This window comes from Schistocerca nitens, chromosome 4, assembly GCF_023898315.1.
Source record: "Schistocerca nitens isolate TAMUIC-IGC-003100 chromosome 4, iqSchNite1.1, whole genome shotgun sequence".
Classification (NCBI taxonomy): domain Eukaryota; kingdom Metazoa; phylum Arthropoda; class Insecta; order Orthoptera; family Acrididae; genus Schistocerca; species Schistocerca nitens.
Genome location: NC_064617.1, coordinates 282,484,056 through 282,556,144, shown reverse-complemented (window position 1 = coordinate 282,556,144; position 72,089 = coordinate 282,484,056).

The following is a 72,089-nucleotide window of genomic DNA, read 5'->3' as shown; positions in this document are numbered from 1 at the left end:
GCGGCAGAGGCCCGCAACTTGCAACAGCGAAGCGGAAAAGTCGACCCAGGGCTTCCCAACGTGTGGTCGGGGGTGCGCCGGCTCTTTCTAGGGGGTCCGCGGCCACCCTTCACCATATCGTGTGTAATAATGAGTAAAATTATTGGATAAAAATGTGAAAATCAAATTCATCACCTTTTTTTTCGTGTGTAAAACATGTGTACTTTTACTTCAGGTCGTATTCCCAAGCAGCCTTTGCGGTTCTTAAGTGAGAACGCATACACAGCCTAGTGCCGCAGAATGCGGCTTCTCTGATCGACTGTTTCGCAATAATACGGGGGTCGTTTGTGCGCCGGCTCACGGCGGTAGATGCGCTGAAACCTTTCACGCATGCGCGGAGTGAGCTTTGTCAACCAATCACAGTGCTCGCTGGCACGTATGCGTCCCCAGGCATAATTAAATGTTAAATTTGCTTTGTCAGTGCACTACCTATTTCATAAGTCGATTTTTGACCAAATTGTTTTCATTCATCTCTAAACCAAAGACTATTGATACTTCGGGAGGGGGGGGGGGGGGGAGTGGGTCATTGGGAACATGGATCTTGCATTACGAAGCTTTCAGTTCCCATGGGTTTCGCTCGGAAATTTAAAGTTACTGTGATCTTGACTGACTAGGGGTCCGCCATGGATTTTCGACTGAAGAAGGGGTCCACCAGTTGAAAAGGTTGGGAAGCCCTGCCTTAACCGATACTGATATCAGAATAAAATATTCAGTGACATTACTTTTCAGTATACTCTCGTGTTTTATAAATTATGTTACAAAAAATGCCGAAAGTGTTCCAAAGATGCCCGCTTTTACGGTATTCATGAAGTCTTCGTCTATCAATAGAGACTGTATGCCTAGCTAAATTTCACTAAGTTATATAAATATATTATATAAGACGTATAATTATAAACAATATTATGTTAGCAGGTACGCAGAGTTGATGAAATTGGCGAATGACATGAAAGAATATCAAACTGGTACAAGACGGAAAGAGTTAGAGAGAGAGAGAGAGAGAGACCGAGAGAGCTAACGAGGGGATAGGGGAAAGGGCTGCCCTTACGGGCTACCAGGATAAATGGCGCAGCTTGATCACTAATTACAGCACTTCACAACCACTTCTCACGTGAGAATCCCACACCTTTGCCCACTTTGCAGCGAGAGAAAGGCGTAATGTATTGCTGATGGAGGTATGGCTGTCGAAAGGCGACTAGCCAACCTCGTCGATACTCCTTGAAGGTAAAGGCTATGTGTGACCCCAGGCTTTGCAATGACCGTTACTTTCACTTACAGATCCACTAATAATACAGTCACTGTGCAGTACTGCACTTGCGTACAGGAGAATCTATAACATATAATAATCATCCAGCTCATAAACTGAGATTCCGACCAATAATCTGCTGTCCATCCAAAGAAAAAGACATGTTGGTCATCATCACTTACTCTTATTATTATTACGGGGCGGTTCATACTTAAGACACATATCAAAATTTGACAAATCACTCACAGAGGATTTTTTTTCGTTTCGTCCAGGAACATTTCTTTTTAACCTGGCACGAATTGTATATGTGGGTGAGACTCTTCGTTCGTAGTAAACAACTCACTATAGCCGACTCCTAGTTAAGTTATTGGTGTGCTACTAAATCTTCAGTGTCCATTGCTTGATGTTGTCGTTAACACGTGATATTCAGCACCCAGCTAGAATTAGCAATTTTCTGTGCTCGTTAACATTTTTATCTGTTACAGTGTGGTGATACGCAATGAACCGGGCTCTTGTGTACGAGCACCTTTTTCCTTTCAGGACACTTCTGCATGACAGCACCCTCACTTCGACTTATCGATGATTTTGGGAAATAGAGAAATTGCGTCGCAAGAATGGTCATATTGGAGGACGTGATGTGAGAAAACCAGATATTAAGGATATCAAGAAATAGAGTTTTAACTAGAAAGAAAAGATCCTCTTCTTTCTGCGAGTTTTCTACGTATCCAAACTCATATCTCTTATATGTCTTGGAGGTCTCCAGTGCCATATTGTACAGGACCATTATTTCTCTTGCATTCTTCTACGATGTTCATACCACTTTACGTTTTTGTTTTCAGTTGTGTCTGCAATGCCCTGTGTAGCTCCTATCTGTTCTTGTAGCACTTCATTTCTTATTTTGTCTCTACTTGTTATCTCACACGTCACACGTTCCTCTGCAAAACGGCATTTCAATTGCCTATAATTTCTTCTCATTGACCCTGTAGACCTCCCACAGTTCAGGACGGCTCTCAACTACAGGTTTGCGCTAATGGTTCAAATGGCTCTGAGCACTATGGGACTCAACATCTTAGGTCATAAGTCCCCTAGAACTTAGAACTACTCTAACCTAACTAACCTAAGGACATCACACACACCCATGCCCGAGGCAGGATTCGAACCTGCGACCGTAGCACTCCCGCGGTTCCGGACTGCAGCGCCAGAACCGCTAGACCACCGCGGCCGGCGTGCGCTAATGACCGTAACAGTTTTGCGCCATAAAACCGTTACAAAACAAAAAAAGTATAGTTTTGCGTAACCTCCTTTTTAAAATTTTTGATGTGTTGTTATTCCAATTAATGGAGAGTAAGTGCGTAATTCCTTGTCTCTTCCACCCTTGTCCCAAATGATTGTCCCTAAATATTTATATGAGCGACTACACTTTACGATGGATACATCACCCATAACAAGATCCCTTCCTATACCTCCGACAACCAAGTATTCAGTCGTTTATTTCCATACCCAATGCTCATGTCCTTCTTTAAGTTTTCTTAACATAATATGTTCTTCCTCGGCGAAAATGACCTGATTGTCGGCGAAATTTAAGGACGACAGGATGTCATCACATATTCTAACTCCTTTGTTTCTGCACTTCCGTTTCCAGTTAGCGTGCTTTGTTCAAAACATATTTTAAAGAAGGCATGCGTTAGCTGCATCCTTGTCTGAGTCTTTTTCTAACGTTAAATTTTTGTGATAGCAACTTCCCAACTTGGACACAACAAATATTCCTTGAAAACAGTTTTATAACGGCTTGTACGTAACATTTAGCAATGTTTTGGCTATTCAGAGCTTCCCATTTCCTAGAAAGTGACACACTGGCATAGTTCTTATGCAAGTGTGTAAAGGCCATGTGTGTCTCCAAGTAATGTGGCATTCTCTTGTCAGTCACCTGTCTAACGCTGCAGATATTATCAACACAAGACCTGCTTTCCCAGAAACCACTCTGTTCTGTTCTTCGATTTCTCTGTCAGTTCTCTCGTACAATATATATATAGTGACATATATGCCTAAATCACTGGCAGTAATGTCTTAAAATATACTGTGGTAAACCATTCAGACTGTAACGCAGTCAGTGTGTGGAAAACAAATAGGTGAGTGTTTCCGACTTTGTTGGCACAGGGTTACGATGTGCTAAGTACAGAAGAACCGAGTTAAGATCCCTATTATAAACGGCTGAAACTGGATATTTTATTAGTACCTCTTTATGGCATCCTCGAGCAACCGTTGATTTTTACAAGCACGCTATATGTGTGCCGTTCAGAGCAGGCCGCAATGCATGTTTCCTCAAGGGTATTTCTGAACGGCGACTACAACATCTACATCTAAACTTCGCGAGCGGAGGGTACTACAGGCAGCACTATAATTTCACTCATTACCGTTCGTTTCGCGATGCTGCAGGGAAAGAGCGACCGACGCTAAGTCTCCGTGCGATCTCGAACTACTCTGATATTCTCGGCATCTTCATTTCGTGACATGTATGAGGAAGGAAGTAACATGTTGCTCGACTACTCCTTCCTCTCTCGTAGGACGAAGAGACCATCGCGTGGTAGGAATTTAGGTGTTTACAGAATGACAAGGAGTTCGTTCTTGACAGGGTACGTTTCCCCTCAACTGCCAAGACTCCACCGAGTCCTTAGGAGAAATGTGCCCTTAGTTAAACCACTAGCTATAAAGAACGTTGCCACAGCACCCTTTCTTTACGACCTATTTGCATTCTTCCTACACTATCCAAGGACCTAGATAAGATAGTCCACGGCGAGCTAACAACCTACTAGACGAATACGTTTCCTCATACATCGTAGTGCAGCATTCCCCCTGCGGGTCCGGGGTAAGAATAGGCCCGAGGTATTCCTGCCTGTCGTAAGAGGCGACTAAAAGGAGTCCCTCCCCCTCAAGGGGGTAGTTAGCGCCTGCGTCCGGAGACGGACGGTTCCACGACCTCTATTTGCGGTCATTTTGCTTTTTCACTTCTCGTTTCTTCCTTTCTTTGGTTGGTTCCTTTCTTTGCTCTTCTCCACCTCACTGTCTTCCTTACTCTTTCCCCTGCATAATCTCCTTGCCTTCTCATTGCCTTCTTCTCCCTGCCTTCTCATTGCCTTCTTCTCCTTGCCTTCTCATTGCCTTCTTCTCCTTGCCTTCTCATTGCCTTCTCATTGCCTTCTTCTCCTTGCCTTCTCTGGTCTCCGCCTCGGCGTTTGAGACACTGTCCTCTCTCTCTCTCTCTCTCTCTCTCTCTCTCTCTCCTTTTTCCTCTTCTTCCTTCCTCCCTGTGCGCGCCTGAAGGCCGACCCACGCGTTCGCACGCGTAGCCGGTGACGGGGTAACGCGTAATTCCCCGCCCTGGGTAGACATGTAAGGCACGCGCGTACTCCCTGGTAAAGGCCAGGCCCGGGGAGGGGTGATTGCCTGAGCTGATACCTTCTGACCATGCCGATTGGTCCCTCCGTCTGTTTCTCGGGAGGTGTGACCTGAGGTGTAAACATTCACCTAAGGCGGGAGTGCCCTCTGAGAGGGTCCCCACAAGGAAGGAGCGCGCCATCGGAGACGCTGGCAATCATGGGGGATTTCTCCGCAATGGATTTCACTCCATCTCTCTCGACTTCTGCCCAAAAACGGAAACGTGACCAGCTACCAGTGACAAAAGTACTACCGCCTGCCCCACAGTTCCTCGTCGTTTCTCGATCTGAGGACGGAAAGGATTTTTCCTCTGTCAACCCTTTCGTTATCCAGAAGGGCGTCGATGCCATAGCCGGATCTGTCAAATCCTGTACCAGGTTGCGTAACGGTACCTTATTACTCGAAACTGAGAGCGCCTTTCAGGCACAAAAACTGCTTCGGGCCACACTCCTGTACACATTCCCTGTCCGGGTGGAGGCTCACCGAACTTTGAATTCGTCTCGTGGTGTGGTCTACACTAGATCCCTCGACGGTTTGACTGACGAGGAGATTCAATCTTTCCTCGCTGAGCAGGGCGTGACGGCTGTCCATAGGGTCATGAAAAAGGTCAACAATGACCTTGTACCGACCCGGACACTTTTTTTTACCTTCGATAGTGTTCAGCTGCCATCGCGCATCAAAGCGGGCTACGAGGTTATTTCTGTTCGCCCCTATGTCCCGACACCTACGCGCTGCTACCAGTGTCAGCGTTTCAATCACACTCGCCAATCTTGTTCCAATGCGGCTAAATGTGTCACTTGTGGCAGGGATGCCCATGAGGGTGACTGTCCACCTCCGTCTCCTCGTTGTGTGAACTGTCAGGGTGACCATGCTGCATCCTCCCGCGACTGTCCTGTCTATAAGGAAGAACGCTGTATCCAGGAAATTCGGGTCAAAGAGAAAGTGTCCACCTCGGCTGCTCGCAAGCTATTGGCTAGTAGGAAGCCCACGCTGCTCCCAGCGGGGAAATACAGTACTGTCCTCGCCTCTCCTCGGACTACCAGGGAGGTGGCAACCCAGACCTGCGATCTGACCTTCAGCACCATGGTCGTCCGTTCGGCCAGTGCTAAGATCGCGCGGTCGACGTCTCCTCTTCGTCCCATCACCCCACAGACACCAGCCCCTTCATCAGCTTCTGCTAAGACGAAGACCCAGAAGTCAGATGCACGGGCCTTCAAGAAGGAACCGTCCCGTGCAGACTTCCTACGTACCTCGACCTCCCAGCCTTCGTCCGGTACTTCCACCAAACGACCATCCAAGAAGGCTAATAGGAAGCACAGTTCTCCTTCTCCGCCACGGTGCATTTCTTCTCCTGCGCCACCCAGCGGTTGCCGCCCCAGGCCGTCATCCCTTTCGCCTGGCCGCACCGCTGGTAGCCGAACATCTGGCCGTTCACCGGCGGAGGAAGCTCCCCCTCCCGGCCATCTTCCCAAGATGGCCGATGAACCTATAGACCCAATGGACGATGACTGTCCGCCTACTGATAGCGGCGGCAGTGCTCGCTCGAAGCCAGGCCCTCAGCGGCCTTCGAGGTGACCCCTTCTTTCATCTTCCTTTTTTCTTACGATGGCACTTATTCACTGGAATATTCGCAGCATTCGCTCCAACCGAGAGGACTTGAAGTTGCTGCTTCGCTTGCACCGTCCGCTCGTTGTAGCCCTCCAGGAAACGAAGCTACGCCCATGCGATCAAATTGCCTTGGCACACTACACCTCTGTGCGTTTTGACCTACCCCCTGTGGTAGGTATCCCTGCTCATGGAGGGGTTATGTTGCTGGTCCGGGATGATATTTACTACGATCCCATCACGTTGCACACCGGCCTGCAGGCAGTTGCCATCCGCATTACTCTCCCCACTTTTACATTTTCCATTTGTACCGTTTACACTCCATCGTCGTCTGCCGTTACCAGGGCAGCCATGATGCAACTTCTTGCTCAGCTACCTGCACCATTTTTGTTAACTGGAGACTTCAATGCCCACCATCCCCTTTGGGGCTCTCCAGCATCCTGCCCGAGGGGCTCCCTGTTAGCAGACCTTTTCAACCAGCTCAATCTCGTCTGCCTCAATACTGGCGCCCCTACTTTTCTTTCGGATACATCTCACACCTATTCCCATTTAGATCTCTCTATATGTACTCCCCAACTTGCACGCCGGTTCGAGTGGTATGCTCTTTCTGATACATATTCGAGCGACCACTTCCCGTGTGTTATCCATCTCCTGCAGCATACCCCCTCTCCGTGCTCATCTAGTTGGAACATCTCCAAAGCAGACTGGGGGCTCTTCTCTTCAAGGGCGACATTTCAGGATCAAACATTCCCAAGCTGCGATAGTCAGGTCGCACACCTCACGGAAGTCATTCTCTCTGCTGCTGAATATTCCATCCCTCACCCTACTTCTTCTCCACGTCGCGTACCGGTCCCCTGGTGGACCGCAGCATGTAGAGACGCTCTACGTGCTCGTCGACGTGCTTTACGCGCCTTTAAACGCCACCCTACAGTGGCGAATTGTATCAATTATAAACGACTACGTGCACAGTGTCGTCGTATTATTAAAGAAAGCAAGAAAGCCAGCTGGGCTTCTTTCACAAGCACCTTCAACAGTTTTACTCCTTCTTCTGTTGTCTGGGGTAGCCTGCGCCGGCTATCTGGCACTAAGGTCCACTCACCAGTTTCTGGCTTGACGGTCGCGAATGACGTCCTTGTGGCCCCTGAGGCTGTCTCCAATGCCTTCGGCCGCTTTTTCGCAGAGGTTTCGAGCTCCGCTCATTACCACCCTGCCTTCCTCCCCCGCAAACAGGCAGAGGAGGCTAGGCCACCTAACTTCCGCTCCTCGAATCGTGAAAGTTATAATGCCCCATTCACCATGCGGGAACTCGAAACCGCACTTGGCCGATCACGGTCCTCCGCTCCAGGGCCTGATTCTGTTCATATTCAGATGCTGAAGAACCTTTCTCCTGCGGGTAAAGGTTTTCTTCTTCGTACTTACAATCGCATCTGGATTGAGGGACATGTTCCCGCATGCTGGCGCGAGTCTATTGTTGTCCCGATTCCTAAGCCGGGGAAGGACAAGCACTTGCCCTCCAGTTATCGACCCATCTCGCTTACCAGCTGTGTCTGTAAAGTGATGGAGCGAATGGTTAACTCTCGATTGGTTTGGCTGCTCGAGTCTCGACGCCTACTTACCAATGTACAATGTGGATTTCGTAGGCGCCGGTCTGCTGTTGACCATCTGGTTACCTTGTCGACCTTCATTATGAATAACTTCTTGCGGAAGCGCCCGACCGCGGCTGTGTTCTTTGATTTGGAGAAGGCTTACGACACCTGTTGGAGGGCGGGCATTCTCCGCACCATGCATACATGGGGTCTTCGCGGTCGCCTCCCTCTTTTTATTCGTTCCTTTTTAATGGATCGACAGTTCAGGGTACGTGTGGGTTCTGTCCTGTCAGACACCTTTCGCCAGGAGAATGGGGTACCACAGGGCTCAGTTTTGAGCGTCGCTCTCTTCGCCATAGCGATCAATCCAATAATGGATTGCCTCCCAGCTGATGTATCAGGCTCCCTTTTCGTGGACGATTTTACCATCTATTGCAGCGCGCAGCGTACGTGTTTCCTGGAGCGCTGTCTTCAGCGTTCTCTTGACCGTCTTTACTCGTGGAGTGTCGCCAATGGCTTCCGTTTTTCTGCCGAGAAGACGGTCTGTATTAACTTCTGGCGCTACAAAGATTTCTCCCACCGTCTTTACGACTTGGTCCCGTTGCTCTCCCATTCGTGGAGACAACAAAATTTTTAGGTCTTACATTTGACAGGAAACTTAGTTGGTCTCCACATGTGTCTTATTTGGCTGCCCGTTGTACCCGTTCTCTCAATGTCCTCCGTGTTCTCAGTGGTATGTCGTGGGGAGCGGATCGAACCGTCCTCCTTCGCCTATATCGGTCGATCGTCCGCTCCAAGCTGGATTATGGGAGCTTCGTATACTCCTCTGCACGGCCATCCATCTTACGCCGCCTCAACTCCATACAACATCGGGGTTTACGACTTGCGATCGGAGCGTTTTATACTAGTCCCGTCGAGAGTCTTCATGCTGACGCTGGTGAGTTGCCACTCACCTACCGGCGCGATATACTGCTTTGTCGGTATGCCTGTCGGCTACTGGCAATGCCTGACCACCCATCTTATCGTTCCTTTTTTGATGACTCTCTCGACAGTCAATACGGGTTGTATGTCTCCGCCCTGCTACCCCCTGGAGTTCGCTTTCGTCGCCTCCTTCAACACCTTCATTTTTCACTCCCTGCCACCTTTCGAGTGGGCGAGAGCCACACGCCACCTTGGCTCCAGGCTCAGGTTCGCGTCCACCTTGACCTCTGCTCACTCCCGAAGGAGGTTACCCCCGATTCAGTCTACCACTCCCGTTTTGTCGAACTTCGTTCGAAGTTCATTAATACGACCTTCATTTATACAGATGGCTCTAAGACCAATGGCGGGGTCGGGTGTTCTTTTATTGTCGGGGCACAAAGTTTCCAATATCGGCTCCATGGCCATTGTTCGGTCTTCACAGCTGAGCTCTTTGCCCTCTACCAGGCTGTCCTTTACATCTGCCGCCACCGACATTCTGCATATGTCATCTGCTCCGATTCCCTGAGCGCTATCCAGAGCCTCGGTGATCCGTACCCGGTTCACCCTTTCGTGCACCGGATCCAACGCTCTCTTCAGCAGCTGGTGGACGTCGGTTCTCCGGTTAGCTTTATGTGGATTCCTGGCCATGTCGGTATCCCTGGGAACGAAGCTGCAGATGCCGCGGCCAAGGCTGCGGTCCTCCAGCCTCGGACAGCTTCTTGTGGTGTCCCTTCGTCAGATTGTAGCAGGGTAATTTGTCGGCGCATTGTCTCGCTGTGGCATGCCGATTGGGCTGCACTTTCAGACAACAAGCTTCGGGCCTTGAAAGCACTACCCGTGGCTTGGACGTCCTCCTCACGCCCTTCTCGGCGGGAGGAGGTAGTTTTGGCCCGGTTGCGAATTGGCCACTGCCGGTTCAGCCATCGCCATCTGCTGACGGCTGCGCCGGCGCCGTTCTGCCCATGTGGGCAATTGCTGACGGTCCGCCACATTTTAACGTCGTGTCCGAATTTTAACACCCTACGTCTCGATATTGGCCTGCCATGTACTGTAGAAGCCATTTTAGCGGATGACCCACGAGCAGCTGCTCGCGTTCTTCATTTTATCAATTTGACAACCCTCTCAAAGGACATTTGATTATGCTGTTTTCTTTTTTAATCCTATGCCTGTCAGTATGTCTTTCATCGTGTTCTCCGTTTTGTTGCTGTTTTAAACATGTGACTCGCGGTGCATTCCTAAAGTAGTCTGGGCGCTAATGACCGTTGACGTTGTGCGCCCTAAAACCACAAAAAAAAAAAAGTAGTGCAGCATCTTCCATAATAAAGCTAGCAGATGGTCTCCAGATTTCCATGGATGGACAAGAGGCGACCGTCATGTACTTCTTAGGCATCGCAAGCCTTTGACATTGTTGACTGCGACATTTTACTTGCCAAATTTAGCAGACAAAATTTCTCTGCAAGTACAGTGCAATGGTTTCACCCATACCTGATGTCGAGCCAGCTGTGCGTCGTGTCCGGCACCATACAGTCACAGAGGAGGCAGGTAGTATCAGGCGTCCCCCAAGCTTCAGTATTAGGTCCCATACTCCTTTTATTGCATCTCAATTATGTGTCATCAGCTTTGTCACATGTACGCGGATGACTTCCATTTGTATCTAACTGGAAAGCCAATAAATCTAAAGACAGCTATCGATAATTTCCGTTGTGTCCTGTGTGCACAAGGGACACAGAACATCGTGTGCATGGGGGCTTAATTAAATAGAATGCAAATATTTTCAATTTTAGTAGCTGTATGTCCGATTACGAAGTCTCGTAAACGGTTGGCCCTGACTAGTATTAGTACGCAATCTGACTGCATAGAATAACAACAAAGAATGAAAGGAAAATTCCGTTACCACAATTAATTAATTAAGTCCCCAGCAACTATAAAAGCTACGAAACAAAAACTACGGAACAACAAAGCATAAGTGTAACTGTTCTGTGTGTGGAAGTGTGATTCAACGTACACATCTGGCACGGTTCTTCCTCAATAAGACAAGATATTTTAAATACCATTTACACTGAATTAATTAAATAAAACTGTCAGTATGTCTTTCATCGTGTTCTCCGTTTTGTTGCTGTTTTAAACATGTGACTCGCGGTGCATTCCTAAAGTAGTCTGGGCGCTAATGACCGTTGACGTTGTGCGCCCTAAAACCACAAAAAAAAAAAAAAGTAGTGCAGCATCTTCCATAATAAAGCTAGCAGATGGTCTCCAGATTTCCATGGATGGACAAGAGGCGACCGTCATGTACTTCTTAGGCATCGCAAAGCCTTTGACATTGTTGACTGCGACATTTTACTTGCCAAATTTAGCAGACAAAATTTCTCTGCAAGTACAGTGCAATGGTTTCACCCATACCTGATGTCGAGCCAGCTGTGCGTCGTGTCCGGCACCATACAGTCACAGAGGAGGCAGGTAGTATCAGGCGTCCCCCAAGCTTCAGTATTAGGTCCCATACTCCTTTTATTGCATCTCAATTATGTGTCATCAGCTTTGTCACATGTACGCGGATGACTTCCATTTGTATCTAACTGGAAAGCCAATAAATCTAAAGACAGCTATCGATAATTTCCGTTGTGTCCTGTGTGCACAAGGGACACAGAACATCGTGTGCATGGGGGCTTAATTAAATAGAATGCAAATATTTTCAATTTTAGTAGCTGTATGTCCGATTACGAAGTCTCGTAAACGGTTGGCCCTGACTAGTATTAGTACGCAATCTGACTGCATAGAATAACAACAAAGAATGAAAGGAAAATTCCGTTACCACAATTAATTAATTAAGTCCCCAGCAACTATAAAAGCTACGAAACAAAAACTACGGAACAACAAAGCATAAGTGTAACTGTTCTGTGTGTGGAAGTGTGATTCAACGTACACATCTGGCACGGTTCTTCCTCAATAAGACAAGATATTTTAAATACCATTTACACTGAATTAATTAAATAAAACTGAAATACTATAATTGCACATAGAAACCCGAATTACAGTCTAATACATGAACACAAGCCAGATGCTTTGTTGACTGAACCTGTGACCAAGAGGCATTGTTAGTTAGGAAATTTAAAAAAAAAAATGTTTTTACCTTCATATATATTGACTAAAAATACACTCTGATCATTACATCTCCATTCGAACAAAATCTGCTGTCTAGCCCATCAAAACAACTGCACACGACATGGCCTCAACTAGTACAGGTATCGACATCCTCTCAGCAAAGCACTAACCACCACAACTTCTGAACAAGCACTGCCAGTGGAGGCGGCGGAATAAAATTATTTGGCGCAATCTCTGGCGCTGTGACTCAGTGTAGCCACCTTTCACGTGTTAAAGCTCAGACTATCCAAAATCCAAGTGGATGTGGTTGGTCACTCCTGGCTGATTAGCCCGAAGTATCGGAAATACCTACCCTTACAAATATCAGCTTTTCTCCCTGAGAAAAGAGTCTAGGAATAATAACAGATAAATATCTAAGTTGGACTGAGCACATATCAGCAGTGCCATGAAGGCATCAGCATGTCTCCATGATTTACAAATTTATAAAATGCTCTTTCCTTTTCGTCTGAAAGAGAAACTTGTACAAACACTTACACTACCAATTATTGATTACAGTAATGTTATCCTGCAAGGACTACCTCAGGAAAGCTCGCGGCGCCTGGATCTGGTTAAGAACGCTTGTGTTGACTGTATGTGTGACGTTCGACTCTTTGATCATATTTCACCATCATATGCACAGATATCCTGGCTGCGTGCAGATAAGCTCAGAGGTCTACATACCCTCTGTTTCCTCTACTGTCTTATGAATTTACACTGTTCCTCGTGTCTCTCCCCTCCCTTAACGCTCTTGTCTGAACAACATAGCAGAAACTCCCATTCCCATCAGAGCAAAATCCTTTCCGTCCCACTTCATCGCACAGCTACTCTGTCGATATTCTTTCCGGCAGCAGCAACCCGACTCTGAAATAATGTCCGTCACTATGTTAGAGAATTGAATAACATCTATAGTTTAAAAAGACAGTTAATGCCATATCTACTGAAGAACAATAATGACCCACATTTTCCTTTTACGCACTCGTAATCCCTTTACATCATTCTTTACAGCAGGATCTTCCTCCAGAATGAGATTTTCACTCTGCAGCGGAGTGTGCGCTGATATTAAACTTCCTAGCAGACGGAAACTGTGTGCCGGACCGAGACTCCAACCCGGGAACTTTGCCTTACGCGGGCAAGTGTTCTACCAACTGAGCTACCCAAGCACGACTCACGCCCCGTCTTCCCACTTTTACTTCTACCAGTACCTCGTCTCCTACCTTCCATACTTTAGAGAAGCTCTCCTGCGTTCCCGGGTTCGAGTCTCGGTCTGGCACACAGTGTTAATCTGCCAGGAAGTTTCATATCAGCGCACACTCGGTTGCAGAGTGAAAATCTCATTCTGGAAACATCCCCCAGGCTGTGGCTAAGCCATGTCTCCGCAATATCCTTTCTTTCAGGAGTGCTAGATTCGCAGGAGAGCTTCTGTAAAGTTTGGAAGGTAGGAGACGAGGTACTGGCAGAAGTAAAGGTGTGAGGACGGGGCGTGAGTCGTGCTTGGGTAGCTCAGTTAGTAGAGCACTTGCCCGCGATAGGCAAACTCCCGGGTTCGAGTCTCGGTCCGGCACTCAGTTTTAATCTGCGAGTAAGTTTCAGGATCTTCCTCATTTCCCAGCGCTCCCTTCCCCAGAACTCGGTATATCAGAAAATCTCTATTTCTTACTTGTCTAAATTATTATTATATCTGACACTCTCATTATTATTATTATTATTAATGGTGTTGGAAGCAGCAGTAGCAGGAATACCGCCAGTATTAACTTAATTCACATAATTTATATATATATATATATATACTCCTGGAAATGGAAAAAAGAACACATTGACACCGGTGTGTCAGACCCACCATACTTGCTCCGGACACTGCGAGAGGGCTGTACAAGCAATGATCACACGCACGGCACAGCGGACACACCAGGAACCGCGGTGTTGGCCGTCGAATGGCGCTAGCTGCGCAGCATTTGTGCACCGCCGCCGTCAGTGTCAGCCAGTTTGCCGTGGCATACGGAGCTCCATCGCAGTCTTTAACACTGGTAGCATGCCGCGACAGCGTGGACGTGAACCGTATGTGCAGTTGACGGACTTTGAGCGAGGGCGTATAGTGGGCATGCGGGAGGCCGGGTGGACGTACCGCCGAATTGCTCAACACGTGGGGCGTGAGGTCTCCACAGTACATCGATGTTGTCGCCAGTGGTCGGCGGAAGGTGCACGTGCCCGTCGACCTGGGACCGGACCGCAGCGACGCACGGATGCACGCCAAGACCGTAGGATCCTACGCAGTGCCGTAGGGGACCGCACCGCCACTTCCCAGCAAATTAGGGACACTGTTGCTCCTGGGGTATCGGCGAGGACCATTCGCAACCGTCTCCATGAAGCTGGGCTACGGTCCCGCACACCGTTAGGCCGTCTTCCGCTCACGCCCCAACATCGTGCAGCCCGCCTCCAGTGGTGTCGCGACAGGCGTGAATGGAGGGACGAATGGAGAGTGTCGTCTTCAGCAATGAGAGTCGCTTCTGCCTTGGTGCCAATGATGGTCGTATGCGTGTTTGGCGCCGTGCAGGTGAGCGCCACAATCAGGACTGCATACGACCGAGGCACACAGGGCCAACACCCGGCATCATGGTGTGGGGAGCGATCTCCTACACTGGCCGTACACCACTGGTGATCGTCGAGGGGACACTGAATAGTGCACGGTACATCCAAACCGTCATCGAACCCATCGTTCTACCATTCCTAGACCGGCAAGGGAACTTGCTGTTCCAACAGGACAATGCACGTCCGCATGTATCCCGTGCCACCCAACGTGCTCTAGAAGGTGTAAGTCAGCTACCCTGGCCAGCAAGATCTCCGGATCTGTCCCCCATTGAGCATGTTTGGGACTGGATGAAGCGTCGTCTCACGCGGTCTGCACGTCCAGCACGAACGCTGGTCCAGCTGAGGCGCCAGGTGGAAATGGCATGGCAAGCCGTTCCACAGGACTACATCCAGCATCTCTACGATCGTCTCCATGGGAGAATAGCAGCCTGCATTGCTGCGAAAGGTGGATATACACTGTACTAGTGCCGACATTGTGCATGCTCTGTTGCCTGTGTCTATGTGCCTGTGGTTCTGTCAGTGTGATCATGTGATATATCTGACCCCAGGAACGTGTCAATAAAGTTTCCCCTTCCTGGGACAGTGAATTCACGGTGTTCTTATTTCAATTTCTAGGGTGATTGTAGTTGAAGTTGAACTTTCAAACCGCTGTAGAAATAACATCACTGGTCGGAATGATGACAAATTCCAACGGAAAATTGTCGGAGAAAGGGGAAAACGTACTGCAGAAGAAAAATAAATAGTTACAAAATGAGCGATAGCAGGCGCTGTAAGAATCATAATTTCAGAGAGGTGAACTACAAACGACAAATGAGCCATTCAACAATGCCCAAGGTGTACTACTCAGTATGCATGGGTGTACCGGTGTGTTAGTTACGTATGTCCAGCCACCACGGCAAGGTAAGATCGCATCGGATGGCAACAGTCGGTTTTTAATTGTCCTGAGGCCAAAAACCGCATGAAAAGCATCACTCGTATCGGTTTTTAATTGTCCTGAGGCCAAAAGCAGCATAAAAAGCGTTAATCACTTCGGTCTTTAATTACCCTGAGGCCAAAAACCGCATAAAAAGCATCAATAAAAATCAAATCGGGTTATTAATTTCCGGCGCAAAATAAGTTCAATACGCTGTCAACTGTTTTCTGCAACAAGTTGATATCGAAGAACAGCATGTTTCACAACTGATCGAACTGTTTCCGGGATCACGTTCAGAGTGTGTTGCGCAATGCGTGCCTTCAATGCAGCTAAGTTGGCAATCGGAACACTGAACACAACCTCTTTCAGATAGCCCGAATCTCCGAAGTAGGGAGCCACGCGAACCGTGACAAGACGCCCAAGACTGCACGGTTACCCCGTGCAGCAGTGCCAAAAGTCACACGGATTAAGACCAGGTTATAGGGACGGCCAGGCTCTAGGGAAATGGCAGCTGATGGGAAATGAGGCTTCAGCAGCTGCAGGTTAAATAAATAAATATAAAGGGTGACAATATAGAGAAGTGCTGTCACCGTCACCAGAGTTCACAGCTGAAGCTTGACTTTATCGAGATGATAATTGAAACATTATGATCTTTCGCACACTATTTTTAAAAGAAGGCCGAGACCCATCTGGCACAGTCAACATGAATGGATTAACTGTGCTGAAAAGTTATGTATGTGGATGAAGAATAAAATTTTCAAAAAGATAAATGGAGGTAACTATTTGATTCGGCACTTGCCCATAAAAAAATAAGAGAAGTGTTTCAAGAAAACGTCGTAAGATGAGAGAATCTAAATGAACAAGTTGACACGTTTGTTTTATCTGTAAGACAATATACGTTTGAAGTCATTAATTTGTAGAAAGACGAATTACAGTAAAATGCAAGATTCAAAATAAAACACAGAAGGCAGATTGTGGGCGTCGATTGCAACCACCAGGGGCGGCGTTACTCTGGCGTGTTCTGTTCGTAGTAACTTCCTGTTGTCTTGCTTAGGTGCTGTCGTGTCACGGTGGAGCGTAGACGCGCTATGAGGAGACTGCCTCTTTGTCTCTTGCATTTTATACGAGATAATATGTACGCCAGTCATTTTATAGTCTTAAAGCGCCACACTTCGATCTGTGACAATGTGTCACATCACGAAAGCAACTCCCCGAAAATTAGTAAAAGTAAATTCGTCCAAACTGTCGCTGTTAATTTAGAATCGGATTTGGTGAACACTTGCTCTTACTAAATATTTCCATTTCTTGTAGCACGTCGTATAATCTTCCTTAGGTGTTGTATGTAAAATTTAATACACTCCTGGAAATGGAAAAAAGAACACATTGACACCGGTGTGTCAGACCCACCATACTTGCTCCGGACACTGCGAGAGGGCTGTACAAGCAATGATCACACGCACGGCACAGCGGACACACCAGGAACCGCGGTGTTGGCCGTCGAATGGCGCTAGCTGCGCAGCATTTGTGCACCGCCGCCGTCAGTGTCAGCCAGTTTGCCGTGGCATACGGAGCTCCATCGCAGTCTTTAACACTGCTAGCATGCCGCGACAGCGTGGACGTGAACCGTATGTGCAGTTGACGGACTTTGAGCGAGGGCGTATAGTGGGCATGCGGGAGGCCGGGTGGACGTACCGCCGAATTGCTCAACACGTGGGGCGTGAGGTCTCCACAGTACATCGATGTTGTCGCCAGTGGTCGGCGGAAGCTGCACGTGCCCGTCGACCTGGGACCGGACCGCAGCGACGCACGGATGCACGCCAAGACCGTAGGATCCTACGCAGTGCCGTAGGGGACCGCACCGCCACTTCCCAGCAAATTAGGGACACTGTTGCTCCTGGGGTATCGGCGAGGACCATTCGCAACCGTCTCCATGAAGCTGGGCTACGGTCCCGCACACCGTTAGGCCGTCTTCCGCTCACGCCCCAACATCGTGCAGCCCGCCTCCAGTGGTGTCGCGACAGGCGTGAATGGAGGGACGAATGGAGACGTGTCGTCTTCAGCGATGAGAGTCGCTTCTGCCTTGGTGCCAATGATGGTCGTATGCGTGTTTGGCGCCGTGCAGGTGAGCGCCACAATCAGGACTGCATACGACCGAGGCACACAGGGCCAACACCCGGCATCATGGTGTGGGGAGCGATCTCCTACACTGGCCGTACACCACTGGTGATCGTCGAGGGGACACTGAATAGTGCACGGTACATCCAAACCGTCATCGAACCCATCGTTCTACCATTCCTAGACCGGCAAGGGAACTTGCTGTTCCAACAGGACAATGCACGTCCGCATGTATCCCGTGCCACCCAACGTGCTCTAGAAGGTGTAAGTCAGCTACCCTGGCCAGCAAGATCTCCGGATCTGTCCCCCATTGAGCATGTTTGGGACTGGATGAAGCGTCGTCTCACGCGGTCTGCACGTCCAGCACGAACGCTGGTCCAGCTGAGGCGCCAGGTGGAAATGGCATGGCAAGCCGTTCCACAGGACTACATCCAGCATCTCTACGATCGTCTCCATGGGAGAATAGCAGCCTGCATTGCTGCGAAAGGTGGATATACACTGTACTAGTGCCGACATTGTGCATGCTCTGTTGCCTGTGTCTATGTGCCTGTGGTTCTGTCAGTGTGATCATGTGATATATCTGACCCCAGGAACGTGTCAATAAAGTTTCCCCTTCCTGGGACAGTGAATTCACGGTGTTCTTATTTCAATTTCTAGGGTGATTGTAGTTGAAGTTGAACTTTCAAACCGCTGTAGAAATAACATCACTGGTCGGAATGATGACAAATTCCAACGGAAAATTGTCGGAGAAAGGGGAAAACGTACTGCAGAAGAAAAATAAATAGTTACAAAATGAGCGATAGCAGGCGCTGTAAGAATCATAATTTCAGAGAGGTGAACTACAAACGACAAATGAGCCATTCAACAATGCCCAAGGTGTACTACTCAGTATGCATGGGTGTACCGGTGTGTTAGTTACGTATGTCCAGCCACCACGGCAAGGTAAGATCGCATCGGATGGCAACAGTCGGTTTTTAATTGTCCTGAGGCCAAAAACCGCATGAAAAGCATCACTCGTATCGGTTTTTAATTGTCCTGAGGCCAAAAGCAGCATAAAAAGCGTTAATCACTTCGGTCTTTAATTACCCTGAGGCCAAAAACCGCATAAAAAGCATCAATAAAAATCAAATCGGGTTATTAATTTCCGGCGCAAAATAAGTTCAATACGCTGTCAACTGTTTTCTGCAACAAGTTGATATCGAAGAACAGCATGTTTCACAACTGATCGAACTGTTTCCGGGATCACGTTCAGAGTGTGTTGCGCAATGCGTGCCTTCAATGCAGCTAAGTTGGCAATCGGAACACTGAACACAACCTCTTTCAGATAGCCCGAATCTCCGAAGTAGGGAGCCACGCGAACCGTGACAAGACGCCCAAGACTGCACGGTTACCCCGTGCAGCAGTGCCAAAAGTCACACGGATTAAGACCAGGTTATAGGGACGGCCAGGCTCTAGGGAAATGGCAGCTGATGGGAAATGAGGCTTCAGCAGCTGCAGGTTAAATAAATAAATATAAAGGGTGACAATATAGAGAAGTGCTGTCACCGTCACCAGAGTTCACAGCTGAAGCTTGACTTTATCGAGATGATAATTGAAACATTATGATCTTTCGCACACTATTTTTAAAAGAAGGCCGAGACCCATCTGGCACAGTCAACATGAATGGATTAACTGTGCTGAAAAGTTATGTATGTGGATGAAGAATAAAATTTTCAAAAAGATAAATGGAGGTAACTATTTGATTCGGCACTTGCCCATAAAAAAATAAGAGAAGTGTTTCAAGAAAACGTCGTAAGATGAGAGAATCTAAATGAACAAGTTGACACGTTTGTTTTATCTGTAAGACAATATACGTTTGAAGTCATTAATTTGTAGAAAGACGAATTACAGTAAAATGCAAGATTCAAAATAAAACACAGAAGGCAGATTGTGGGCGTCGATTGCAACCACCAGGGGCGGCGTTACTCTGGCGTGTTCTGTTCGTAGTAACTTCCTGTTGTCTTGCTTAGGTGCTGTCGTGTCACGGTGGAGCGTAGACGCGCTATGAGGAGACTGCCTCTTTGTCTCTTGCATTTTATACGAGATAATATGTACGCCAGTCATTTTATAGTCTTAAAGCGCCACACTTCGATCTGTGACAATGTGTCACATCACGAAAGCAACTCCCCGAAAATTAGTAAAAGTAAATTCGTCCAAACTGTCGCTGTTAATTTAGAATCGGATTTGGTGAACACTTGCTCTTACTAAATATTTCCATTTCTTGTAGCACGTCGTATAATCTTCCTTAGGTGTTGTATGTAAAATTTAATACACTCCTGGAAATGGAAAAAAGAACACATTGACACCGGTGTGTCAGACCCACCATACTTGCTCCGGACACTGCGAGAGGGCTGTACAAGCAATGATCACACGCACGGCACAGCGGACACACCAGGAACCGCGGTGTTGGCCGTCGAATGGCGCTAGCTGCGCAGCATTTGTGCACCGCCGCCGTCAGTGTCAGCCAGTTTGCCGTGGCATACGGAGCTCCATCGCAGTCTTTAACACTGCTAGCATGCCGCGACAGCGTGGACGTGAACCGTATGTGCAGTTGACGGACTTTGAGCGAGGGCGTATAGTGGGCATGCGGGAGGCCGGGTGGACGTACCGCCGAATTGCTCAACACGTGGGGCGTGAGGTCTCCACAGTACATCGATGTTGTCGCCAGTGGTCGGCGGAAGCTGCACGTGCCCGTCGACCTGGGACCGGACCGCAGCGACGCACGGATGCACGCCAAGACCGTAGGATCCTACGCAGTGCCGTAGGGGACCGCACCGCCACTTCCCAGCAAATTAGGGACACTGTTGCTCCTGGGGTATCGGCGAGGACCATTCGCAACCGTCTCCATGAAGCTGGGCTACGGTCCCGCACACCGTTAGGCCGTCTTCCGCTCACGCCCCAACATCGTGCAGCCCGCCTCCAGTGGTGTCGCGACAGGCGTGAATGGAGGGACGAATGGAGACGTGTCGTCTTCAGCGATGAGAGTCGCTTCTGCCTTGGTGCCAATGATGGTCGTATGCGTGTTTGGCGCCGTGCAGGTGAGCGCCACAATCAGGACTGCATACGACCGAGGCACACAGGGCCAACACCCGGCATCATGGTGTGGGGAGCGATCTCCTACACTGGCCGTACACCACTGGTGATCGTCGAGGGGACACTGAATAGTGCACGGTACGTCCAAACCGTCATCGAACCCATCGTTCTACCATTCCTAGACCGGCAAGGGAACGTGCTGTTCCAACAGGACAATGCACGTCCGCATGTATCCCGTGCCACCCAACGTGCTCTAGAAGGTGTAAGTCAACTACCCTGGCCAGCAAGATCTCCGGATCTGTCCCCCATTGAGCATGTTTGGGACTGGATGAAGCGTCGTCTCACGCGGTCTGCACGTCCAGCACGAACGCTGGTCCAACTGAGGCGCCAGGTGGAAATGGCATGGCAAGCCGTTCCACAGGACTACATCCAGCATCTCTATGATCGCCTCCATGGGAGAATAGCAGCCTGCATTGCTGCGAAAGGTGGATATACACTGTACTTAGTGCCGACATTGTGCATGCTCTGTTGCCTGTGTCTATGTGCCTGTGGTTCTGTCAGTGCGATCATGTGATGTATCTGACCCCAGGAATGTGTCAATAAAGTTTCCCCTTCCTGTGACAATGAATTCACGGTGTTCTTATTTCAATTTCCAGGAGTGTATTTTGTGTTTATCTACAGCAATGTGGATACCGAAGTCCATATTACAATGGTGTCAAAAATAAAAGCATCAAAGTGCAATTTTCGTAAGGTTGCGTTTAATTTTGTGTTTATCTACAGAAATGTGGATACCGAAGTCCATATTACAATGGTGTCAAAAATAAAAGCATCAAAGTGCAATTTTGGTAAGGTTGCGTTTAATTTTGTGTTTATCTACAGCAATGTGGATACCGAAGTCCATATTACAATGGTGTCAAAAATAAAAGCATGAAAGTGCAATTTTGGTAAGGTAGCGTTTAATTTTGTCACAATACAGTATTATCAGGTGATAGTGAAGTAGAGACAGTTAAAGAATACGGAACGTAAACAACTCCAACATGCATAACGGTAGACAAAACTGTTCTTCGTTTTTCCAACGTAACGGATTTACACACACATCTCGACAACTGGTTAGTGATCTCAGTATGGGATGTAGCCACCTCTGGCAGCAATACAGACCTGACAAATGACGGGGCTTGCTACAAATGATGTCATCAATCTCATGTTGAGGCAATTACGCCCATTCTTGCTGCATCGCTGCTCGCAAGTCTTGGAGAGTGGTTGGTGGACGCTGATATGATGCAATAAGTGTCCCTAACGCTTCCCAGACGTGCTCTATGAGATCCAAATCTGGAGAGCGAGCAGGCCACGCCATGCGTGCAAAATGATCCGTTTCTAGGAAAACATCAACCACGCGTGAGGTCGAGCATTTTCGTCCTTCAGTACGAAGTGTGGGACCACGGCACCTCGCAACAGCCGCACATGATGTCCCAAGATCTCGTCACGCTACCTGACAGCAGTTAAATCTTGCCGGTTTAGCCGTACAGTTTCATGGGTTGAAGTAGTCAACATTATCCCTGCCCACACTACTACGGATCATCCTCGATACCACTTTCCCCAAAGGCAGAGTCCCGAAATCGTGTTCACGTTCCCTCCATATGCGAATCCGCCGAGAATCACTATTCAAACCAAATCGGGACTCATCTGTGAAAAGAACACTGGCCCGCTGTTCGATTGTCCAGATGGCATTTGACGGCTCCACTCTTGGCGTTACGTTCTGTGAAGACGCGGCAGAGGGACACAGACAGCAGGTCTCAGACAATAAGGGCCAATCCGCCGGAACCTTCTGTACACAGTTTGCCTCACTACAAAACGTCCAGTGGACGCTGCTAGGTCAGATGCCAGTTGCCGTGCAGTACTTAGGCGCTACTGTCGTGCCCTTGCAGCCAAATAATGGTTCTCTCCTTCTGATGTTATACGTGGTCGGTCCCGCCCTGGTCTTCAAGATACAGTTTCGATCTCAGTAGACTCTCGCCACATCCATAAAACAACAGAACGTTTCACATTACGTGATCGGGTCACATCAGTTTGCCACTGCCCTGCTTCGATTCTTCTCATGGACCTCCACCGCAGAGAGTTCAAATGGTTTAAATGGCTCTGAGCACTATGGGACTTAACATCTATGGTCATCAGTCCCCTAGACCTTAGAACTACTTAAACCTAACTAACCTAAGGATCTCGCGGTTCTAGGCGCGCAGTCCGGAACCGTGCGACTGCTACGGTCGCAGGTTCGAATCCTGCCTCGGGCATGGATGTGTGTGATGTCCTTAGGTTAGTTAGGTTTAAGTAGTTCTAAGTTCTAGGGGACTAATGACCACAGCAGTTGAGTCCCATAGTGCTCAGAGCCATTTTTGAACCTAAGGACATCACACAACACCCAGTCATCACGAGGCCCACCGCAGAGAGGCTGGTAGGCGCCAGTCTTCTCTGTGCCGTATTGAACCTTCTGTGACTATGTACACAGCGATTGTGGATGTGGGACTGCCCAGAAAACACTATCCCGATTGACAGGTGCTCCAGCAGGCCGCTGTGACCGAGCAGTTCTAGGCGCTTCAGTCCGGAACCGGGCTGCTGCTACGGTCGCAGGTTCGAATCCTGCTTCGGGCATGGATGTGTGTGATGTCCTTTAGTTAGTTAGATTTAAGTAATTCTAAGTCTATGGAACTGATGACCTCAGATGTTAAGTCCCATAGTGCTTAGAGATATTTGAACCATTTTTGATAGGTGCTCCGACGTCATGGTTGGCGTGGTTGTCCGTTGACTCAGATGCCATCTTCAGAGCAGGTCACGATCATGGACATGGGTTGACAGTTTGTATAATTATATCGTGAATTAGACACAGGACGGGGAAGTAGTGATTTTTTGCTCCAATTTCGGACACCAGTGTATTTTGGGAATATAGCCCCACAACTTAATAAAGAAAATTTTGGAGTTTCAGGAGTACTTTCTGAGTATTTTGGTATAAGGTTCATATGGTTCAAATGGCTCTGAGCACTATGGGACTTAACATATTAGGTCATCAGTCCCCTAGAACTTAGAACTACTTAAACCTAACTAACCTAAGGACATCACACACATCCATGCCCGAGCAGGATTCGAACCTGCGACCGTAGCGGTAGCGTGGTTCCAGACTGTAGCGCCTAGAACCGCTCGGCCACTCCGACCGGCCTTGGTATAAGGAACCAGTGGTCTCCGTTGGCTCGTTACAAATTACGTCTCGTTTGCTTTCTTACACCTGTTATCGATACTGAATTGAAAATACCTGCACAACAGCACAAACGTGGACGGCATGCGCGGTGTGTCCTGTTTGGAAACGAACTCGTTCGGTTTACTCACGGTACTTTCTGCTGACAGCAGCTACAGTATGGAGAGTGCTACGGGAGAACCAGTTGTTTCCGTACCATGTACAGCGTGTGCAGGCACTATCAGCAGCTGATTGGCCTCCACGGGTACACTTATGCGAATGGTCCATCCAACAAAATATTGTGTGTCAGTTTAAGCACAGTCGCGTAAAATTGTTCAAAAGGGGACGTTTCACAACGAGCCACCGAAAAACTACAGAGTACTCAGGAAATCTCCCTGAACTACCTAAAACGTCCCCTTCGAAAAATTATGAAATATGAAACGTCCCCTCAGAAAAATTAACAATGACAGCGCTGGTAAACCTCTTACGTTATTTGATACAAGGACATCTGAATAAAACTGAACGTACTCAAACAGTTCTCTCTTTACATATTCTTATCATCACTAAACTGACACTCAATATTTTTTAGCGCAACGCAATCTGACTGTCAATAGCCCCTACAAAAGAATGGCCCAGACTAACAATAAACTATACCTTCCATGAATCACTTACCTCACAAAAATCTTCGTTACTCGAACTACTGCAATACAGCGAGCGCCAATACTGACAGCTAAATAAAAGATTCTTACTACTGAAGGCACTAACTACTGATAGGCACAGTTAGCAAATGAAAGATTTTGATAAACAACAAACAATGTATTTACCTTATTAGCGTTCAAAAGTCATCATATATATCGATTCACCGCCAGTTGGCCCAATTGAAGGAGTATGCGACTCATTGCTCTACAGTACTAGCATCAAGCACATCAGTACGTAGCATCAACAGGTTAGTGTTCATCACGAACGTGTTTTTGCAGTCACTGCAATGTTTACAAATGCGGAGTTGGCAGATGCCCATTTGATGTATGGATTAGCACGGGGCGATAGCCGTGGCGCCGCACGTTTGAATTGGGACAGATTTCCAGAACGAAGGTGTCCCGACAGGAAGACGTTCGAAGCAAATGATCGGCGTCTTAGGGAGCACGGAACATTCCAGCCTGTGACTAGTGACTGGGGAAGACCTAGAACAACGAGGACACCTACAATGGACGAGGCAATTCTTCGTGCAGTTGACGGTAACCCTAATGTCAGCGTCAGAGAAGTTGCTGCTGTTCAAGGTAACGTTGACCACGTCACTGTATGGAGAGTGCTACGGGAGAACCAGTTGTTTCCGTACCATGTACAGCGTGTGCAGGCACTATCAGCAGCTGATTGGCCTCCACGGGTACACTTATGCGAATGGTCCATCCAACAATGTGTCAATCCTGTTTTCAGTGCAAATGTTCTCTTTACGGATGAGGCTTCATTCCAACGTGATCAAATTGTAAATTTTCACAATCAACATGTGTGGGCTGACGAGAATCCGCACGCAATTGTGCAATCACGTCATCAACACAGATTTTCTGTGAACGTTTGGGCAGGCATTGTTGGTGATGTCTTGATTGGGCCCCATGTTCTTCCACCTACGCTCAATGGAGCACGTTATCATTTCATACGGGATACTCTACCTGTACTGCTAGAACATGTGCCTTTACAAGTACGACACAAAATGTGGTTCATGCACGATGGATCTCCTGCACATTTCAGTCGAAGTGTTCGTACGCTTGTCAACAACAGATTCGGTGACCGATGGATTGGTAAAGGCGGACCAATTCCATGGCCTCCACGCTCTCCTGACCTCAACCCTCTTGACTTTCATTTATGGGGGCATTTGAATGCTCTTGTCTACGCAACCCCGGTACCAAATGTAGAGACTCTTCGTGCTCGTATTGTGGACGGCTGTGATACAATACGCCATTCTCCAAGGCTGCATCAGCGCATCAGGGATTCCATGCGACGGAGGGTGGATGCATGTATCCTCGTTAACGGAGGACATTTTGAACAAATCCTGTAACAAAGTGTTTGAAGTCACGCTGGTACGTTCTGTTGCTGTGTGTTTCCATTCCATGATGAATGTGATTTGAAGAGAAGTAATAAAATGAGCTCTAACATGGAATGTATGCGTTCTATCGGTGGAGTTCTGGTTAATCGATATACAGGGTGAGTCAGAAAGAAGGGTACCTGCTTTGAGGGGTGATAGTATTTGTGATTCTGAACAAAAATTTTCGAACAAACATACACCTATTTCTTAACCATATCCGACAAATAGGTGACTGAAAATGACGGGCGTCTGTTGCGTTTCCTTCTTCACCAAAAATCATATACGAATACAACCAAAGTGACTTTAGATTATGTGGTGTAGTATTTACTGACCATTTCGATGCGCATTGTGGGGCGACGAGTCCTGCAAGCTTACTCATTGTTTAAGTCATGTCTCAGTACACGTGGGTTCCACCAGTGTTTTAGTGTTATTTGACAATGTGACTTCGTATGTACTTTCACCTCGACGGAGCTCCTGTACAATCTGTACGGCCAGGACGCAGTATCTCAATGAAACGTGTCCTGAGCGTTGGATCGGTCTCCACGGAGTCATTTCTTGGCCACCGAGATCACCCTTAACTTACTCCATTACATTACTGTTTGTGGGGTCTCCAAGTGCTCGTGTAAAGTAGCATACTAACGAGCCCAAATCAGCAATACAGCATCTGTATACAAGAGCTGCAGAATGCACTGCAGTTGACGATGGACTTTTAAACACCATTTGAGAGGAGATGTACACAATAAACGAAACATTAGATCACAATGATTCACTTATTATTCCCTGCATTTGTCCTGTTCCTCATTGTTTTCATTAGTTCCTTCGGAAACCGTTGAGAACAGGACATACGTTCATTTAACGTTTTCTGTTGATAAACACAAATACTATCACCCCGTAAAGCATATACACTGTGTGATCAAAAGTATCCGGACAACCCCAAAAACATACGTTTTCCATATTAGGTGCATTGTGCTGCCACCTACTGCCAGGTACTCCATATCAGCGAACTAAGTAGTCATTAGACATCGTGAGATAGCACAATGGGGCAATCCGCGGAACTCACAGACTTCGAACTTGGTCAGGTGACTGGGCGTCACTTGTGTCATACGTATGTACGCGACATTTTCACACTCCTAAACATCCCTAGGTCCACTGTTTCCGAAGTGATAGTGAGGTGGAAACGTGAAGGGACACGTACAGCACAAAAGCGTACAGGCCGACCTCGTCTGTTGACTGACAGAGACCGCCGACAATTGAAGACGGTCGTAATCTGTAATAGGCAGACATCTATCCAGACCAGCACACAGGAATTCCAAACCGCATCAGGATCCACTGCAAGTACTATGGCAGTTAGGCGCGAGACGAGAAAACTTGGGTTTCATGGTCGAGCGGCTACTCATAAGCCACACATCACGGTGGTAAACGCCAAACGACTCCTCGCTGGCCCGCCGATGTGGCCGAGCGGTTCTAGGCGCTTCAGTCTGGAACCGCGCGTCCGCTACGGTCGCAGATTCGAATCCTGCCTCTGGCATGGATGTGTGTGATGTCCTTAGGTTAGTTAGGTTTAAGTAGCTCTAAGTTCTAGGGGACTGATGACCTCAGATGTTAAGTTCCATAGTGCTCAGAACCAGTTTTTGAACTCCTCGCTTGGTGTAAGGAGCGTAAGCATTGAACAGTGGAAAAACGTTGTGTGGAGTGACGAATCAGGGTATGGCGATCCGATGGCAGGGTGCAGGTATGGCGAATGCCCGGTGAACGTCATCTGCCAGCTAATGTAGTGTCAACTGTAAATTCGGAGGCGGTGGTGTTGTGGTGTGGTCGTGTTTTTCATGGAGGGGCTTGCATCCCTGGTTGTTTTGCGAGGCACTATCACAGCACAGACTTACATTGCTGTTTTAAGCACCTCCTTGCTTCCCAATGTTGAAGAGCAATTCGGGGATGGCGATCAAGCACCTGTTCATAATGTACATCCGTGTAATGAACTGGACTGCACAGAGTGTTGCCCTGAATCCTACAGAACACCTTTGGGATGTTTTGGAATGCTGACTCCGTGCCGCCGGCCCTGGTGGCCGTGCGGTTCTAGGCGCTTCAATCTGGAACTGCAGAACCGCTGCGGTCGCAGGTTCGAATCCTGCCTCGGGCATGGATGTGTGTGATGTCCTTAGGTTAGTTAGGTTTAAGTAGTTCTAAGTTCTAGGGGACTGATGACCTCAGAATTTCAGTCCTATAGTGCTCAGAGCCATTTGAACCATTTGAACCACCCTGTATAATGAGTCATTCCTCTTAAACTCTGTAAATTCCCAACTTCACGTTTAGGCCCAATGTTGTGACTAAAACGTGATCTCAAGGAAGTGTCTGTCTGGAAACTTATCCAGACGCTTGACTGCTTGAAAACATTGTTCGATTTTTTCTTATCGTATATCATTATTGCGTGTCACAGCACCATTACTGGTATCACACCAGCCGGCACACTTTTTCACTACGAGCTTTTTAGTTCTTAGGTACAACTAGGTGGGAAGTAAGGCCCTACAGAAACTAAAAAACTCTCAACAGCACTTCAAAAGAATGCCGGTAAGATTCCTTCAGCAAGACCACTGTCGACTACCTTGGTGTCCTTGTCGGACTTTGTTGCGTTCTGGTGGCCACTACGCCGATGGGAAGTTGAAACCTTGACCTTCCTTCGACCGATGCAAGTCGCTTATATGTCAGCTGCGTCATTCGAAAGAACACTGGCAGCTGACCCGTGGCAAATCTTCCGTTCGAATCTAGCGCTCTGACGTCAATGGCTTTGTTCTCAGAGCTGGTACCATTCTCACGTACCAGGTGTTCGCAGAAGACTCCGGAAATCCGGCGCCGTGCTCGCACCTGCACCTGTGACCGATGGGTACTAATGTCCCCGTGACTTTAAACCACTGCAAACAGGTCACAAAATGGTTTGCTTGTACAAATGCTTATATGCGATAGCTTTTTTCTTTTCTTTTTCAATCATTTCATTTGGAGTGTCAATTTCTCAATACAGTCATCCAAACTTTTTATTTCCATTTATTTGTTAAGCATACACTACAGTACTACTTCTTTGCACTTTCATGTATGTAGTATTTGAGTCATCTCTACTTTAATAACCATTTTAAACATAGGTATGTTTGAAAGTTTCTTCAAATGAATAATCTTAAAATTCTTCATTTCACATTCAATTAATCATTTCTATCATACCGCTAATGAAATTTTGCTGTGCTTTCAGTTCACTGTTAGCAAAAATTTGCCATTGCAATGATCTTGCCTGCCTTTTATCTGTATTAATATATAATGGGGAAAAGTTGTTTGCAAAATCTCTAAAAGTTCCTCTGCTATTTACTTTATATTTTTACGCAATACTATTCTACCTCGCAGTCGGTTTTAACTGCGACAGCAGGGCATTTAAGCAATTAATTTTTCACGTCCTTGAATGTTGCCCTTTCAGAAAAGCATTTCATGCACTTACCACACAGTATCCAAACAACGAAAAACAATGTAAATTCTGAAGTTTTAGAATTTTTTTTGCACAAAAAATTAATAAAACCCCAACCAATAAAAGCAAAACAGAAAACAGAAAAGTATTTTCATTCATATTCCATGATTTATGTGATTTCAAGTGCCGTATCTTCAATGCGGGCAAAGTGGCAAGGAGGAGTCGAAGTATGTGTTCTGATATGGTCCCCAGGACGTGTATCCAAATCCTTTACATATAGAAGTTGCTAAGCATTCCCGGGTTCGCTAATATCTGTATAAAATACGTTGTTGTGGTCTTCAGTCCTGAGACTGGTTTGATGCAGCTCTCCATGCTACTCTATCCTGTGCAAGCTTCTTCATCTCCCAGTACCTACTGCAACCTACATCCTTCTGAATCTGCTTAGTGTATTCATCTCTTGGTCTCCCTCTACGATATTTACCCTCCACGCTGCCCTCCAATACGAAATTGGTGATCCCTTGATGCCTCAGAACATGTCCTAACAAGCGGTCCCTTCTTCTAGTCAAGTTGTGCCAGAAATGTCTCTTCTCCCCAATTCTATTCAGTACCTCCTCATTAGTTATGTGATCTACCCATCTAATCTTCAGCATTCTTCTGTAGCACCACATTTCGAAAGCTTCTATTCTCTTCTTGTCCAAACTATTTATCGTCCATGTTTCACTTCCATACATGGCTACACTCCATACAAATACTTTCAGAAACGACTTCCTGACACTTAAATCTACACTCGATGTTAACAAATTTCTCTTCTTCAGAAACGCTTTCCTTGCCATTGCCAGTCTACATTTTATATCCTCTGTACTTCGACCATCATCGGTTATTTTGCTCCCCAAATAGCAAAACTCCTTTACTAATTTAAGTGTCTCATTTCCTAATCTAATTCCCTCAGCATCGCTCGACTTAATTTGACCACATTCCATTATCCTCGTTTTGCTTTTGTTGATGTTCATCTTGTATCCTCCTTTCAAGACACTGTCCATTCCGTTCAACTGCTCTTCCAAGTCCTTTTCTGTCTCTGACAGAATTACAATGTCATCGGCGAGCCTCAAAGTTTTTATTTCTTCTCCATGGATTTTAATACCTACTCCGAATTTTTCTTTCGTTTCCTTTACTTCTTGCTCAATATACAGATTGAATAACATTGGGGACAGGCTACAACCCTGTCTCACTCCCTTCCCAACCACTGCTTCCCTTTCATGCCCCTCGACTCTTATAACTGCCATCTGGTTTCTGTACAAATTGTAAATAGCCTTTCTCTCCCTGTATTTTACCCCTGCCACCTTCAGAATTTGAAAGAGAGTATTCCAGTCAACATTGTCAAAAGCTTTCTCTAAGTCTACAAATGTTAGAAACGTAGGTTTGCCTTTCCTTAATCTATTTTCTAAGATAAAGGTCAGTATTGCCTCACGTGTTCCAACATTTCTACGGAATCCAAACTGATCATCCCCGAGGTCGGCTTCTACCAGTTTTTCCATTCATCTGTAAAGAATTCGCGTTAGTATTTTGCAGCTGTGACTTATTAAACTGATAGTTCGGTAATTTTCACATCTGTCAACACCTGCTTTCTTTGGAATTGGAATTATTATATTCTTCTTGAAGTCTGAGGGTATTTCACCTGTCTCATACATCTTGCTCACCAGATGATAGAGTTTTGTCAGGACTGGCTCTCCCAAGGCCGTCAGTAGTTCCAAAGGAATGTTGTCTACTCCCGGGCCTTTTTTCGACTCAGGTATTTCAGTGCTGTGTCAAACTCTTCACGCAATTGTGAATTAATGGTAAACACGGCATGTTTTGAATTTGAATAATACATCTCAATCCTCACGATCTCCATATTTTTTTCATCTGAAATTTTCGATGTGACTGATATCTTGTTTTGTTTCTCCCCAAACATCACTTAACTGAAGATGAGAAAAAGTTATCGCTATCGTGTTCTTTTTGTGATGTAGTACATGTGTAGCGCTCATTTCTTTATTATACAGGCGAAACAGCTGTAAACTTCCTCGTGAAAACTGTTTTTGGCGTGAGTATGGTTACCATTTAATTGTATAATATTGTAAATCACCATTGTCTGTTGTCAAAAATGGTTCAAATGGCTCTGAGCACTATGCGACTTAACTTCTGAGGTCATCAGTCCCCTAAAACTTAGAACTACTTAAACCTAACTAACCTAAGGACATCACACACAACCATGCCCGAGGCAAGATTCGAACCCGCGACCGTAGCGGTGACGCGGTTCCTGACTGTAGCGCCTAGAACCCCTCGGCCACTTCAGCCGGCTGTCTGTTGTCACTGAACAGGAAATTTCTACCTAAATCGTATAGAATCATTCCTTAACAATGCTGGTACACCTTCGTAGCTGAGGTCACTAACGCAGTCTAGTCTGAACACGCTCGGTCAACAGGTGGCTGGTTTGAATCCCAGAGGTAAAAGCGGTGCATCGGCTGTGGTACTAAACTCGCAGTTGGGGGAGGGAGTTAGGTTCACATCTCCGTCGGATCATTCGATTGTAAGTTATCCAAAGTTCCCCTAAAAGTCTTAACGCGATTGGTAAGATGATTCTGCTGTACCCGACGGATCAAGTGATGAGTAGCCTAGTCACGTTATCGATAAGCATGTTTCAGCCGGCTGTCGACAGTATACACGGTAACCTGGAGAATGCGTCGCCATTAACGGACCGTTTCCGCAACCATCCACCAATAAATCGTAAGCAGAAACTGCTGTCCACATAGCGCGGGTGTTACTAACTCCAGATCGGTTTTTTATCGGGCGCTTGTCTGCATGTCAGTCACTGCCCGCTTGCCACGTAACCTCGCCTACGGACTTGTTCTGTGTTTGCCGGTCGGTGTGACCGAGCGGTTCTAGGCGCTTCAGTCTGGATCCGCGTGACCGCTACGGTCGCAGGTTCGAATCCTGCCTCGGGCATGGATGTGTGATGTCCTTAGGTTAGTTAGGTTTAAGTAGTTCTAAGTTCTAGGGGACTGATGACCACAGATGTTAAGTCCCATAGTGCTCAGAGCCATTTGAACCATTTTTTTGTTCTGTGTTGTTGTGCTAGACGAGGACACGTTCCTCTCCGGTATTTTCCGTGTAGGCTCCGATTATTTCCCGCTGTAGAAGATTCGGCTAGCTTATATTTCATACATGACCTTCAACCTGTGAGAGTTTCTTGTAAATGGTACTAATATGTGTGAATGTGAGTTATAGATCAAACATAATGTTGCTAATCATAGCATCCGCCTTTGAAAACGACACGAATGTGAGTAATAGATCGAACAAAATATACTTGTTGCTAATCATAGCATCCGCCTATGAAAACGACACGACCGATTTGCTGTCTCAGCCATGTATTATCCTTACTTGTACTCCGTCTCTGCCGGCCGTTGTGGCTCAAAAAGGCTCTGAGCACTATGGGACTTAACATCTATGGTCATCAGTCCCCTACAACTTAGAACTACTTAAACCTAACTAACCTAAGGACAGCACACAACACCCAGCCATCACGAGGCAGAGAAAATCCCTGACCCCGCCGGGAATCGAACCCGGGAACCCGGGCGTGGGAAGCGAGAACGCTACCGCACGACCACGAGATGCGGGCCCGGCCGTTGTGGCCGAGCGGTTCTAGGCGCTTCAGTCTGGAACCGCGTCACCGCTACGGTCGCAGGTTCGAATCCTACCTCGGGCATGGATGTGTGTGATGTCCTTAGGTTAGTTAGGTTTACGTAGTTCTAAGCTCTAGGGGACTGATGACGTCAGCTGTTAAGTCCCATAGTGTTCAGAGCCATTTGAACAATTTTTTTGCTCCGTCTCTAATGAAGTCGTCGATCTCACACTGAACCGTATTCTTCCATTATTTCTTCTTTCTTTCCTTCCTTCCTTCCTTCCAAATGATGAAAAAAGGTTTCTTAGAGGAAGATCGTCTTGATACGACTGAAGCCGTATAACATAAATATTTATTATTGTCGATCTAATATCGGGAATGAAGAAGAATGATCAACCAAATACTGATTAAATTTTAATAAACGATGTAGTTTGGTAAGTAAGAGGTGTGATCAAATAATGCGGTCTATAATTTTATTAGAAACAAAGTAATAAACTTAATTTGATTATATCCCAACATTGAATCCATGACTGGAAGTATTTCCGGAAGATTTCCTTCGGAAGAGCGTTCAGCTGCCGTGTCATGAATGGTGTCGAAACGTTACCATTCAAGCACGATTTCATTTCTCAAAGAGCCAGATATTACATGGAACTAAATCTGGTGAGTAAGGTGGGTGTGGACAGACAGGAACACTTCTTTCGGCTAAAAACTCGCGAATCAATGGCGAGATGTGGCACAGCGTATTGCCGTGATAAAGAAAGAAGCCACTGGCCCTTTTCTTCTGGTCTCTTTCTTCGTACTTAGTTTCGCGAGCGTTACAGTACACCCTTGTAAAATTCGGCGTTTATAGTTGATACCCTTGGTTCGAACTCTGAAAAAAAAATGCAGTGAGTATGACTTAGGTAGTCGATTTTGGCTGATGAGCCTTTTCAGGCGAGGAGATTCACTGGTTTTCCATTGGGAACTGTTAATTTTCGTCTCGTCTCCAGTTATAATTCTGGACATGAAATCCAGATCCTAATAAGACGATTCTTCAACTCTTTATTTTTATTAAAAATGGAATTCCTCCAGCTGTACTTTAGATTTTTTATTTACTTCGGTACTAGTTTCGGCGTTGCGTCAACGTCATCTTCAGACCCGTACACGTTGGTGAAATCAGTTGTGTGTGGCCCAGTCTAAAAGTCCGCGGTGAGATCAACACGTGCTCCACATGGATGGCGGGCGGTTTAAATATGGATGTACGAAGATTCTTCAACTGCCTGCAAACTGAGACACGATTTTCTTTCCGTTAATCAATGAAAAGTCTCGAAACAAATTTGGAGAGGAGGTGATCTACCACGGTCAAATACTCCAGCAGGTAACCGCTGCGAGATCGGATCTGAGGATCATTGATCTCGTGCAAATTGAGACACAATTTTCTTTCTGTTCATCACTCAATAATCTGGAAACAAATTTGGAGAGTAATTGATCGACCACGTCCAAACGCATCAGCAGATGGCCGCTACATCGTGCACCGGGTTCAGTTGCAACCACATTTAACAATACTGCAAAGGGCGTAATCTCACACTCCACACTGGCACCGCGACTGCATGGGTGTGCTCTCTTTGGCCGATGAACAGCAGGTCGTGTTCCGCTGACACCCGCACGATGGCGCCACCGTGTTCGACGGTGTCAGGAGAATAGGGACTGGACCAAGAGCGGTAGGGTCACACGTTCTCCTCGGTTGAGAGCAGATTCTGGACGTACCCTCAGGTGGAGGGAGATGCGAACACATAATGCACCCAGCAACATTGTTGAACATGATCATTTTGGAGGCCCAGGTGTTACAATGAGGAGAGACACAATGTTGCATGGGCGTACTAACCCCAAAATCTTTGAACACGGTGCACTCACAAGTCAACGTTATTGCGACACACTCCTCGCGTGAATCTTTCCAGGAGTGCATTCGGCCTTGACTTCATTCTTATGAATAATGAGAGACTGCAACGAACAGAGCAGATGTAGCAGCTCTCGAGCGAGAGGATGTTGGGTGAATAGACTGATCTGCCCGCTTCCCCGAGCACCTGTGGTGCGTGTTGGGCAGGGATATTGCAGCACGTCCACATGCACGAACGATCATCTAGCACTTCTAAACCGCGGTGGTGGAGAAATGGAACGCCCTACCACAATAACTCCTTACCAATTTCGTGGCCAGAATAGGAGCACGTTGTAGGGCAGGTATTGCTGTCCGTGATGATCGCACATTCTACGAAGAATGATGTCCCGCCTATTCCCAAGGGTCCATAATACACTGAAGAGCCAAAGAAACTGGTACACCTGCCTAATATCGTGTAGGGCCCCCGCGAGCACGCAGAAGTGCCGCAACACGACGTGGCATGGACTAATATCTGAAGTAGTGCTGGAGAGAACTGACACCATGAATCCTGTAGGGCTGTCCATAAATCCCTAAGAGTACGAGGGGGTGGAGATCTCTTCTGAACGCACGTTGCAAGGCATCCCAAATATGCACAATAATGTTCATATCTGGGGAGTTTGGTGGCCAGCGGAATTGTTTGAACTCAGAAGAGTGTTCCTGGAGCCACTTTGTAGCAATTCTGGAAGTGTGGGCTGTCGCATTGTTCTGCTGGTATTTCCCAAGTCCTTCGGAATGTACAATGGACATGAATGGATGCACATGATCAGACAGGATGCTTACGTACATGTCACCTCTCAGAGTCGTATCTAGACGTATCATCATCATCATCATCATCAAATCGGCGATCGACGACCCTGCAGATCATGCGCCGACCTACCAATGCTCCTCCATAGATGGCGATCTTGTGCAGTTTGGATCCATTTGTCACGGACTCCTAGCTGGCAAAGGTCTTTCTGTAGCTCATCCTCCACCGTTACCTGGGTCTTCCAATTGGACGGGTATCATCAGATCTTCCCATAAGTACGGGTTTTGCACATGTGTCTGGTCTTCTAGCAATGTGGCCTGCCAAACTTATTCTCCGCGCTTTCAGTTTTTGAATGATGTTTGGTTGCCTCACCAGCTCAAACAATTCTTGGTTTCTTCTACGTCTCCACGAACTTCCTTCCTGGACAGGTCCTTTCTTCATGTTTCTTTGTTGTGCTTAGGATTTCTGTCCCATACAACTACTGGCATTGTATGCTTTATGTCTGATCTTAATTGACGGATTCTTGGATCACATTATCTGCTTTAGACTGAAATAAGTTTTAGATCCTTTCACAATGCGTTGGTTTATTTCCTGTTTTAAATTATTTTGCCTGTTGAACCATGTACCAAGGTATTAAAATTTTCCACTTTAGCAAACTTCCATATCCCTACCTGTAATGGGATGTCATTATGAGATTCTCTCGATACCTCCATTACCTTGGTTCTTCATGCATGAATCCGTCACCCGATCTTACTTGCATTTTGCGCTAGGTCCTCTACAGTTTCTGTCATGTCTTCCTCTGATTCTGCTAGAACTGCGATGTAGTCTACATAGCCCAATAAATCTCTCCTACCATTTAGCGTCACCCCTTTGTTTTCTCTTTTCATTTCTCGGATTTCTTTCTCTAGGACAGATTAAATAACAGTGGTGGAACAACATCGCCTTGTCTCACACCCGTTTTTATATGGAATTCCTCGGACAGCTCCCATTGGTATTTGACTTTGGCTATTGTCTCCACAGTGTTCACCTTGACTATATTTATTAACTTCACTGCTGTACCAAGCTCTCTCAGAATGCTGTACATAATTAATCTGTGGATACTGTAATAAGCCTTTGAGAAGTCCACACACGTCACCAAAAACCGATAGATGATCTAGACGTATCAGGGGTCCCATATCACTCCAACTGCACTCGCCGCCGTCCGAAGTGGCCGTGCGGTTCTAGGCGCTGCAGTCTGGAACCGCGAAACCGCTACGGTCGCAGGTTCGAATCCTGCCTCGGGCATGGATGTGTGTGATGTCCTTAGGTTAGTTAGGTTTAACTAGTTCTACGTTGTAGGGGACTAATGACCTCAGAAGTTGAGTCCCATAGTGCTCAGAGCCATTTGAACCATTTGCACTCGCCCCTTACCATTCATTATATAGCATCCAGCAGCCTGAACAGTCCGCTGCTGAGATGCAGGGTCCAGGCATTCATGAGGTCGTCTCCATACCCGTACATGTCCATCTGCTAGATACAATTTGAAACGAGACTCGTCCGACCAGGCAACATGTTTCCAGCCATCAAAAGTCCAATGTCGGTGTTGACCGCCGTGCGGGGTAGCCGCGCTGTCTGGGGCGCCTTGCCACGGTTAGTGCGGCTCCCCCCGTCGGAGGTTCAAGTCCTCCCACGGGCATAGGGGTGTGTTGTCCTTAGCGTAAGTTAGTTTAAGTTACATTAAGTAATGTGTAAGCCTGGGGACAGATGACCTCAGCAGTTTGGTCCCTTAGGAGCTAACCAAAAATTTTCAAAAATCAGAGGCGTGAAACTTTGTGTCGTGCACTCATCAAGGATACACTAGTGGGTCTTAGACTCCGAAAGCCTAAATCGATGACGTTTTTTTGAATGGTTCGCACGCTGAACTTGATGGCCCAGCACTGAAATCTGGAATAATTCGCGGAAGGGTTGCACTTCTGTGACGTTCAACGATTCTCTTCAGTGCTCGTTGGCCTCGTTCTTCAGGATCTTTTTTCGATCGCAGCGATGTTGGAGATTTGATGGTTTACCTGATTCTGATACTCACGGTACACTCGTGAAATGGTCGTACGTGAAAATGTTGTCCCATAGCTCGTGCGCCGACTATAACAGCACGTTCAAACTCACTCACATCTTGATAACCTGCCACTGTAGCAGCAGTGACCTATCTAACCAACTCCGCCAGACACTTGTTGTCTTATACAGGGTGTTACAAAAAGGTGCAGCCAAACTTTCGGGAAACATTCCTCACACACAAATAAAGAAAAGATGTTTTGTGGACATGTGTCCGGAAACGCTTAATTTCCATGTTAGAGCTCATTTTAGTTTCTTCAGTATGTACTGTACTTCCTCGATTCACCGCCAGTTGGCCCAATTGAAGGAAGGTAATGCTGACTTCGATGCTTGTGTTGACATGCGACTCATTGCTCTACAGTACTAGCATCAAGCACATCAGTACGTAGCATCAACAGGTTAGTGTTCATCACGAACGTGGTTTTGCAGTCAGTGCAATGTTTACAAATGTGGAGTGGGCAGGTGCCCATTTGATGTATGGATTAGCACGGGGCAATAGCCGTGGCGCGGTACGATTGTATCGAGACAGATATCCAGAACGTAGGTGTCCCGACAGGAAGACGTTCGAAGCAATTGATCGGCATTTTAGGGAGCACGGAACATTCCAGCCTATGACTCGCGACTGGGGAAGACCTAGAACAACGAGAACACCTGCAATGGACGAGGCAATTCTTCGTGCAGTTGACGGTAAACCTAATGTCAGCGTCAGAGAAGTTGCTGCTGTTCAAGGTAACGTTGACCACGTGACTGTATGGAGAGTGCTACGGGAGAACCAGTTGTTTCCGTTCCATGTACAGCGTGTGCAGGCACTATCAGCAGCTGATTGGCTTCCACAGGTACACTTCTACGAGTGGTTCATCCAACAATGTGTCAATTCTCATTTCAGTGCAAATGTTCTCTTTACGGATGAGGCTTCATTCCAACGTGATCAAATCGTCAATTTTCACAATCAACATGTGTAGGCTGACGAGAATCCGCATGCATTTATGCAATCACGTCATCAACACAGATTTTCTGTGAACGTTGGGCAGGCATTGTTGGTGATGTCTTGATTGGGCCCCATGTTCTTCCACCTACGCTCAATGGAGCACGTTATCATGATTTCATACGGGATACTCTACCTGTGCTGCTAGAACATGTGCCTTTACAACTACGACACAACATGTGGTTCATGCACGATGGAGCTCATGCACATTTCAGTCGAAATGTTCGTACGCATCTCAACAACAGAGTCGGTGACCGATGGATTGGTAGGGGCGGACCAATTCCATGGCCTCCACGCTCTCCTGACCTCAGCCCTCTTGACTTTCATTTATGGGGGCATTTGAAAGCTCTTGTCTACGCAACCCCGGTACCAAATGTAGAGATTCTTCGTGCTCGTATTGTGGACGGCTGTGATACAATACGCCATTCTCCAGGGCTGCACCAACGCACCAGGGATTCCATGCGACGGAGGGTGGATGCATGTATCCTCGCTAAGGGAGGACATTTTGAATATTTCCTGTAACAAAGTGTTTGAAGTCACGCTGGTACGTTCAGTTGCTGTGTGTTTCCATTCAATGATTAATGTGATTTGAAGAGAAGTAATAAAATGAGCTCTAACATGGAAAGTAAGCGTTTCCGGACACATGTCCACATAGCATAGTTTCTTTCTTTGTGTGTGAGGAATGTTTCCTGAAAGTTTGGCCGTACCTTTTTGTAACACCCTGTATAGGCGTTGCCGACCGCAGCGTCGTATTCTGACTGTTTACTTATATCTATATTTGAATACGCAGGCCTAAACCATTTTCTTTGGCGGTTCAGTCTAAATCGCGGTGATTTCAGTGTAATTATTTTATTTGAATGGAAGTGTCATTTCTGTTGGTTGTATTGCGTATTTCTTTTAACTGTCTTTTGTATTATACTATAGTTCTTTGTACTTACGTTTCAAGTTTTACCGAGCTTTGTTACTTGGTAGTGACGCATCATGCGAAAGTTACTTTCGTCCTTAAATTTTGCACACAATGGTTTTTACAATCTGCTACAACTGATTTTGAACCTCAAATAACGTGTTGTAACGTTCTTTAATTTTTGTTCCAATTAACGTCTAATTCTCCTGTTTCCCTATACCAACCCGTGTACACACGGTAAAACAGAAGAAGTAACGAAGAATTTTAACAAAAGAACTGTTTTAGGAAACGATTTTAGTTTCAGGGCATACGTAGATGTAACCGACTGGGGCGTATATGTATATGTATGCTACGAGCTTAAACATTCTTACTAACGAATGTGAAAGAAAGGAGATATGTAGCAATATTATAAAGAACAGGAAACATCTGTCATCTTTTGATAAGATTTCTGCTGCCATACCAGTCACAGACACCCACGCAGTACAGACAAACAGGTAAAAAAGTAGCTCCCAAGACGATATTTTCATCGTCCATAAATGCTGCTCACGTTATGTACAAATTGGTCTATTTTGGAGCTACAAAATGTGACGGATCCGCCAAACGGCGTTACGCTACATTAAACTCGTTTCGCTTCGTTACCTCGCTAGACACTAGACGCGCGATTTGTTACATTCGCTAGGGAAAGAGCCAGTGACTAATACGGCAATACTAAAAGTGTTCCTGAAGGGTAGCGCTAGTTGTTCAGTGTCCTCGTCGACCTACGATTGCATTATTTTCGTTGCTCGAATAGCCGGCGGAACAGTACCTAAGATCGACTTCCAGTATTGATGTCTTTCAGTCCACTATTCCGTATGCATTACGTCGTATGGCTCACCATCTGATAAAAATCATTATTGGGCCTGTGGAATAGCATCTCAGCTGTGCGACTGAATTCGTGATTTCGCCTTAGAAAGCTTACAGTTAGTAATAATTGATGGGAAGTTTACTAAAACCGAATTTATGCTTGGTGTACCCAAGAAAATGAATACGACTTCTGTTCTTAATCCACGTAAACGATTTGGGAGGCAACCAGTAACGTCCCTACCCTCGTTTTTTTGAAGAATTAAACTTCAGTGTACACTCATGCTCATAAATTAAGAATAATTACAGAATGTGGTGCCACATAACCTGGGCATTATACAAAACTGGCACTAAGAGCATAGGCACATAGGGAACACACACGATACAAATCTGTAAGTCCACGGTATTGGTGATAAGTTGAGAAAACCGTCCCGAAACACATGTGCTACAAAACGCCACTGTTTCCCGCGCATGTACCCCGACATCAGTATGGGATATGATCATCATGCACAAGTACACAGGCCGCACAATGGGTTGGCATACTCTGGATCAGGTGGTCGAATAGTTGCTGGGGTATAGCCTCCCATTCTCGCACCAGTGCCTGTCGGAGCTCCTGCAGTGTCGTAGGGGTCTGAAGAGGTGCAGCGATACGTCGACCGAGAGCATCCCAGACGTGCTCGATGGGGTTTAGGTCAGTAGAACAGGCAGGCCACTCCATTCGTCTGATATCTTCTGTTTCAAGGTACTCCTCCACGATGGCAGCTCGGTGGGGCCGTGTGTTATCATCCATCAGGAGGAAGGTGGGACCCACTGCACCCCTGAAAAAGCGGACATACTGGCGCAAAATGGCGTCCCGATACACCTGACCTGTTACGGTTCGTCAAAGACATGCAGGGGTGTACGTGCACCAACCATAATCCCACCACCCACCATCAAACCATGACCTCCATACAGATCCCTTTCTAGGACATTAAGGGATTAGTATCTGACTTCTGGTTCACGCCTGGTTCCAATGACCATGTACTGTGTTCTTGACACCCGGCTTTACGGGCTCTCCTGTGACCAGGGGTCAGTGTAATGCGCCTTGCAGGTCTCCGGGCGAATAAACCGTGTCTGCTCAGTCGTCTGTAGGCTGTGTGTCTGGAGACAACCGTTCCAGTGGCTGCGGTAACATCCCGAGCAAGGGTACCTTTAGTACTCCGTGGCTGTCTGCGGGCACTGATGGTGAGATGTCAGTCTTCTTGTGGTGTTGTACACTGTGGACGTCCCGTACTGTAGGGCCTGCACACGTTTCCTGTCTGCTGGAATCGTTGCCATAAACTTGAGATTACACTTTGCGGCACACGGAGGGCCCGGGCTACGACCTGCTGTGTCTGACCAGCCTCCAGTCGCCCTAGTATTCTACCCCTCATAACGTCATCAGTATGTATTCTATGAGCCATTTTCAACATGCAGTCACCATTAGCACGTCTGAAAACGTCTGTACACCTACTCGCTGCACCGTACTCTGACATGCACCAACACACCTCTGCGTATGTGGACTGCTACCAGCGACACCGTGCGACGACCGCTGGTCAAATGCACCGCATGGTCATACCCCGAGGTGATTTAAACCCGCAAACCGCCCACCAGAGCGTTGTTTCACCGTGTATCCTTATGTACTAGCTATTATCGATGCGTTCTCCAGATATTCCTGGCTCCTCCAGACCCGTAACTTTAACTCTGTCACCACTACTTATCATTTAACTAAAATTTTCAGTATTTTCGGCCCACCCAAGCAGCTTGTCAGCGATAATGCTCCTGTTTTTCTTTCGGCTCCTTTCAAGACCTTTGTTTTCAGAACGGTGTCAGGCATATCACTACCACCCCGTATTATCCCCATGGGTCTCTCGCGGAGAGAATTAACCGAAATCTTAAGTGCGCGTTGATTATTTATCATCAGAAAACCCGTTGTAAATGGGACTCCAGTCCTCCCTCGCTTAGTTTTGCCTTTAATACCGCCAGTCATGAAGCCATGCGAGCTGCACCCACCTCCTTGATCTTTTTCTATCCGGTCAATTCCCCTCTTTCAAAGTTTTGGGGAATTCAAGATCTTATTCCAGCCGTTATTAGTCCTCGTGTTATCAAGGAAAACTGGAACCGGGCCAGGCACAGTATACTTAGAGCCCATAATAAACAAGCTGAGCGTTATAATCGCAATCGAGAAACCTTTAAGGACAGGCTAGGGGATCAAGTTTATGTCCGCAATTTCCAGGGGAGGCAGGTGCGTGGCAGGAATCGTAGTAAATTTAACCCTCGTTTTCGGGGGCCTTGAACTATCATGCGTATTTTAGGCCCAGTAAATCTGTTGGTCAAGGAGAACAGTTGAGGTAAGCAGTATCAGGTTCACCTTAGCCAAATTAAGTTCCGGTAGCTCAGGGGTTGAATTACCCCCTTCCTGTGTTAAGTTTGAAGGGGGGAGGTTGAGCCGTGGCTGGCTCATGCTATGCGCTAGATTAAACCTTCGTTGCGATTCTGTGTAGTCTCCCGTGTTTAACGCTATTATGCTGTTATCCTCTCCTTCCGTGGGTGGCAGCAGCGATGTGTATCGATATTCGCCCCTTGGACTATCTTTGACCTGGCGCTTTTATTGTTTCCAGCTGGGCGGTGTGCGACCAGTCGGTTGCTTCGCGTGGAGCAGCGAGGAATTCTCCGCGGGACGTAGTTTGGCTGGGGCCGCTAGCAGTCTCTACACGGTGTCAGTGTGTGTGAGGCTGTTCCCATTGCTACGAGGTCCGTGTCTCACCGGCCATGGACACGAAACTTGAGTTTTGATTTTATCTACCAGCAAGTCAAGACTGTTCTCATTGTGTCGTTACGAGTTCGTTGTCGGCTGTTAGGATATTCCCGCGAGCAACAACGTAGTTTTCAAGTTGGAAAATTCAGTTCCCCCTCCAGTGGAGTTTCACTGTATTTGGTTGTTTGAATTGAAGTGCACCAGCGGAATTTTCTGCCCTGTGGCCGTTAACGTTCAGGTTACCTGCCCTGGCCGTTGACGTAAATTTCAGGCAGTGTAGTTTTCTCATCGTGTTGTTGCTGTCCAGAACTGTGTTTAGTTTGACAGCTACATGTTTGATTGGTTGTGGGCGCCGATATCTTCTACGTTGTTCCGTTGAACATGTTGTGCCCTGGTTGGGCGAAGTGGAAGTTATCTTGTCGGTGGACCCGTTGATTGTCGGTCGGTTGGGTTGTTGTCGGATCGTGAATGGTTGGCCCGGCTGCCTGTCTCACCTAAGTGAGCGTTAGTGTTTGAATTCCAGGCCGACCCTCGAACATCTGAGCGCCCTTGGGTGTACTGCCTTTGTTTTATTTGTTCTTGTTTTTGTACTTGTATGGTTTCTAGCCGATTTTTTAAATTAAGGTTGTTTTGCCCTTAAGGCGTAAGATTCTTTAGCCTTCAGCCTAATTAAAAGAACTATTTCACGTAAGACCTTTGGCGTTTTAAAGGTTTTAATGTTGGTGAACTTTAAGTGTTGGGCCTTCAGCCGATTTTGAGTTGTTTTGCTCTTAAGGCCTTCAGTCTAGTTCAAATAACTGTTTCACGTAAGGCCTGTGGCTTTTTAATTTTTTTAAAAAAAACGGCCTTCAGCCTAACTGAGGAACTGTTTTAAGATAATGCTTTGCCTTTTAAATTTCTGTTTGGCTGAGTTTTGCCTAATTAAGAACTCTTTTACGTAAGGCCTTTGTTTTTTTTAAAAAAAGAATTAATGTTGCTTAGCCATAAGTGTTGAGCTTTCAGCCGACTTTTGAATTCAAATTGTTTGCTCTGAAAATCTCAGATTCTTTGCGGCTTCAGCCTAAACAAAGGACTGTTGTAAGATAAGGCTTGCCTTTTAAATTACGCTTGCGTTTTAAGTTATTGGCCTTCAGCTGTTTTTAAATCAAAGTGGCTTTCAGCTGGTAATGAAGTCCCAAGTATTAAAGCTGTGTGTTTAAAAAAAAATTTTTTTTTGGCCTCTTGTAATGTTTGATCAAATAATAAAGTTGTATCTTCGAGTGTAACTGACAGCCCCTTATTTTGGCCCTTTCCACAATTTAAACTACCTGTCCTGTCCTCCGGTTCTAGCAGGGCGTCTCAAGTAGTAAAGAAGTAATAAATTAAAACGATAGAGTTTAACTCCACGAACAGAGAAAATGTAGCAAGCGGTAAACATCTTTCCTTTCATTATTCAGTTTAGAAAAACTGTGGGGGTAAAACTTGTCGGAAGTTGTTAAATGCACTCATTCTTACAAGGGAACCTCCCCATCGCACCCCCCTCAGATTTAGTTATAAGTTGGCACAGTGGACAGGCCTTGAAAAACTGAACACACATCAATCGAGAAAACAGGAAGAAGTTGTGTGGAACTATGAAAAAATAAGCAAAATATACAAACAGAGTAGTCCATGTACAACATAGGCAACATCAAGGAAAGCGTAGGGTTGGTAGCGCCGTGGTCTCGTGGTTAGCGTGAGCAGCTTAGTAGTGAGAGGTCCTTGGTTCAAGTCTTCCCTCGCGTGAAAAATTTTCTTTCTTTATTTTCGCAAAGTTATGATCTGTCCGTTCGTTCATTGACGTCACTGTTCACTGTAATAAGTTCAGTGTCTGTGTTTTGCGACCGCACCGCAAAACCGTGCGATTAGTAGACGAAAGGACGTGCATCTCCAATGGGAACCGAAAACATTTGATCGCAAGGTCATAGGTCAACCGATTCGTCCACAGAAAAACACGTCTGATATATTCTATGCGACACTGGTGACGGCATGTGTGTCACATGACAGGAATTTGTTGTTGACCCACCCAACTTGTACACTTGGCGAATTGGTAAAAAGATTCTTCTACCTAGCCCGATTTAGGTTTTCTTGTGGATGTGAGAATCACTCCCAAAACACTGATGATAACATAAGAGTTTGTCACATAAACTGAAAATAAAAAATTAAACTTTTCATTCGAGGGAAGATTTGAACCAATAACCCCTCGTTCCGCAGCTACTCGCACTGACCACGGGACCACGACGCTCGTGTGTTTGTGTTATCCTTGATGTTGCATATCTTCTGCATTGACTACTCAGTTTATATATTTTGCTCAGTTTTTCATAGTTCCACACAACTTCTTCCTGTTTTCTCGATTGATGTGTGTTCAGTTTTTCAAGGCCTATCCACTGTGCCAACTTATAACTAAATTTGAGGGGGGTGCGATGGGGAGGTTCCCTTGCTAGATACTTTGCGCGAGCCCGCATCTCGTGGTCGTGCGGTAGCGTTCTCACTTTCCACGCCCGGATTCGCGGGTTCGATTCCCGGCGGGGTCAGGGATTTTCTCTGCCTCGTGATGGCTGGGTGTTGTGCGATGTCCTTAGGTTAGTTAGGTTTAAGTAGTTCTAAGTTCTAGGGGACTGATGACCATAGATGTTAAGTCCCATAGTGCTCAGAGCCATTTGAACCATTTTTGATACTTTGCGCGACGTAAGTTACGCTGCCTCAAGACGTACACGAAGTGTCTGACTTTAATATTTAACTTACTGCGCTAAATCTTTAAGTAAGATTATACCTATTAATGAACAGATTACGACAGTATTTTAGATTATTAAATTCGGTCAATAATCACAAGAAATACTGAAAATCAGATTTTTGTTGCCCTTGAAATCCGTTTGATAGGCGACCTCCAACTGCAACCGGCTGACCGCTCCAGGCTTTCAGTAACATAGATCGGAGCAACCCTGTTAGACTGTCTGCAGGTGATGCTGTCGTTTACCATCTAGTAAAGTCATCATAAGATCTAAACTGATTACTAAATGATTGAGACAAGATATCCACATGTTGCGAATGAAAAGTGGCTTGTGACTTTGAACAATAAAAATTGTGAGGTTTTCCACATGAGCAGCAAAAAGATTCCATTAAAATAAGCATACGCGGAAAATCACACAAAGTCACAGGTTTTAAAGTCAACTAAATTTCTAGGAATTACAATTACGATCAACTTAAATTGAAATTATCACAAAGAAAATGCAGTGGGAAAGACGAACCAAAGACTGTCATTTATTGGCAGAAGAGAGTACTATCCGGCAGTGGCCCTTACTTATCTCGCATTTATCGCGAATCTCTCGCCCAGCGAAAAGTCCCAAACGAATGGAAAAAGTGCGGGTGACTCCCGTGTATAATAAAAGTAAAAGAAAGGACCCGCAAAATTACAGACCAACATCCTCATCAGCGGTTTGCCGCAAAATTCTTGAACACATTTGGAGTTCGAAGGTAATAAATTTCCTTGAGGTAGGAAAGCTCCAGTCCTCAAATCAGCACAAATTTGGAAGGAACGCACCTTGTTCTTTTCTCACATTCGCCGAACCATGGATGAAGGGCAACAGGCACTCTCTAGCGTTCAGAGTGTTCTGACAGCGAACCAAAGTTACCCGCAGTGCCTTTATAGGCACGGTGTCGCCCATTCACCAATCGTCTACCTATACTCTACGCTGCCCTCCCACATCGGTCTTGTTGTCTGCTAGAATCTCATACGACCTCTTCCCGAGCATGCAGTAGTTGCTTGGGGCACCCACATTCGATAGTTAGTTAGTCATTTAGTTAGTTGGTTAGTTAGTTACATGTTCCATACATAATTTGAAATATTCCTTTGCCGAAATGATGTAGAACAAAATCAGTTTTTTTACAGCCTACTTATCTTTAAACAAAAATTCGTCGCTGGAATAGATGGAGTTGTCCAGGAGAAATGATTTTAAGTTACATTTAAAATAGCTTTTCTACCTGTCAGACATTTTATGTTATTGGGAAAATGATCAAAAATTTTTGTTGCTGCACATTTAACGCCTTTCAGAGCCACTCACAGCTTTAATATCGGCTAATAAATGTCACTTTTCTTCTAATGTTATAGTTATGAACCGCATTGTTCTTAAATAGTGATTGATTATTTATGGTGAATTCCATTAGTGAATATATATGTTGTGACAATATAGTTAAAATGCCGAGCTCCTAGAAGAGCAACATGATGTCCATGGGTGAACGCTTCATATTATTCTTACTGCTTGCTTTTGTGTAATCAATTCTTTCTTCCTACCCTAGACAATTATTCGATAAGACATTTTTGAGTGGAAACATGCAAAATCTGGTAGGAGGTTGGCTCGTTAGTCTCCAAGATCAGAAATTATCCGAATAAAGTACGTTCTTTCAAAATTTAGAGAGCTTCAATTTTTACAAAACTACTCGAATATCATCTGTTAATTTGTAAGTAATTTGATTTATTACAATATTAATATCGTCTGCAAAAAGCCACAACATCTCTGTATACATTTCATCTGTTGTTTTGCCTGTAATTCGATTTATTACTATACTAGTATCGTCTGCAAAAAGCGTCAATTGTGCTTGTTGAATGTAAAGTGGAAATTCATTCACATATATAGAAGGAATAGGAGTAAACCCAAAAGTGAACCCTGTGGCACTCCTTTTGTGATTTTTCACCATTGACGAAAGTTTTCTACCCTTGCAACATAACTTGAATTATTCTGCACAACTCTTTACATTCTTTTTATTAAATATGATTCAAACTAACTGAGTGTAAAGCCATCACGTCTATAAAAGTTGAGTTTTTCTAAAAGAATAACATGATATACACGGTCAAACCCTTGTAAAGAACACAGAAAATACCAACTGGAGATACTTTATTATTTTAGACCTGTACTGTTTGATGAGTGAATTTATAAACAGCATCCTCAGCCAAGTAACCCTTCCGGAATCCAAACTGTGATAGACTACGTTTGTTTTTTGTACTTAAGTGTGAGATTGCTCTTGAGTACATTACTTTTTCGATTTTTTTTTGAAAAATATCTCAATAAGGAAAATGGACGATATTTGTTTAAGGCTTTCTTGCCACCTTTTTTATGAAGAGGTTTCACAGTAGCATATTTTAAGCTGTCTAGAAAAATTCCTTGTGGCAGTGATGCAGTTCCAACGAATTCAGAACAGGGCTCTGCATATCCCTCTTGACTATTCATCATGAGAACCGAACCTAAAGCTGATATACGGCGACTGAAACAACGATATTGAGAAATACAAGGAAGCTCTGCAAACATACAGGTCAAAAACCTGGGCAAAACGCCCGTACCGTCTCACTCACTAATATGACGCGACACTTAAAACAAATGAAATAAAAAGATTTAAAAAGTTGCTACCTGAATAGCCACAATAAGGTTTACCAAATTTGCTACGACTAACGATAGCCATACGTAAGGAATAGACGTAAAACAACCCAAAAAGACTGAAGGTAAAACAGGAAGTGTTAAAAACTTCATCTTGCAAGGGGACAGTGACAGCTCATCCTCACCTATTTCGTCCGGAATCATGCTAATAGGTAGGGCTTGGCAAGAAATACAAAATTGACAGATAATCAAGCGTTTGGAAAAAAAAAATTCGTTTTTGGCGATGGTCGGGCGAGATATGAACCATTTATGTATATGAAGTTTCCAGGCAGCGGTTGGCTCGGCGGAAAGATATAGATTGGTAATCAGAGAGTGGGTGGTCGAGTATCAAAGTCAAAACTTTTTTTACTTTAAATTTATACATTGGTTACATTACAAATAAATCGAAATAACGTTCAATATATTGCATTTATTAATATTTTAGTAAAAGGCATGAAAAGGAAATGTCAACAGAGATTGATTGGTCTTTAAGGTGTACGCGAGTACGTCTTGTGTCCGCAGCTCGTGGTCGTGCGGTAGCGTTCTCGCTTCCCGCGCCCGGGTTCCCCGGGTTCGATTCCCGGCGGGGTCAGGGATTTTCTCTGCCTCGTGATGACTGGGTGTTGTGTGCCGTCCTTAGGTTAGTTAGGTTTAAGTAGTTCTAAGTTCTAGGGGACTGATGACCATAGATGTTAAGTCCCATAGTGCTCACAGCCATTTGAACCATTTTTTTGAGAACCTCGTGTATAAAATTAGATACTTTTATTATTTTATAGATGTTGATTTACACATGCTGACATTATATACATCGCAAAAACAGAGGAAGCAGTAATTTTCTTGGCATCTTGCAGAAGTTGTAAAGGTCACATTTTTCTCAGTCACACGTTAGTTTCAGGGTTTCTACAGAAAAACAAACTTAGTTTGAATTCATAGAAATCTCAGCGCAGTGTAATGGAAAAACGTGCATAGCGCCATCAGTTCACTAAATATTGTCAGTGCAATATATTTTCATGTAGTCTTCTCGGGATGTGATTTCTCTTTACTTGTCAATAATAGTAGACATTGCAGGGTTGCACTAGAGTGCACCTGGGTGGGGGAGGAGAGGAGGCGGTGAATCTCTTTAATACTTCATGATGCCAATGCTTCTTCATCCTAAAAAATCTCGTTGTATAGTTTCGGATTTGTTTGTCCTCCCCACGAATCAGTTAACAGAAGAAAGTTGTTTTCTTCCACGTAAGGCTTCATCACATCCGGGAAGAAAGTTTTGTATCAGATTTGCATGTACTCATCGATCAAATTTTCCTTTGCCTTTACTGTTCATGCCTTTTATTAAAATATGAATAAATGCAATACAGTGAGGATTATTTCGGTTTATTGACAATGTAGGTAACGTAAAAATTGAAAATAAAGTAATAATAAAAAAGTTTCCGCATAGGGACTTGACACCCCACCCTCGGATTACAAGCTTGTAGTATTTCCACTGCGCCAGCCGCTGGCTGTAAGCTAAGCTAAAACAAAAAGCTCATACCTCACCCGAGGCGCGTCAGAACCGCTATTTTTTAATGTAAACATTAGCCATCTGTAGTTCCGACTTCCGTCATTTTCATTTGTGGCCAAGCATTGCATATGAGGCTTTGTTTACAGTGATGATGCTGTTGATAGATCTACTGTAAATCTATGGGTAATACTAACGCGAATTCTTTACAGACGAATGGAAAAAACTGGTAGAAGGTGACCTCGGGGAAGATCAGTTTGGATTCCGTAGAAATGTTGGAACACGTGAAGCAATACTGACCCTACGACTTATCTTAGAAGAAAGATTAAGGAAAGGCAAACCTACGTTTCTAGCATTTGTAGACTTAGAGAAAGCTTTTGACAATGTTGACTGGAATACTCTCTTTCAAATTATGAAGGTGGCAGGTGTAAAATACAGGGAGCGAAAGGCTATTTACAATTTGTACAGACACCAGATGGCAGTTATAAGAGTCGAAGCACATGAAAGGGAAGCAGTGGTTGGGAAGGGAGTAAGACAGGGTTGTAGCCTCCCCCTGATGTTATTCAATCTGTATATTGAGCAAGCAGTAAAGGAAACAAAAGAAAAGTTCGGAGTAGGTATTAAAATCCATGGAGAAGAAATAAAACGTTGAGGTTTGCCGATGACATTGTAATTCTGTCAGAGACAGCAAAGGACTTGGAAGAGCAGTTGAACGGAATGGACAGTGTCTTGAAAGAAGGGTATAAGATGAACATCAACAAAGGCAAAACGAGGATAATGGAATGTAGTCGAATTAAATCGGGTGATGCTGAGGGAATTAGATTAGGAAATGAGACACTTAAAGTAGCAAAGGAGTTCTGCTATTTGGGGAGCAAAATAACTGATGATGGTCAAAGTAGAGAGGATATAAAATGTAGACTGGCAATGGGAAGGAAAGCGTTTCTGAAGAAGAGAAATTTGTTAACATCGAGTATTGATTTAAGTGTCAGGAAGTCGTTTCTGAAAGTATTTGTATGGAGGTTAGCCATGTACCGAAGTGAAACATGGACGATTAATAGTTTAGACAAGAAGAGAATAGAAGCTTTCGAAATGTGGTGCTACAGAAGAATGCTGAAGATTAGATGGGTAAATCACATAACTAATGAGAAGGTATTGAATAGAATTGGGGAGGAGTTTGTGGCACAACTTGACTAGAAGAAGGGATCGGTTGGTAGGACATGTTCTGAGGCATCAAGGGATCACCAATTGGATACTGGAGGGCAGCGTAAAGGGTAAAAATCGTAGAGGGAGACCAAGAGATGAATACATTAAGCAGATTCAGAAGAGGATGTAGGCTGCAGTAGGTACTGGGAGATGAAGAAGCTTGCACAGGATAGAGTAGCATGGAGAGCTGCATCAAACCAGTCTCAGGACTGAGGACAACAACAACAACAGTAAAATTTCGTGACTGGGACCCATAATTGTTGAAAGCCGTAATTGTTGAAACACGTAGCCCACTACGGAACCCCGCCACAGACTACAGACTTCGCGAAGTCGTCGACGATTTGATTCAAAATGACCGGCGAAACACTGAAAAACATATCGGAAACCATATTGAAATGTGCAAGTAACATGTCTCCTTCACTACTGGACAGTGATCTTGCAACATGACAACGCTCGCTCGAACACCTCTCGCAGAACTGAAGAGAGACTGCGAAACCTGAAGCTATTGCACACCCTCCTTAGTCCCCCATCTTACGCTGTATGATTTCTATTTTTTCCCCTCTACTGAAGGCAGTCATCAGGGTTAATCATTACACCTCCTGAATCCGAAAAATTTCGGAAGAATTTTTCAGTGACGGAATGAGAAAAAGTTCAACAAATTAGGAGAAACGTGTTAGTCTTAACGGTGACTATGTTGACACGTAAATATTTGATTTTGAAGCTTAAGAATTGTACTTTCTGGCCTGATATTTGTAATTGTTTCAGTTCGTGTTCTGCAGTGCCATCTATATAGACCTTTATGAGTCATAACATTTGAACCAATAAAGGGACATATTCGCAATTTTGAGAGATGATTACCCACAGTTGGGAGATTACATACATACATACATACAGAGGTCTCACAACAAATCTCATAGGTGCCTTCAGCCACGATCGATGCACAACTGTACTCGTTTCGAAATATTTCGCGACGTTCCGTGAAGTGTATCCTCGACAATGTTGCTAATTTCGTGTGTAGTGGCATCACGGAGTTCTGCAGTCTTCCGTGGTCTGTTCTTGTACACTAGGCTTTTAAGATACCCGCACAAGAAAAAAGGAATCCGGGGGGGGGGGGGGGGAGGAGGGTATGTCAGGTGATCGGTGGGAGGGGGTGGAGCGGGGGGCACAAATTTTTTGAGATCATTCGGTCACCAAAGAAACTGGTTACAAGTTGCGTAAAAGTGTTAGACGTGTGGCACATTGCTCAGTCTTGTTCCAGATAACCTTCTGAAAGTTCGATGTCATCCAGGTGCTCCACAAATGTATTGAAGAAAAGGGGGTGAACTATCAAGTAAGCCGACACTGCACGGCACGTTCCAGCCTTTTCATCAGGCAGTGGTGTTACGTGTATGATTTGAGGGTTTACACCAGTCCAGTAGCTGCTGTCTTGTATGTTGATGTAAGCTGACAGATGGAACCTTGCCTCATCTGTAAACCAAGTTATGGAAGAATGGTGTAAGAAACCCTGAAACCATCTACAGCAACGCATTCTTTTCCCATGACCTGTTTCTTGCAACGCTTGCATCATATGGACTCTGTATGATCGCGGTGCCGATTTCTTCGCAGTTCTGGCGCTGCAGTCCGGAACCGCGGGACTGCTACGGTCGCAGGTTCGAATCCTGCCTCGGGCATGGGTGTGTGTGATGTTCTTAGGTTAGTTAGGTTTAAGTAGTTCTAAGTTCTAGGGGACTTATGACCTAAGATGTTGAGTCCCATAGTGCTCAGAGCCATTTGAACCATTTGATTTCTTCGCAGCTCTCTGACATGTGTCACATAAAATGCCTGTCTCCTGGCTCAATCGACTCAACGATGTCCTTGGAGAGTTATCCTATCCTCTTCAAACATTATCGGTAACCTCAGCATTCAATGATGATCTGTGTTTACCACTCTCACTCTCTTTTACACCAGCTGTCTCCAGTTGCCTTACAATCGATAAAATTGTTGCCTCTGTTGGAACATCGTGCACACTGTATTCTCTCCAGAATCCAATAACTTTTCCAATATGTTTTCACAATCAAAACGAGCTCTCGAAGTGTGTACTGCGTCTCTCTGCCAGTTAAAGCCTGCGAACGATTCACTAATTTGCTCGTTATTGTCACGCGGCCCGAACTACACACTCGCAGACTTCGCAAACCGCAACTGACGAGGCTATGAACCAACTGATACGAGCCGAGCAAGCGTGGCATTGTACCGCAAAAAAACTTTATGTGCAGTGACAAAATCAGCTTGCGAACAACTGGCGATACGTCTGCTTCTCCCAGAGCTACTGAGATCATTAAAAGAACTTTGACGTTTCAAAGAGTTTTCGGAGGGAAATTATGACACAGTGAAGTACACTACTGGCCATTAAAATTGCTACACCACGAAGATGACGTACTACAGACGCGAAATTGAACCGACAGGAAGAAGATGCTGTGATATGCATATGATTAGCTTTTCAGAGCATTCACACAAGGTTGGCGCCAGTGGTGACACCTACAACGTGCTGGCATGAGTAAAGTTTCCAACCGATTTCTCATACACAAACAGCAGTTGACCGGCATTGCCTGGTGAAACGTTGTTGTGATGCCTCGTGTGCGTACCATCACGTTTCCGACTTTGATAAAGGTCGGATTGTAGCCTATCGCGATTGCGGTTTATCGTATCGCGACATTGCTGCTCGCGTTGGTCGAGAACCAATTACTGTTAGCAGAATATGGAATCGGAGGGTTCAGGAGGGTAATACGGAACGCTGTGCTGGATCCCAACGGCCTCTTATCACTAGTAGTCGAGATGACAGGCAACTTATCCGCATGGCTGTAAAGGATCGTACATCCACGTCTCGATCCCTGAGTCAACAGATGGAGACATTTGCAAGACAACAACCATCTGCACGAACAGTTCAACGACGTTTGCAGCGGCATGGACTATCAGCTCGGAGACCGTGGCTGCGGTTACCCTTGATGCTGCATCACAGACAGGAGCGCCTGCGATAATGTACTCTACGACGAACCTGGGAGCACTAATGGCAAAACGTCATTTTTTCGGATGAATACAGGTTATGTCTACAGCATCATGATGGTCGCATCCGTGTTTGGCGACATCGCGGTGAACCCCCATTGGACGCGTGTATTCGTCATCGCCATACTGGTGTACCACCCGGCGTGATGCTATGGGGTGCCATTGGTTACACGTCTCGGTCACCTCTTGTTCTCTATGACGGCACTTTGAACAGCGGAAATTACATTTCAGATGTGTTACGACCCATGGCTCTACCCTTCATTCGATCCCTGCGAAACCCTACATTTCAGTAGGATAATGCTCGACCGCATGTTGTAAGTCCTGTACGGGCCTTTCTGGATACAGAAAATGTTCGACTGCTGTCCTGGCCAGCACATTCTCCATATCTCTCACCAACTGAAAACGTCTCGTCAATGGAGGCCGAGCAACTGGCTCGTCACAATACGCCAGTCACTACTCTTGATGAACTATGGTATCGTGTTAAAACTGCGTGGCCAGCTCCTGTACACGGCATCCAACCTCTGTTTGACTTAATGCCCAGACGTATCAAGGCCGTCATTACGGCCAGAGGTGGTTGTTCTGGGTACTGATTTCTCAGAATCTACGCACCCAAACTGCGTGAAAATGTAATGACATGTCAGTTATAGTATATTTGTCCAATGAATACCCGTTTATGACCTGTATTTCTTCTTGGTGTAGCAATTTTAATGGCCAGTAGTGTAGTTCAGATTCATGTGTTTCGTTCTGTACAAGCATGTTCGCATTAATTTTCAGCCTACCTCGTACAATGAATGTGGACGAAATAGATTATGACCAATGGGCGCGGCCCCCTCGTTTGAGTTTCCAAGTACTGCCGCCAGCTATCAGCCGTCGGGCAGCGAGCCAGCACGTGGCGCCGCCTGGTTGAGCGGCGTGGCCTGGCGCGGTCAGCGCCCCCTCGCAGTGTGTCAAGGCCGCCCCCCCCCCCTTCCGAAGCACGGGCCTCTTCAGCTCGCGTCCTCAGTCCCCCCCCCCCCCCCCCACTAGTGTGGCCCACTTGCGATCGCTCTCTCTGCCAGGGCCGCCGCACCACACCGCACCGCAAATACACACTCCGCGAGGACGGAGAAAAGTACCACGTTCCAACGCGCGATACGTCTATCCGGCAGCAATGCTGTCCAAGCCTGACTCATCTGCTCCGCTGCTTTCATTTACAACTGCTTCACTGAGATACAACTGTCGATTATAATTAAAGTTGTAATGGTGCTTTAATTACGTGATCATTACGGCACTCCAACCCCAGTTCTCGATACCAGTAATATCGTACTACTTTTCTGCGAAGTAACAGACATATTATTGTGACAATATTCACATTTGGTTTTATTAATGTACAGGTACTCCGATGTATCGATATATTACAGTGATATGGTTCTTGTGTGTATTCATTTCTGTGAGACTGTCATAATCTTTGACTTACTAGTAACCGTTTTGGCGAGAATCTTCGACCATAGATACTAGTAGACTGGCCTTGCTGTGCAGAAGCTATAGCGCTGGTGTTGCTCCAACATAAATCACGTGACTGTTGGCAAAATGTGGCGGGATTTCAAATCAGCAGTCTGCCATCCTATGTTTGTATCGTATTTTCCCCACATTTCTCAATTGACGGCCAAACGCTTCCAACAAAAATTACTTTTTTATTTGCGAAAAATTATGCCAGAACTACATTTGACCTGGATTTGTTCACAATACCATTTATAAAATCTAACAGATACATCGAACGCCGCGCAACCGCTACGGTCGCAGGTTCGAATCCTGCCTCGGGCATGGATGTGTGTGATTTCCTTAGGTTAGTTAGGTTTAAGTAGTTCTAAGTTCTAGGGGACTGATGACCTCAGAAGTTAAGTCCCATAGTTCTCAGAGCCAGCCACATCGAACGCCACTCTGGTGGGCAGCGGGACGAAATTACTATAAACTATCTATTAAAGTAAAATGTCGTTAAAATTCTTTTAAACAGTAAGAGTGGGCTCGTGTCAAAACCTTAAACATTGGATTCGCCGCGTTTTGAGCTCTAGTCACTTATAAAAGAAAATGGGATATTGGAATTATGTCAACTATAAGTGCCAAAATTGTTGACTTTAGGAGTATCAATTTTAGGTGTACTTCAAAGGTTCAGTTCCCACTATTCTTACAAAAGTTTAAGCTATCAGTCTAAAAAAAAAAAAAAAAAAAACACGCTTGCCACAGTTCTATTCTAATACAATATTTTAGTAACTCGCAGTTATCACACACATTCTAACAACATTCAGACTTACAGGCATCGGAAGCACAGATTTCAGAAGACGAGGGAGGCATCAGCTAACGAACGCCTCCTAGTGTGTGATCTACGGAGCTTAGTCCTCTTCGATTTCATATCCTCCGAAAAATCAAAAAGTGTAGGGATAGCATCACTACTTTACCAATTCCCTCCAGTCTTAGCCCTATAAAAACATCAGGATTAAAATTGACAGACACTGTAAATATAAATTATAAATATACATTGTAAATAATAACTAACCTATCAAAACACTTCTCCTCGAAGTGCTTCGAGCAAAGGTGCGAAAGTGCAGATGGCTTAAAGTTGTTCCGTTTCAGTACTTACTTCTGTAGCCGAATTATCACAGATACTTTCCAAAATGTAATATGACTCTGACTTTACAGGCATCACTTTCAACACTTTACTTTACGTGATACTCTATTTCAAGTGTAAAAAAAAAAAAAAAAAAAAAAAAAAAAAGTCACTTCATCAGATTTCAATAAACGCATCTGCACTATCATAGAAACACTTACAAGTGAAATGTAATGTCATTTCCTCCGACAAAACGCTGAGTACAGCCATAAGCGCAACACGAAACAACCGTGTTTTGCCAACATTCGCGTCACTTCAGCCCAGCGATGTTGGAGCTACGAAAATGACGTCAGGGCCAGTCTGTTATATTTATGGTCAAAGGCGCGACTGCGCGCAGAGCAGTCTTTGTTTCACTTTGCAGAATTTAAGTTGTTATTTCGATTTGAAAAGAACAGTCAAGTCTTGTCTTTGGTTAAAGTGGAAATTAAGTATATGAAGATTGATACAAAACTGTTTTCTTGATGATGTGACAATTAAGAAGAAGTATATGTGAATTTACAAGAAGTTTAATAAAAATGTGGATCGTGAACACCATGTCAAAAATTATTTCTACCATACCATTGTTCTGATCTGGCATTGTTTGATCATTAAGAATTTCTTGAAAAACGCATTTGTTAGGTCTTCAAACATTGTTAAAATACAGATCTGGACCTTCTAGCAGTCAAAGTGGAATCACCCTAGAATCAACAAGATGAGCCATAACAACTTCGACGAAATCTATATGGGAAGATAAGTGCCAAAATTAATGACTTTCTTACAGTGACTTCATTATTTCCATTCTGACGATACCATCCACAGTAAATAACTTTGTTGTTGCCCGATAAAGTGAACATATGCTGCTTGAGTAACATTATTAATCTAATACCTAACCTACTTTGCAAGTGGTGGTATTGTTAGAAAGTGCAGCTACCCACAGAGGTCCAATGTAATTAGCGTCTGGCAGTGAAACTTCATAGATATCCTAATGCGGAACAGAATTACGCTGGAAAAAATTTAGTTCAAATTTCGGCCATTAGATGCAAATCTGGCGCTGTGAATGCAAGAAAGACGTATAGATATGTTTCCATATGTTACAGATTAGGAATGGGATGTGGGCAGAAAGGTCAAACAAAGAAAAAATCTTAATGTTGACTTTATTATTAACCACTGTTTTGCCGGCCGCGGTGGTCTAGCGGTTCTAGGCGCTCAGTCCGGAGCCGCGCGACTGCTACGGTCGCAGGTTCGAATCCTGCCTCGGGCATGGATGTGTGTGATGTCCTTAGGTTAGTTAGGTTTAAGTAGTTCTAAGTTCTAGGGGACTGATGACCATAGATGTTAAGTCCCATAGTGCTCAGAGCCATTTTTGAACCACTGTTTTCATATTTTGTTCAATAAGAGCACCAGAGTCTGGTGGCCAAAATTGGAACTTTTTTTTTCAGCGTAAATCTGTTTCAATTTAGTGCATTAGCATATCTACAAAGTTTCGCTGCAATACAATAATTACAGACGACACGGAGCCTCCATGAGTAGCTGCATTGTAATCATACGCACTGGGTAGAATAGTTCCTTACAACTCCATCTCGATAACTTCGCTTTCTGATACAACCTGTTCTACCTTTCCATCAGTTCTGCAAACGCACAGGCAGTAATTTCAGGAAAAATCAAAGACCTTTACCTGGTAATCCACTAAGATCCAATTCACCTAATTCAAGCAGTAAAATATCTTGTACTGACATTTGATTAAATAGTAACCTTGAACACTCATATACTAACCGCTAAAAACAAAGCCCAGAATAGATTAAAACTACCAACAGGTCAAACATGATGATTATTAAATCCTGCGACCACAACACAGTGCGGCTGAATTGCGTTGTGGGCGCGAGTCTTCTGTATCTTTACTAATTCAATAACTATAAGTACTCCCTCTTGTGTAAAAAGGCAGACAACGGTTTTAGTCGCGTATCGTGTATGTGAATGTGTCTGCGTCGTCATATGTGTCTGTGTCCTAAGTTCACAGATCATCATCAGAGAACAGTTTATTTAACAGATTTTCTGCTGCACGCCTGTATCATTGTGTCATTTTATCGTTGTCTAAACGAATCTACATCTACCATCTACATCTACGTGATTACTCTGCTATTCACAATAAAGTGCCTGGCAGAGGGTTCAATGAACCACCTTCAAGCTGTCTCTCTACCGTTCCACTCTCGAACGGCACGCGGGAAAAACGAGCACTTAAATTTTTCTGTGCGAGCCCTGATTTGTCTTATTTTATCGTGATGATCATTTCTCCCTATGTAGGTGGGTGCCAACAGAATGTTTTCGCAATCGGAGGAGAAAACTAGTGATTGAAATTTCATGAGAAGATACCGTCGCAACGAAAAACGCCTTTGTTTTAATGACTGCCACTCCAATTCACGTATCACACCTGTGACACTATCTCCCCCCATTTCGCGCTAATACAAAACGAGCTGCCCTTCTTTGTACTTTTTCAATGTCATCCGTCAGTCTCACATGATGCGGATCCCACACCGCACAGCAATACTGCAGAATAGGGAGGACAAGCATGGTGTAAGCAGTCTCTTTAGTAGACCTGTTGCATCTTCTAAGTGTTCCGCCAATGAATCGCAGTCTTTGGTTTGCTCTATCCACAATATTATGTATGCGATCGTTCCAGTTTAAGTTATTTGTAATTGCAATCCCTGAGTATTTCGGCCGGGGGTTTATAGGCATTTCTCTGGTCACACACTCCCCTCAGAGTGTCAGATAGCGCCACTTAGTATTTCGTGTTGACCTGTCTGTATTTTTTAAGTCTGACCTGTCCGTCTCTGGATCTGCTTCCGTTCGTGTCTGGGGTCCTTTGTCAACTTGGCAGCTCTATTCCATGAAAATCTGCCTCTGGATTTGGTGGTTACTTGTTCGCGAGTCGGTACGTTAACCAGCAAAAGGGCTGGAAAAAAAATGTAAACACCAAAAACACAACAGAAAGGAAAACCGTTGGCATTCAGAACAGCTGCCAGAGGTCTCTGAATGGACTTGTACAGGTTCTGCTGGGTTCTAAAGGGTATCTTATACCACTATTTCCGCAAAATAGTGCAAGTTCAGATAATGATGATGAAGGTGGTTAGCAATCACACAGCCTTCTCTCCAAAGTACACGACAATCGAGATCTGCCGACTTTGGTGGCCAGGGGAGATGGGACAGTTCATCCTCGAGCTCACAAAAACCAATCCAGGACGATGCGAACTGTCTGAACAGGGGCCCTGACGTCTTACAATACAGCATCACAGTTGCAGAGCAAACACTGTACCATGAGACGGACCTGATGAGGCAGAATAGTGACATCATCCTTGGCAGTAATGAGTCCTTGCAGTCACTGTGGGACTGCCAGGATATGGCTGCCCAAGTCAACACCGAACCTCCGACGTTGGAAACGATGTGAAACGAGCATCGTCCGACCCAATGACTTCTCAAATTGCACCACCATGTTTAATGGCTTCCCATTCCAAGTTTTCCTGTTACGAGCATTTACAACACTGATAAGTGGTATTGGAATTCTAGCTCATCGTGAAAATCCCTGCATATGAAGCTCCCTTCGTCTTGTTATGGTACTGTCAGGTTTCGCATGTGCGACATCCAGTTCTGCAGTGACTTTTGCAGCTGTCGTCTTCTTATTTCTCGTCACAATCCTCTTCGAGAGCTATCTGTCACGATCCACGATCATCCAACACACACACACTTTCGTCCGCTATGTGAGTTAGCGGACGATGTTTATCCTAGTTCCCTATATGTGGTAAAACCGTCGATACGGTGCCTCTTGAAACGACACTTCCGCTCTCTCGGTTGCGGAAGCACCTACCATACGAGAAACAACAATTTGCCCACGGTGCAATTCACTTAGATCCCAGGTAATGCACTCACACCAGCACAGAACATTGTACGACCACGACTCACGTTTGCAACGTCCTGAGGACGTTGCATTGGTGCCGTTCCGAATGTTGAAACTGGTTTCAATTATGATACCATTTAGGATCTACAGAGATAGTGTGACAGCGTCTTCTACAGCAAGTCTGAGAACGATCATAATGGTGACCACTTGCAGCTTTCCTTGACGCAGGAGCAGGGAGCGATAAAACTGGACGCAAGAGTGGCACCACGTATATTTTCACACGATTTTCGGTCGCAACACGGTAGACGTGAAAGTGTGTGGATGCTCAGAGGAGAACAAACGTTGCCAGATTGCATTCGTTATCAACATACGGGCCCATCACGTGATATGATGGTATGCAGTGATATCATGTACACAACACGATCACCTCTGGACCGCATAGACCAGCGGTTCCCAACGTTCCTTAAACTATTACCACTGAGTGCAGTTAGACGTTACCTGGTACTTGGAACACCAGTGATATTTAACTCGTGTGTGTGTGTGTGTGTGTGTGTGTGTGTGTGTGTGTGTGTGTGTGTTAGAATGAATGAATGAATTATGAAGGTATTCATGGTACATCGCAAGTGCTACCCACAACTCCTTCCTTCCCAGATAAGAAAGCTAACTATCTACAGTGAGCGTAGACACTTTTTACTAAAGATACTTCCCCAGCATTACTCCTCTCCATTGCGGCACTTGCTTCACCTGCACACTGCAATGTCATTTAATATCAACCAATGGGTGAACTATTCATGCTGTTCGTAAATCATTTGATTGCTGCACTCGTTACTTCTGAAATGGCAGAAATCGGAAGGCTTCAGGCTGTTAACGCTTTGTGTCAGACCTCAGCCACTACTCGTAATAATAATACTGTGTACAGCGCTTTGGTAGCCCTTTTCTACTTACTGCTGTGTCGTGCTGTCAATTAGTTCATTTATCTGAAACTTCCTTGCAGATTAAAACTGTGTGCCGGACCGAGACTCTAACGCGGGACCTTTACCTTTGGCGGGCAAGTGCTCTACCAACTGAGCTACTACCCAAGCACGACTCACGCCCCGTCGTCAAAGCTTTACTTCAGTCAGTACCTCGTCTCCTACCTTCCAAACTTTCCGCTGCAGAGTGAAAATCTCATTCCAGTTCATTTATCTGTTTCGAAACGAGTAATTAATCGGTTTTTGGACACTGCAGGAACTATCTACAACTTGTAGAAGACATCGATGTGCGAGACAAGCCACAACATGTGTGGAACCTGTACCCTCCAACCCACTAATGCTACTAACTGAGAAAAAGTGCCGAACCGCGTGACTGCTATGGTCGCAGGTTCGAATCCTGCCTCAGGCATTAATGTGTGTGATGTCCTGGGGTTACTTAGATTGAAGTAGTTCTAAGTTCTAGGGGACTGATGACCTCAGATGTTAAGTCCCATAGTGCTCAGAGCCATTTGAACCTTTTTTTTTTAGAAAAAGTAATTATTAATAACTTATATAAACAGTAGTAGAGTTTTACAAAATTGTGATAATGTAATGATCTTTTGAAAATGATTTAGTTTCGTGCCTGAAACAGAACCGATTCGTTTAGTTTTGTGATGTGGAGAGCAGGCATTACATTTGTGACGTATCTTCATTGTTTCAAGGACGTCATGGTTCAAATGGCTCTGAGGACTATGGGACTTAACATCTGAGGTCATCAGTTCCCTAAACTACTTTAATCTAACCAACCTAAGGACATCACACGCATCCATGCCCGAGGCAGGATACGAACCTGAGACCGTAGCAGCAGTGCGGTTCCGGACTAAAGCGCGTAGAACCACTCGACCATAACAGCCGGCCAAGGACGTTATCTTTCAACGAGATAAGGTAGCAAGCAGTACATGTTACACGTGCTACCCTGACCCGTGTGACCGCAGAGGTTGTTCGCTGTTGCCCTGAATAGCTTGTTCTTTCTCTTCTCCAGAGGAAAGGTCAGATCTTGAGCTAACGAGAGAAGGGCACGCCACCACACATCATTGTCTGTAACCTAATTTTGTTTCGGTTTCGACGCCCTATCGGGTGAGAGCCATTGTTGTTCGCGGTAGCTGCTCTGTGTACTTATATTGCACCTTGTGCACCCCCAAATCCCCTACAAATTAAATCAAGCATTTTCTTTGTATGTCGTATAGGCACAATAAGTTTTGTTACTTACTAACCTTTGCAACTTTAACGGCCAGCACTGTACAATAAAATCTGCACAAACTGTATTCCAGAATTTTAGCCGTATCGCGCAGGCCCAGCATGAAGCCCAAAATGTCGGTAATGCTGGTGCGACAAAAGGACCACAGAGAGCCAGTCAGAGTGTTAGCTGAGGCAAACACCAGCTTTGTGACTACATCGAATCTGGACGCCAGGGAACAGTGAAAGTGTAGGCGCCTCGTCGTCTTGCCGGCGTTCCCTGCTTTCTCCGTCGCGCCGGAGAGCCGCGGCTAGCTGCCGGCGGCTGCACTTTCTTCTGGCGCTACACACGACTCGGAGCTGGCGCTGTTGACACGCTAAGCGCCTCTGACTTTCACTCTTCTCAGACACACCCGCCTCCTCGGCGGGAACGTCGATGATGGAGGTATTCACTGGTTATCCGAAACGATATGACCACTGCGCACCGAAGGACTGAATGACTGTTGGTGGCGTTGCGGCACGTGACGCTGCAAGGGAAGACTATGTAACAGGAGCGAGATGAATGAGGTATCAACAACCGCCTTCTTGCCGGACAGTGAACGTGCTTATGATAAAGTTTGGAAGGAGCACCTGCTCAGGAAGATTCAGAAGGCCGCGAGTATTCAGGACTGCTATACCACACTAATTTCTAGCCATCTTCCTCTGCAGCAAAAGTTTCTAATACACGTTGAAGGACAACGTTTGGAAGTCAAAACTCCAAACGCCGGCCTATCCCAGGGGTGAATGACCCTTATTTTATTAGCAAAAGCGAACAGCCTTGCCGCAGTGGTAACAGCGGTTCCCGTCAGATCACCGAAGTTAAGCGCTGTCGGGCTGGGCTAGCTCTTGGATGGGCGACCATCCGGTTTGCCGAGCGCTGTTGGCAAGCTGGGTGCACTCAGCCTTTGTTAGGCAAACCGAGGAGCTACTTGATTACGAAGTAGCGGCTCCGGTCTCGGAAACTGACATACGGCCGGGAGAGCAGTGTGCTGACCACAAGCCCTTCCACATCCGCATCCAGTGACGCCGGTGGGTTGAGGATGACACGGCGGCCAGTCGGTACCGTTGGGTCTTCCGAGGCCTGTTCGGACGGAGTTTATTAGCAAAAGAAGGGTTCGAGGGAAAAACCAGATAACTCATTTGTTTGTGAAATTTTTTGCTGCAGCTCAGACTCATCTGTTGAAAGGCTAAAACTGAAACAAAAACGACCAAGCTAGTCCAGAGATATTAGCACTGAAAGTCTTGCTGTAAGGATAAAGAACAAGATAGGTCAAATTTTACAGGGGAAAGACGTAGGCAAGTCAGAGGAGACTCATTTAATGTTTGTATATTTACTCACTACTCATAAATTAATGAAGTTTGAAATATAAGGTCTATCAAAAATAATCACATGCTTTAAAAAAATCATAACTATTATGCTACTCGTATTTGAGATGTATGAGTAAACACGTACTGTTGGAAAGAGCAAACTCTCCAGTTTTACATGGTTCCCGCGAGGTGTGCGCCCATATCAGCTCTAGTTAAAAGTGGTGTCGGGACAACAGAAAGCGTTTTGTGTTCTACATTTTGCGGTCTGTGGGTCAGTAACAACTGTTCAGCGTGACTTTCGTTCTGGATATGGTGTGGATCCTCCTTCAGCATAGAGCATGCAAAATTCTGAGGAAAGGGTTGGTTGTGTTACGGCATAAAGTCAAGAGCCGGCACGCCAGTTGGGAACGATAGGACAGATAGGGCTGTGACAAGGCGTCAGCCAATTGCACGGCAACCGACCTCTCTCCAGGACGACAACGGGACAGCAGCGGCCTCTATGCGAAGAAGACATAAGCGCCGCGCCCGACTGGTCGCGGCCCAGTCGAATAGACTTCAGGACTAGAGACCTGAATAGAAGCGTCAACTGTACTACTTTGCTTGTATTAGGAGTTGTATATACTCAAGAGGTTTGTTTATTTTATATGTCGCCCTTTGCTTGCGACACATCTGTGTAATATTCAAAGATAAGTATTGTCATTTTTTTTTTTGTAATAAAACTCATTAATACGATTTGTTCGAATGATAACCAGCGATCCGAGAAAACAGGTTTCCTAGACACTCCATTTTTGACGACTAGACAGGATTTAACAGTTTGTGTAAAGGCAAATCGCCGGGCCGTCCCCAAGTGTCGGACACAGATGTCGAACGCATCCTCCATAGTTTCACAAGGTGTCCGCAGAAATCCGTTCGCCGTGCAGCTCGACAGCTCAACATGCTCCCGATGCCCGTCTGGCATATGTTGCGTCGACGTTTACAAAATGGTTCAAATGGCTCTGAGCACTATTGGACTTAACATCTGAGGTCATCAGTCCCCTAGAACTCAGAACTACTAAAACCTAACTAATCTAATGACATGACACACATGTGTCCCGAGGCAGGATTCGAACCTGCGACCGTAGCAGTCGCACGGCTCCGGACTGAAGCGCCTAGAACCGATCAGCCACCGCGGTCGGCGACGTTTACTCATGAAACCGTAAAAAATTCAGCTACTGCAAGCTCTTCGTCAAGGTGACACAACAACGTGTGGAGTTCATGGCAAGACGGACGATGACAAATTTCTTCCGCGTTTAGTGTTTAGAGACGGGGCAACATTTCATTCAGATGGAAAGGTGAACAGTCATAATGTGATAATATTGGATCCGGAACAACCACATAAAGTTGTGCAACATGAAAGGGACTATCCAAACTTTAATGTGTTTTGTGCAGTTTCACGGGAAAATGTGTATGATCCATTTTTCTCTGTCGAGACCACTGTTACAGGAAGCACACTTCTCGATATGCTTGAGAACTTTCTTTTCCCCCCGTTGGAGACTGATTCGAACGACTTCATTTACCAAAAGGATGGGGCACCACCACACTGGCATCTGGAAGCGTGGTAATTTTAAAGCAAACGATGGATCGGTCGCACTGCACGAAATGATTCACCCTTACACTGCTGGTCTCCAAGGTCAGGAAGCTGTAACTCAAGACATGCTCGCTGCAGTGTGGGAACAATTTGAATACTGCATTCACATATGCCGTGCATATCAAGGGGGACACATTGAACTCCTAGGAAAAGGTATGAAAACAGAACCTGATTGAATTTCACATTCATCAAAGAACAAAATCCATTGTGTTTGGCTCAAATGGCTCTGAGCACTATGGGACTTAACATCGATGGTCATCAGTCCCCTAGAACTTAGAACTACTTAAACCTAACTAGCCTAAGGACATCACACAACACCCAGCCATCACGAGGCAGAGAAAATCCCTGACCCCGCCGGGAATCGAACCCGGGAACCCGGGCGTGGGAAGCGAGAACGCTACCGCACGACCACGAGATGCGGGCATTATGTATGTTTATTAGTTTCAAATATAGTGACGTGCCAAATCGCATGGTTCTATTTCATGCACACTATATTTGTGCTGTACAGAACATGTAATGCTGCAAAGTCTGTATAGCCTCTTGAATGGCTATGTATCCTTCATAAAGACAGAGTTTACTTAGCAGGTTTTGAAAGTATTTCGATATTACTTGAATTTTCACAGTCGCCATGATCTGGAAGTGATTGGGACTTTGACAGGAGACGCATGCGTAAGCATCCTGTCTGATCACTTGCATCCATTCATGTGCATTGTGCATTCCGACAGACTTAGGCAATTCCAGCAGGACAATGCGACACCCCAAACGTCCAGAATTGCTGCAGAGTGGCTCCAGGAACACTCTTCTGAGTTTCAAACTTTCCGCTGGCCACCAAACTCCCCAGACATGAACATTATTGGGCATACCTGGGATGCCTTGCAACGTGCTGTACAGAAGAATATCCACCTCCTTCTACTCTTGCGGACTTATGGACAGCTCTGTAGGATTCATGGTGTCAGTTCCCTCCAGCATTACTTCTGACAGTCGAGTCCATGTCACGTCGTGTTACGGCACTTCTGGGTGCTCGCGGGTGCCCTACACGATATTACGCAGGTGTACCAGTTTCTTTATCTTTTTAGTGTATATTGGCATATCAAGTGGCTGGAATGTCGGCAGATATTGTAGTGGTTGTGGGCGTTACACTGGAGTGCAGTATAGGACAGACGTATGATATTAATGATTGTCATGGCGGCCATATCGTGAGTGACCTATGCACGGAATTGGATCCCCCATGTCGTTCAAGAACTGACCTTCACAAGAGCAACCGAGCGAGAAGATGACGCAGTGGTTAGCACACCGGACTCGCGTTCTGGAGGATTACAATTCAAATCCCCTTCCTGTCATCTACAGTGTGTCCATAAAGTCTGGGTGGATAGGGAATTTTAATAAATAATGATAATTCACATTTTAATCACTTTGATGTTAATAAACAATATTTTCAACACGATCTCCGTGCTTTTAAATGCATCATCCAATGCGGTTTGCAAGATTAAGGTGACTCGATGGAATAGGTCTGAACTGCTGTCGATTTTAGCACACTGACTGGTTATGCGTTCTGTCAGGTGGTTTAAATTTGTAATCTTCATCGAGTAAACTCTTTTTCAGCATGTCCCAGAAAAATAAATCAGAGGGAGGAAGGTCTGGCGAACGTGGAGACCACTCCACATGTCCTCTCCTCCCAATCTAACAGCTGGAGCAAAAGGTGCAGGGGCCCCATCCTGCTGAAACCAACCAGGAAGTCCCTCACCGCTCAGTTTGAGGCATCAGTTTGTCTCTCAGCATGTTCAGATATGTCTCACCCGTTAATTGTTCATCAAAGAAGAAAGGTCCTAGCAGATGAGCTTTCCACAAACCGCACCACCCCATCACCTTTTGGCGGCCTTGCTGTTTGCATGGACTCATCCAATGTCTTTAGTAAAGCTAATGTCTTCATCCAATTTACACATTTTCATGCGTCTACCACGGTTATCCTCACTTAAATGATGCAATAGCTGTAATTTGTACGGATGAAACCTCTCCTCTGCCTGGATTTTGTGGATGGTTGACCTCGGAACACGAATCTCCGTGCATGTCCGATGGAGCGATTTCGTTTGGCTAGCATAAATCTTGGCCAAGCAACCCTCTTTCGTTTCATGTGAAGTTTGGAACGGGGTTTGGTTAAAATGGCTCTGAGCACTATGGGACTTAACATCTGAGGTCATTAGTCCCCTAGAACTTAGAACTACTTAAACCTAACTAACCTAAGGACATCAGACACATCCATGCCCGAGGCAGGATTCGAACCTGCGACCGTAGCAGTCCCGCGGTTCCGGACTGCAGCGCCTAGAACCGCACGGCCACCGCGGCCGGCTGGAACGGGGTTTGTCCGCCACGTTGCCTGTTTCTTTAAACTTGATGATTAATTTCCCGACGTCAGTAAAACAAATAGCCTGACGATGAGGGTGTCCAAAGTTAAATTCTTCCGCAATTTTGCGATACGACCATCATTCTGGTCCATCTAAAAGTACCAACTCCAGTCGTTCTCCTTTAGACAGAGCCATCATTGAACCTGAAAAACAACATTTATTAGAATTTCGGGAATTTATTTTATTATTTATTTATTTATTTATTTTTATCAATATTTACAGAATATTTATTAGAATTTCTTAGAATTCTCCACGTACCCAGACATTGTCGATTCAGGTTTTCCGTAATTTCCGTAAGTCGCTGAAGACGGATCCCTGGATGGCTCCTTTCCTGGTCCGATCTTGTGCTCCTTCTACAATGATCTCGTTGTCGAGGTGACGTTAAACACTGATGTTACTTCCTTTCTTTAAGAGAGCCACTGTGCGAAAAGTGCGCCGTGAGTATTTCGATTCAGAGATTCAATAGCCGTGTGAAACAGCGTGAGGCATGTCAGAGGCCGCGGTCGAGTGTTGTTGATTGTAGCAACGGTCAAAAGCGCCGCAAGTCACTAGACATTCAATGCCGGATAACACCAACTAGTGAGCAGTCACGCCAGCCGGAATAACACATTTGCTACAGAGTACAAAAGGCAGTATTCTGCACGAGTACTTCCGCACACAGCAAGTTACAGGGCACGGTTGTCGGTGTGGCTTTGTTGTAAGAAGACCGTTATCGAACGATCGAAGCATGGAAGGAGGTCGCCTGGATTGACGTGTTACTTGTAGACGGCGGGTCATGAGAACGTTGAAATCCAGATGAGGCGATGAATCACGCTTGCTAATAGGGCACCGTCGAAGCATCTATATAACGTACAGTTCACACTTAAGTGCTTAGCAGAGGTTTCACAGAACCAGTTTCATGCTGTTTAGCCGAGCGGGATTAGCCGAGCGGTCTAGGGCGCTAAAGTCATGGACTGTGCTGCTGGTCCCGGCGGAGGTTCGAGTCCTCCCTCGGGCATGGGTGTGTCTGTTTGTCCTTAGGATAATTTAGGTTACGTAGTGTGTAAGCTTAGGGACTGATGACCTTAGTAGTTAAGTCCCATAAGATTTCACACACATTTGAACAGTTTCAGGCTGTTTCTTTGCGGTTACATTCTCGAATAGCTCGTCGGTAAAAGAACACCTTAATCTTTCAATACGAGCTCTGATTACTCTTATTTTCTTACGGTGGTCATATCTCCCTGCGTACGTGGAAGCCAACAAATGTATTTTCGCATTCGTAGGAGAAAGTTGATGGTCTCGCAGCTACGAAAAACGCCTTTGCTTTAATTGCCACACCATGAGTGACTGTTGTTCTGGGCCATTGCTGCTTTAAATATTTTTCTTATAAAATACCGGTTTACATTGTTTAATTCGGCACTCAAAGTAACAACGTGTGTTGTATGTGGAATTGTTGAAATGTCCTGATATCTAAGTTGAAACTAACTGCGAGAAAGAAAACGAAACCTCACATTTAGATGACACGGCATTTTCTTTTTCGTAGTAGAGTTTAACAGAAAAACCATACACTGTTGCTTAAAGAAAAGGCAATGTCCGTCTGAATGATACACTACTGGCCATTAAAATTGTTACACCACGAAGATGACGTGCTACAGCCACGAAATTTAAACGACAGGAAGAAGATGCTGTGATATGCAAATCTTTAGCTTTTCAGAGTATTCACACAAGGTTGGCGCCGGTGGCGACACCAACAACGTGCTGATATGAGGAAAGTTTCCAACCGATTTCTCATACACAAACAGCAGTTGACCGGCGTTGCCTGGTGAAACGTTGTTGTGATGCCTCGTGTAAGGAGGAGAAATGCGTACCATCACGTTTCCGACTTTGATAAAGGCCGGATTGTAGCCTATCGCGATTGCGGTTTATAGTATCGTGACATTGCTGCTCGCGTTGGTCGAGGTCCAATGACTGTTAGCAGAATATGGAATCGGTGGGTTCAGGAGGGTAATACGGAACGCCGTGCTGGATCCCAACGGCCTCGTATCACTAGCAGTCGAGATGACAGGCCTCTTATCCTCATAACTGTAAGCGATCGTGCAGCCACGTCTCGATTCCCGAGTCAACAGATGGTGACGTTTGCGAGACAACAACCATCTGCACGAACAGTTCGACGACGTTTGCAGCAGCATGGACTATTAGCTTGGAGACCATGGCTGCGCTTATCCTTGACGCTGCATCACAGACAGTACACGATGGTGTACTCGTCGACGAACCTGTTTGCACGAATGGAAAAAATCAATTTTTCGGATGAATCCAGGTTCTGTTTACAGCATATTGATGGTCACATGTGTGTTTGGCGACATCGCGGTGAACGCACAATGGAAGCGTCTATTCGTCATCGCCATACTGGCGTATCACGCGGCGTGATGGTATGAGGTCCCATTGGTTACACGCCTCGGTCACCTCTTGTTCGCATTGACGGCACTTTGAACAGTGGACGTTACATTTCAGATGTGTTACTCTTGATGAACTGTGGTATGGTATTGAAGCTGCATGGACAACTGTACCTGTACACGCCATCCAAGCTCTGTTTGACTCAATGCCCAGGCGTATCAAGGCCAGAGGTGGTTGTTCTGGGTACTGATTTCTCAGGATCTATGCACTCAAACTGCGTGAAAATATAATCGCATGTCAGTTCTAGTATAATATATTTCTCCAATGAATACCCGTTTATCATCTGCATTTGTTGATGGTGTAGCAATTTTAATAGCTAGTAGTGTAGATCCCCGACATTCTTTCCCCTATTTCGCGATAACGAGCTACCCTTTTTTGAACTTGTTGGACGTCGTCCGCCAACCCTATCGATTCGATACAGTTCTGCAATGCCGCCTATCTGATAAACTACGAACATACGAAGTATCAGACCATCTGTGTGACTAGACTGAGGACTAGACTGAGGAGTTCCCAGTAAACAGAACGCAGTGTGTCATTCTCGATGGAGAGAAGTCTTCAGACGTAAAAGTAACTTCGGGCATACCACAAGGGAGTGTTATAAGTGTATTACTTTACACAACATTTATAAATGATGTAGTAGACAATATCGGAAGTTCCGTGGGGCTACTGCTGTATACAGAGAAGTCGCAACGCTAGAAAATTGTAGCGAAATGCAACAAGATATGCACATGATCGATGCTTAGTGCGGCTAGTGACAACTGAACCTCAACGTAAACAAACCTTTTTCGTGCACACAGACAGAATCATCCTTTGCTGTATAGTTACACGATTGTAGAACGATCGCTGGAAGCAATTACTTCCGTAAAATATCTAGGAATATACGTACGGAGCGATTTAAACTGGAACGACCACATAAAATTAATCGCAGAAAAGGTAGATGCCAAACTGATAATAGTTGGAAGAATACGCTGGAATTGCTGTCCGCAAACAAAGGAGGTAGCTTACAAAACCTTCGCTCGACCAGTGCTTTAATTTTGCTTGTCAGTCCGGATGGAGTAAATAGAGAAGATC